General features: G+C 34.9%; 1 long non-coding RNA gene across 1 annotated transcript; it reads right to left on the bottom strand.

Moving 5' to 3' along the window:
* Positions 1–14,355: 14,355 nt before the first annotated feature.
* LOC139438826 (uncharacterized) lies at positions 14,356–60,314 on the bottom strand. Its single transcript, XR_011648552.1, has 3 exons — positions 60,234–60,314; positions 22,244–22,440; positions 14,356–14,466 (listed from the first exon to the last, which is right to left on the bottom strand). It is a non-coding gene; the product is annotated as an uncharacterized lncRNA (long non-coding RNA).
* Positions 60,315–72,089: the final 11,775 nt, after the last annotated feature.

The following is a 72,089-nucleotide window of genomic DNA, read 5'->3' as shown; positions in this document are numbered from 1 at the left end:
CTTCTTCTCTCTCTTCTGGGTTCCATTGACCTCCAGATTCTGGCTGCTCCACATAGCTTCTTATTCTGTGTCTAATTTCCTTTGTTTATAAGGCTTTCAGCCATATTGGATTAAGGCCCACCTTCTTTCAGTTTGGACACACTTTAACTAAAAACATCTTTTTATTTATTTTTTTTAATTTTTTTATTTTTTATTGACTTTGTAATAATATTACATTAAAAATATATATGTGAGGTCCCATTCAACCCCATCCCCCCACCCCCCCTCTCCCCCCCCCAACAACATTCGTTCCCATCATCATGACACATCCATTGGATTTGGTAAGTACATCTTTGGGCACCTCTGCACCTCATATACATTGGTTCACATCATAGCCCATACTCTCCTCCATTCCATCCAGTGGGCCCTGTGAGGATTTACAATGTCCTTTTAGACCCTAGTTACAAATGGGTTCACACTCACAGGACCAAGAGTTGAAACCTGAACATGACTTTTCTGGGGGACATGATTTAATTTTGAACACTATGTTAAACAGTGCTAGGACCAAGAAAAATTAAATTAGCTGTTTGTTTCAAGAATTACCTTCTGCCAAATAAGTCCATAAATCACTAAGCATCTTATCAAGAAAAACACTTTGTTTATCAGGGCTCCTTTTAAGCCCTCTCCTTGATAAGCACACCAAACCAAACCTATTTTGTTATAAACTCAACCCAATTAAAATGATTTCTTTGCTTTTCAAGACCCTTCTCAAAAATCACCTAGCCCAGGGTCTAGATTCCTCTAAACAATGCTGCCTTACTTTTCCATTTGACACATTACAATGACAGTTAATCTGAGGTTCTACCTTTCTATTGTCATTCTAATAAAATAAGCTTAGATTGATCAACATGCTGGGGAGTATATGGCCAACACATGTAAATGTTCCATGAGGATCTAATGAAGACATTTTTATTGCAATAGTTTAAGTCCCTAAACTCAGAACAGATGGGCCCTTGAAGCATCTTCAGCTCATTTAAGGCTTTTCTCAATTATAAGGTTGAGTTGAATACCATGTTCACTCAGAGCTCTGATTTATTTTTATTAGATTCTCTAAATGTTAAATTTGTATCCTAGTTATGAAAATTCTTTTAGGAATCTGATGACTACTTAGTCAGATTAACAAACTCTTACTTTTGCTAGAAAATTACATTGGTTTAAACATCATTACACTTTGCCCTTTGTCTTCATTGAAGTCTCTTGTAAATTCTTAAATATGGAAATCTTTTTTCAAGAGAGGACCAAGAACTCATGAGTTTGAACAAAATTTATTTTGAAAAAAGCTTAGAGTTACCATTTAAAAATCCTCTAAAGAGAGTAGATGTGGCTCAAGCAGTTGGGCACCCACTTCCCACATGGAAGTTCCTGGATTCAGTTCCTGGTGCTTCCTAAAAAAGATGAGCAGAAGCTCTAATGGCAGATTCTGCAACCAGCAGATGCCACAACCAGAAGTTGCTGAAACTGCTACAATGAGCAGACACCACAACCAACAGATGCCTCAAACAGCAGATCCTGCAACCAGCAGAAACTGCAACCAGCAGGGAACAGAAGTGACTAAAGCAGTTGGGCACTCACATCTCACATGGGACATCCCAGGTTTGGTTCCCAGTGCCTCCTAAAGAAGACAAACAGACAATGAGCAGACAGACAAGAGGGTTCTCTGGGGTGGGAGGAGGAATAAAATAATCCTATAAAGACTTTCCACAATCTTGCCATTGTGCTCCCGTGAGCTGGTTTATTTGTTTTCAATATCAACTAGAGATAGAGGACTCACTGGGCTTTCAGACAGAAGATTGAATTAATACCATCATTACTCATTCCTGCAGTACTCATGGGATCGTCCATCTTCTTTGTTCCTGGGGGCCAAATCTCTGCCCCCTCTATGGTTTCGTTCATATGAATATTTCCCTAACTGACAAAATTCTGCCAGGAACAATCTCAATTGGGTCAACATTTTGGGGAAAATTTTGAAAAGATTAAGATTTGTGAGGTCCATTAGAACAAAAATGGAGGAGTCCAAATGAATGTTCTCTGTCATGTCTGTCCAAAAAATAGATTAGTTTAATTTAAGAAAAATTACATCTTTAATTTTCATACTTTGGTAATTAATAGATGCTGGCTTTTTAATATTATGGTTTATTGGAATTGTCAAGAACTCAAATGGTTATAAAGACTGTAACTCTCATTTGTGTATGTGTATTAAATGAGATTTCCTTCTTCTAAGACTTCTCTTTTCCTCACAGAAAAAATATTATTGGCCTTTTACTTTAACAATTTTATATAAATATGAACCTGATGTGACGGATTGCATTGAATATCTCAGTTTGAACATGCTGTTGTTCTTTGTCTGCATTCTTGTCAGTGTGGATCCAGTGTAAATAGGATCACTTGAAGGTGTTATTTCAGTTAAGTTGTGGCCCAACTAAATCAGGTTGAGCTTTTTCCAAATTACTGGAGTCCATTACATGCAGAATGATATTTAGATATATGTAGAAAGAAAGCCATAGGAAAAAGGTGTAAGTCAATGGAATATAGAGTAGAAAGGAAAAGACATAACCAGGTACATACCATGTGATAGAAAACCAAGCAAGAAGGATTACTAGCAGCCAGCCCAAGAACTTCATGTTCTTTGGCAAGACAGAATAATTTGTTGATGCCGTCTCTATTTTGAACTTCTAGTCTCAAAATTGTGAGCCCGTATATTCCTCTTGTTTAATCCAGTCCATTGGATGGTATTTGTTTTAGCAGCCAGGAAACTAATAGACTTGCTTATTCTCACTGCTTCTTTCTTTTTCAATCTCCTATTTTTCATACTTCTTGGGAAATTTTGGGATTAATTTATCATAGTTTTGATACAAAAATGCAGAGGTTTATTTATATAAAAAAAGAAAAGTCCTTTTTCCTAGTAAACAGGTGATACTTTGGTTAAATTAGAGTGATATTTTTAACACATAAAAGGTAATTTTTATAGCAATAATTAAGCAAAACATGTGCTTGACTTCTTGTGGTTTACCCTTTTCAACTTTATGCATTAGTTCTATAGATCCGGTAATTTATCATTTTTTCCTTAAAATCTCTAAGATTCCAAAACTATTAATATAAAATTGTGCTTAACTAAATAAACTATAATAAAGGATGGTTTTGAGAAGGGTTTACCATTGTAATCACAACACATTGTCAAGAACAAATTTAGTATCCTAAATTGAAATTTCAAGATCATTAGTCAATTCTAAGTTCTTAGACTAATTTTAATTTACTCGGCAAGTAAATGTTTTATGTCTTTAAAATTTCTGTGTTAAAGATTCATATATTAGTTACTAAAATAGGTTTAAAATACTTCTTAAGATTAACTCAAAAGATGTTGTATTAGTCAGCCAAAGGGATGCTGATGAAAAAGAAATCTGTTGACTTTTTTAAAGGGTATTTATTTTGAATATAAGCTTACAGTCACAAAGCCCTAAAGAGTCCAAATCATGATACCATAAGAGGTACTTTATCACTAAATGTTATTTGCCATGTGTTGAAGCAAGATGACAGGTAACTTCTGTGAAGTTAAGTTTTCCTCTTTTCACTTAAAGCTCCATGGTCCAAGCTTCTTATGATTTTGCTGTAGGCTGGCATTGGGCTCATCTCTCTTCCTCTGGAACTCATTTCTTTCTGGGCTGAGCTGCTCTGTTCTCTTCACAAAATCAGCTATAAACTATCAAGCACATGAACAGTCTCTCTTCCTGGCGCCACAGGATCCCCTTTCATGTCTATGGAGCTCTCTCTCTTCTCTCACATATCTGCTTCTGTGTTCTTCATTGATTGTCTGTTGATATAGCCATCCAAAGAGGTAAGGACTCAACTCTGAGTCACCCTAATCATGTGGTCAAATCAAAGCTCTAATCTTAATTTAGTTAAAGTCATCTCAACTGAATTTAGTACAATCGCAGAGTATCACATCCAGAAGAACAGACCAATTTACAAACATAATATCTCTTTTTAACATTCACAAATAATATCAAACTGCCACAGATGGATAAATAAACATAAAATAAAGACTAATTTGATGACATAAGAGTAAAGATTTCAGGAAAGTAAACTCTTTCTATGACTGTAAGTCTAACAGATTATAAATTTAACAATTGAGTTGAAGTTTTGACAAATTTTGTTCCATATTAACTAAAATGGCTTAAGAATAATTACTCAAAGTAGTTAACCTGATAATATAAAAAAAGCAAATTTCAAATTTGAGGGCATTTTCCATAAAATGGGGAAATTATTCTGTGCCCAGTTAACAAACTTATTTTTGTTGTTATTTTTTTACCGATATTAATTGTATAAAACTTTTAACATACTCCTGAATTATATCAACTAATACTTCTTATTTTTGAAGACTTTTAAGTTCCTCATCATAATTCTAACTTACAGTTGCTTGTTTTTCAAATATTTCCCATAACTAGAGTTCACATTTATTGTTACGATCTATGTAGATTTCTTGACTCTTCAGACAATTGTTTCATGATTTTGACTGTCACAAATTCAGGCCCCCAAACTAATATTCAAATACCATGAAGCATTTTAGACCTAAACTATCTTGAATTTTCTAAAACAGCTATCAGATCATGCAAAAATTTTCTCGTTTACCTTATGAGATAAGGATAATATGGCAATCTCCATTTTAATGTATTAAGTTAAATAACTTAAAATCATAACAAGACCTCTTTTATTTACCAAGGTCACAATTAGTATATGAAATTAGGAAAAGGAATTACAAAATAAAAAAGAATTACAGTTTTAGAAAGTTAATTTGATATAAAAGAATATCAATGTATTTCAATAATTGTCTATTCCTTAGTAAGATAAAACTCACTTCATGTAAAAAGGCACATTTAATAAGAACCTTCAAAACTATTTTACTTCTAGACTATTAGGTTCAAATGTACTTATTAAGAATAGCAAATTACTGTACACTTTATGGTATAAATATGAAATACTGGAGGTTTATCCATATCCTTACTGTCAATAGTATATTTTTAAACACAGTATAATCAATGACTATATCCTAAAAACTAATTGCGTGCTATATATCTGGAAAGGATTCTACTCATTTCTATCTGGATAATGCTCTAGGAGTTTGTTTGTCCTTTAGGAGAAATGAGGAAAGAAAATAAAAACAAAAGCAGCATACTTCTGCCTTGAAGAAAAAAGAGATACATCGGATACTGTTAAGAAATAACAAAACAATAAACCTGTAGATTAGAGACTCGACTAGCCACATAAATCAATCAAAGAGACATGTTAACCTCCCTGGCTTTTGAAATGTAGGAATCCTCAAGGAACAGATGGTCTCCAGGATCAAAACCTTTAAATTAAGAAGACAAATTGCTGAAGTCAATAGCTTTCTCTCAAGGCACACATAGTTTATACAGTATGAATTCAGTTGTCATTTTCTTGGATTTTTCTTTCCTTTAGCTGGTTTAGGTTTATGATTATTAATTGACACTTGTTATCTCAAACATAAAGTCTTAAATGTTTTCACCATTAATATTCATTTTGTTATCCTTTTCATTATTTCATATGAATCAAACACTTGCTTACAGTTTAATCATGATTTGGTTATAATTTACAAGGGACTCACTCACTTATACTCACTTTCCTTCTGTTCACCCAGATTTCTCAACTACCAATCCATTGTAAAACATACGTTAGCTTTCTAGCATTTAGTTTCACCATGAAACTATTGATTTTTGTTAGAAAATAGCTCAAATGGCCAGATAGTTAATTATTCTAATGCCCTAGTCACACAATCTAATGCCCTAGATTGTGGCTACACAAAAGAAAACAAAATAATATACCGTAGTGACTTTGTGCAGGAACTAGCAATTGTAAAAAAAAAAAATTACAAAAATATGAATAGGACTTGGAAAATAGCTATGAAACTGATGGTTTATGTTTGGAGACTTATCTTCCTTTTATAGACAATACAGGACAGACACAATATCAATCTCAAGCTTTTTGGTTTTTAATCAATCTGATGATCTATATACTTAAATATTCATTGGCTGTCATGAGAACATTCTTGATAAAAGGTACTGAAATATTACCATACTTTTTGACAATCACATGGAGTATTTTTTCTGAAAACAGATCAGTGGATGATTCCTAATGATTGCTATTGTATTTGCAGAACAAAAGTCTGGTTTGATCAGTCTGTAAACTAGCTAGGTCAGTCAACTGAAGTGTGACTTCAGGGGAGAAATCTGATATCTCACAGTGCACAGTTTTCCCTAACAATTTTCATTCTCAGAAAAATAGATCCTTAATAATATAATTCCAAAAGGAGAAAAATGGTTTTCACTGTGGAATGCATTTTTCTATCATCTGCCTCCCTTTGTTTCATACTTTACACAATTGGGAGATTCCTTCATGATATGAGTCATAATATGCCTTGAGAGCTAAACAAATTTGCCAACGTTATCCAACAACTCCCTGAAGATGTTCAGGAAATAGGATAGATAGTGGTTCAAAGGCATGTGCAGGTTTAGAGAAATAATGTTTTCTAACATGTAAACAGAGATTCTGTGATTTTTTATTATTACTGAAAAGATTCAGAAAATATTAAAAAAGAAAAAGCTTGAAGTTAGGTTTTTGGTTTGTAATTCTACACTGGTTTTGTGAGCTCTTTTATTTGTTAATGGAGATTATTACCTTTGTTTAATTTGAGAAGACCTTAAACTCTTACATTAATCTTTTTTCTAATTATGTGTCTATATTTTAGTACTCCCAAATGAGTATCTCCATCTTCTAAAATACTTTTTTTGCTGGCTATGAACTCATGAAAAGACTCACAAATATTCTTCCAAAAAAAGAACAAGAAATTCTGACCCTTCACAGGTTGAAGCATTACCTTCAGAAATCCAGGTACAACCAAAAAACATCAAACGGTAGTACAGAGAATGGAGAATGGCCACATTACCAGACCATAGTGATTTCTCTTTCAGCCTAGGCTGAATAATGAATAAAAGGATGAGATACTGAGTCCTGAAAAGTATATAATTTCCTCTCCTTGTGTAAACAATATAAGAACTGGACATGGCCCATGTCCTTATTTTAAACAATACCAGAAACTAGTAAAAACAAATGAGGGCCTTGAACAAGGTGTAATCTGTTCCTTCAAGAAAATTCTGTAACTCAACCAAGCAGCTTACGTGCCCAAACTGTAGCCTCACTCACCAAGACTTGCTTCCAGACTCTTGTTTTACTCTGTTCAATATTCCAAAGCTATTATATCATAAACTTTGCATAATACCACCCAGTTTTGCACCTTGCAAAACCTGACTTGAAGTCAACCAGTCTAAGAATCTTTTATAATTCTACTCTAATTTTATTTATCTATATGCATGTGTGTGCATGGATAAACAGATAGTGATATATTAAAATACTAGAGTAACTTCCCACTAATAAAAAATAATAAACTATTTATACCTAAAACAGCAGAACGAATCTCAAAACAATATTGCTTAGGTAGAGAAACCAGAAACACAAGTATATACTTAGTAATTCCATTTAACAAATTCTAAGAACAAGCACAATTAATGTATAGATAATTAGAGTAGTGGTTACCTCTTGGTGGGAAGATAAACTAGAAAGGGACTTAAAGAAACTTTCAAGAATGAAGATAATCTCTTATATCTGGAGTCACGTTATTTACATATATTTATATATTTGTTTGAATTCTGTGTATTTTACTTTATGTAATTATACCTTGATAAATGTTTTAAAAATAATTCATAAGACATTGACAATAATCTTGTCAAATTATATAATATATAATTTATAATACTGTACCTATTATATTCAATTACTGTCAAATATATGGTCATCCAGGGCAATATCAATGATAGCTTTAGCAGCAATTTTTCCCTAGTTGAATGTCTTTTTTTCCCTTTGAGAATTTAAGTATGAAATAATTCTTACAGATTAAATTTTCTAAGAGATCTTTTTATTTTGTTTTTAGATGGTATCTCTTTTGCATAAAACCGATTAGATGATGTGGTGGGTAAATTACTGCAAAATATCAAGTCAGATGATTTTGTTTTCATTAAAATTGCTAAGCATCTAAACATCAAATTTTAAAACAACTTATTTTTAGATATATTAAATCATTATCTTAATAGATCATTAAAAGCTAAATAAAATTTTTTCATGAACTAATAATATTATTCATAGATTTTGCCAGTGAAAAAAGAAAAACATGTCCCATTCTAACATGGATTGATCATTCATGTTAAGGGTGCTAAATTGCCCTTATTAAAGCTGAAATTAATTAAAAGAAATGGACGGTTTTAAAAATTAGTGAATTTCCTCTTCTTGATCACTTTTCTGAAAGTTATTCTTAAGTCCAAAAAATGCCCTGATCACTTTATAAGACATAAATTGATTGGAGGTTCTGAAGTCATATGTTCTTAAATCTTAATTCAAAAGCTGAATTAATAAAATATGCAGACCTCTTCTATCATTCAAGCAATTACAGTTTAGAATGGTGAGTGAAATAATTATATTAATAAACCTTTCAGGGAAAGAATTAGCTATACAAATGCATTATTATAATGTTTTTTAATAAATAAAATATTTTTGTGATTTTTGTATTATAAAACTTGATAATGGAAAAGTATTAAATTCCACCAATTTTATTTGATGGTTCCTTTTATTAGACACATTAAAACAAGTAGAACAATAGTAATGATCTCTACGAGTTGGAGTTTCTAAATAAAGGCATCTTTTTACTAGATAATGACAACATTTGGCTGATTAGTTGAAAATATTATTTTTAAATTGTGAAAATTGTTAGGGAAGTCACAGACACCCAGTAAGTCACCATCAACAGATCTCACCTATCTCCACCTCCTCTGGGGAAGTCACAAAAACATGCTAAGAGATCATCATCTACCCTTCCACTCCCCCCACATTCTTTTCTGTTGTTTGCCATTCAACAACCTGGGGGAGATGACAAGTCTAATGAAAATGATGCCCCACCAGACCTTAAATCTGGAAACTGGGAACAAGAAGCCCCAAATGCTTATCAGAAGAGGAATTCTTAGTGGCAATGCCCCTTATAGACCCAGGGTGGATAAAAGCCACACTCAAATAGTACAGATTTGTTTCTCTTCTCTAGCAGGAAGTGGGATATGCAGAGCCATTTTCAGTCACCAGTTTTTTTCTGCAGTTTTCAGGAGACCAGCTGTGATGAGAGTTTTTCCCCTGCTCTTTTGGGCTATGTAAGTGATGAAGAGATTTTCCCTCTCTGGACTCTTTATTTCTCTACAATTTGCTGAAAGTTTCTGTTGTGCCCTGAACCTGTGTTCCCACAATGCACGGATGTAATAACTTGGTTCACAATAATTATTTTAATATTTTGTTCATTATATGTATATTGATTACTCCTAAAATATAACTATAAAAACTATATTTTACATGAGCTCAATATGAAGTCTACACTTGTAATAAAGATCCAATGCCTTCCTAAAAGATTTGTACTATAAAGATTAGTTCATTCATCCAACTTTTATTTTTACTGTTTTAAACAGTAAAACATTTGTAATTTTTGTAAGTCTTCTGTTCCATATCATTGAAAATAATCCATTAAAATGTACTTCCAATGATAAATTGGGAATACTCAGGTATTGTGTCTAAATATAGGATATACGTTGTAAATTTGTAAAGGTAAAACTCAATATCTTTGTGTCTGTTTAAGGTAATAAAGTAAAGAGATGGTTAATTTCTGTATCAACTTGACTTGGTTATAGTGGCAAATTGTTTGGTCAAGCAAGCTCTGGCCTGATTGCTGCTGTGAGGGCATTTGAAGACAGATTTAAGTCATTAGTTGGTTGATTAAAAGTTTGTCTGATTATATGTACAGTCAACAACGGAGATTGACTTCAACAATAAGATAAATCTCTTCATTCAATCAGGTGTAGGTCTTACACTAGAACTAATGTTTTCAGCAGACAGAAAGAAGAATTTCCATCTCTACTACAGCCAGTCAGCTTCCTCTGAGGAATTCATCACCATCTTTTATGAAGTTCCCAACTTGAGTCTTCTCCTGGGGAATTCAGCATTACATGGAATTCCAAGCTTGGACTCTGCACTATATAATTTGGATTTGCTAATCTTCATGGTCAAATGAGCTAATTCCTAGAATAAATATTTTTATATTTATTTATGGTATCTAATTTCTATAGTAAATCTCTGAAGGTATGTGTTTATGTGTTTATATATTTATGTGTATATCCTTTTTTTTTTTTTATGGAGAGCCCCAGCTAATAGAGATTAATAAAGTTTCTGATTACCCCAAAACTTTATAGTGAATTCCAAAAGTCAATCATTTTATGCAGTTTTCCTCCCTCTTCATCTTTTCCAACTATCATCAACTATGTCAGGGTTTCTTAACAAGGGTCCATGAGCTTGAATTGAAATTAAAAAAAAAAAAAAATTACTCTTGTGGGGAAGTGTAATGCAGGAGGGTCGAGCCCTAAAAGGCTGACGAAATACTTCCATATTCCAAAGAAACAACATGGGGGTGGCCAGCAGCTGTCACTCAAGTTATTTACTCACTTGTCTCCATGATGGCCTTCGGGCAGCCAAGCGCCAGTACGGTGGGGGAACAAAGATTATACAGGGCTAGACACCACAAAGAGGAGTCAAGCTAATGCACAGAGCAGCTTGAGAGTACACACAGCCTAGTAAACAATTAACAGTGAGTACATCTGTGGGTTCCCAGAACAGTGATGAGCAACATGTAGGCAGGTTAATGATTATTACTCTTAGGGTCCTGTGTTCGCTGTAGTGGAATCTTCCAGGATGGATTGCTGGCCAATTCCACCCCATCCTTCCAAATAGCTATACAAATAACTAGTGGGAGGGGGAAGTGGGCATTTCATGTCCCTGCAGTAAGTGTTGGTGTGGGTGTGATATATTTATCAAAGAATACAATAGGCAGTGTAGTTTGGACTTAAAGGGATTCATGGTTTTCAATTGACTGGCAAAGAGGTCTGTGGAACAAAAAAGGTTAAGAACTCTGAACTACTGGATGACATGTTGTGAATAGGTGAAACAACAGTCTAATTTTCTAATTTAATTAATCTTTAGGCCCTTTTATTGTGCTAGGTAGAATCTTTTTAAATTTCTCCCATTCATGCTTCTCTCATTTAAATTCCTTGCATCTGGAAACTATCAAGCATTAGTAAAACAAGTTTGGTCAACATTTTTTGAGAACTTTTTCCAAATGTTAAATAATTATTTGACTTACATACCCTCAGTTGTTTTTACTCTGAGGTTTCACAGAGGTTTCAGAGGTGTGATTTTGCTTTGATTTATGCCTCAAGGGAGGAGATAATTTTTGAGTTGTTGTTAAAGATCTCAGTTTTATCATTTCCTTTTTAAGGTGAGAAGCAGTTACCACTTGCAACTCAGCAATTTCCCCACTTCTGTGTACTCTCTCTTCTTCCATTTTGTTCCTCATCCCAGAGTTTCTAACAGCAAATGCAACAACAGCCAGAAACACACCCTACAAACATTCTCATTTCCAACCCTTTGCCCTAATGTTCTATGTATTATTATGTATTAGATAGATGAAATGTCTTCCATGCTACTGCAGGTTACATTTTTACAAAATGCCTATGGGTCTCCATTATTCCCACATCCAATAATAGCTTCTTTGCTTATATCTCTCAAAATACCATGCCAAATCAAGTGATTTGGGGCTCATTACATCAACACAAATGGCCCTCTTTATCAGTCAAGTTGGACAGGTTTATTTCTGACTCAATCTTTGTGTTCAATGGGAGCCACCTGATGCTGTGCTCCCAGTCATCCTATTGGCAATGGAGCAGAGACACTTGCTAGGGCAATGTGAGAGAAGAGTGGCAAAATGCGTACTTTCTTAATGTTTTTAATCTATGATTGAGACATGTCCCTTCTTACATATTTTTTAATCAAAGCAAGATGCATGGCCACAATTACCTGTTAATAAGTAGGTAAGTTTAATTTTAATGAGTACCTAAGGAAGAAGAGAATCAGAATATTTATTAATTTTCCCAAAGAAATTATCAAAATAATTTTCACAATTCATTGAAATCCTATTTTCCCTGGTATCACCACTTACCCTCCACAGAGAAGATAGGACTCTCATAAAGTAGCTATCAAATTCTAAGATTTAACTCATTTGTGGATAGCAAAATCCATTAATTAATTGTGCTCCAACCAGTGTTTTTAAATGAAATTTTAGAATAGAATGGAATAGAAAATATTAGAGTTCATTGCATCAGTAAACAAACATAAGTATGGTTTGTGAAAATTTATATATATTTACATAAAACTGTATGCATAATATATAAAATATGGGTATTATATTCTAAAAATATAATACATACACAGTGGATTACAGTAAAAAATGTTTAAAGCCATAGGTTTAACATGTGCATTGAGGCTGTGGCAGCTTGGGATCTTATACTTTTGGAAAAACTTATAGGCTATACTGATATTTTTGCAAAATTCTTTCACATAATTTTTTTCAGTTCATCCTTAAAACAGCCTTATAAGTATGCATAATTATTTTAAAATGCCAAACTAAACCTCAGCTATATGATAACTTGATCAAAGTTATAATTTGCAGGAGGCAGGGTAATCAAAATTTTAACTTTTAAAAATTTTTTTCCCACTACACAATGATATCCTGACAAGGGAGTTATAACTTATATTTTACCTAGGATGTAATTTATTTTATTTATTTATTTATTTATTTATTTATTTATTTATTTATTTATTTACTACATGCAAAAAATAATTACATATAGTACCATTAATTTATTTAATACATAGAGTCCGAGACAGCTATATCAAATTAATAATGTCTTGTAATAGTGAATATATTAATATACAAAGGAGAGGCAATTTTATCTTTTGAGTTACAGAACTGTTTAGTGGTTAAAACTCTCAGAGGGTAAGCACATTACTGGGCACTGGGATACAAAGATAATTAAAGCATGCTCCCTAGGCTCAGTCTCTAGTAAGGATATGGATGTATAAAATTAAAAGCTTATATACTGTAAAAAAGTATTGTTGCAGAAATATATACAATACTCTGAAATCTACTGAGGAAGACATGGCAAGAATTGTGTAGGATCTGATGAGGATTTAAGTAATGATGAGTCTGGCAAGGATATAAAATTTAAACCAAATCTTTGATCATGAACAAGAAAGATCTATAAAGAAGGACCTCAGAATATAGGAAAATTATACCAGATCTTAAAAGTAACATTTGTCATTTGACCAAGCATTTATTTAGAACGAGCTATGCTCTAGTAAACAATGTCAGGCACTTGGAATATGGAGGTTAAAAAGAGAATACCCTATTTGTTTTCAAGGGCTCTATAATTAAATAGGAAGGAGGAACCAATGAAATTTCAAACAGTTGCTGCCACAGAAAGTTTGAAGGAGGAAAGGTAGGCAGATTTTGAAGAGACTTGTTAGGAAAATTCTGAGAACATATATAATATACTATTTAAGATTATGAATAGCCAAATTACCTAGGTTTAAATTCTGGTTATGTTTATGACTAGTTGTATGACTCAGGACCAGCCATCCTGTCTTTATGTACTTCAATATTCTCATCTGTAAAATAAGAATAGTAATGCAATATGATATATCAATTTGTCATCCAAATTGAGTGTGTTTTCATGTGTATATATGTATATGTGTACATATAAATATTATTGGTGCTTTTCATTAATAAACAAAAATTAAGGATTTCTATAATATTGTTTACCAAAGAAAAGACCTTTTTGGGGTTTTGTCTTTTTTTTTTTTAAGATTTATGTTTTATTTATTTCTCTCCCCTTCCCCGCCCCCACCAGTTGTCTGCTCTCTGTGTCCATTTGCTATGTGTTTTCTGTGTCTGCTTGTATTCTTGTCAGCAGCAACCAGAATCTGTGTCTCTTTTTTTGCATCATCTTGCTGAATCAGCTCTCTGTGTGTGAGGTGCCACTCCTGGGCAGGCTGCATTTTTTTTCGCATGGGGCTGCTCACCTTATGGGGTGCACACCTTGCACATGGGGGTCGCCTACATGGGGTCACCCCTGTGTGGCACAGCACTCCTTGTGTGCATCAGCACTGCACATGGGATATCTCACCACATGGGTCAGGAGAACCTGGGTTTGAACCCTGGATCTCCCATGTGGTAGGCGGATGCCCTATCAGTTGAGACAAATCCACTTCCAAAGACCTTTTTTTTTTTAATCTTTTTATTTTTTAAATGATTCTTGTGATAGTGGGCAGTTATTTACTGAAGAATTATCAGCAGGGGGAAGATTTTCTCTTACCATCTCTCTCTTATTTTCCCTAATTTGTATTTCTTCAATTTGTGACCGCGTAACTCATTGAATGTAACTGTGAGAAAAAGGAAAACAAAAAACAAAAAAACAAACATACATTTTCAAATAAGAGTTAAATAAGGAATTTATTACTAAATTATTTAAGTAAGCATTCAATAAGGCCAACCTCTCCATTGATATGCAAATTATAGCATATACTCAAAACTAACTGTTTAAGTAAAAAGATTTAAAAGAGCAAATTTGTGGATATGAGGTTAAAATACAAAGGTCCCATTACATTATCTCAAAGTGCCATTAAATGTAAATATTGCTAATTGGTATTTGAAATTTTAATTTCCAGCAGTTTTATTTTGTAAAATATCAGAAAATTATTTTTATTACACATTGTTTACATCTCTTTTTCTCCAAATTCTAATAAGCTGTATACGCTGAATTAGGATGTCATGATTTTCATTATCATTTTGCAGTGGCAATTAACTCTAATCCAACAAACAGTGAGTATAATAATTGGTTTCAACTTGCTTGACAGACATTATGCAAATTCAGGGCTTTCTTTGGTTATGGCATACAGTTATGATAATAGACTTTATTCTCAATGTACTCTACAGCATGTAAAACACTGTCACCTGCCCTGCATTATCTCATTTTATTTGACTTATAGCAGATACATGTTGCATTACTTGTCAATCCAGGGGAACAATATTTGAAAATAAAATATTTGAAAATAAAATTACCATCAGAGAGCTAAACAGTGACATCAGTTCATGATGGAAGAAAAAGTTCAGTACTAAATGTACCAGTGTACATAATAAGTGGCAAAATTTGATATCTTTTCTTTATTAATTTTGCCTTCTTGATCTATATAATCATGAAATCTTTGGACAAAAAATCTTATGTACACATAAAAAGTGGGGATATTTATCCAGAGAAGAGAATTATTAGGGAAAAATTTGATCTGGAACTTTTTCTAGAACACTATACAGAGGAAGCAGAATCCTGCCTTCCGTATTCCTTTATTCAAGTTACATTTGAAAGCATAAGATATAGTTGAGAAAGCTAAAAGAAATTATTGAATAAAATTCTTTATCAATAAATTTTGAATAATTAAAAACCCAGATTATCTTAAATCAGCACATAAGATACTTTAAAAAATTTTGTCTTAATCAAATCTAAATGTAATTTTCATTTCTCCAAGTTTCCAGAATTTAGTAAGATATTGAAATAATCTATGGACTTGAGATATTCTGGTTTGTGACTGATTTTTAAGTGCAAATTAATAACATATTGCTGTCCACAACTTTCCCTTTTTAATTTAGATAGTGTGAATAGTATTCTATATAGTTATAGTGGGATCTGAGTCTGCAAGCTGGGAATGACATTATAGAAATAAAAAATAATATCATCTAGGTATTACCTAATATAAATATTGCCTGGATTCATCATGCTAATTATTACATAATCATATATTTTTAGTCAGTCAGAAGGGGTGCTGATGTGAAGTACAAGAACTATGTTGGCTTTTATAAGGGTCTTTTTTGGCATAGAAGCTTATAGTCACAAGGCCCTAGAGTTCAACTTGAACTACCATAAGAGGTTCTTTCTCACTCAAAGCCATTTGCTGTGTTTTGAAGCAAGATGGCAGGTAATATCTGTGAGGGTTCAACCCTCCTTCTTCCTTTTAAGGCTCCATGGTCTCAGCTTCTTCTGATTTCAGCTGTAGGCTGGTATGAGGCTTGTCTCTCTCCCTGGACCCATTTCTTTCCAGGCTCAGTTGTTTTGGTGTCTTCACAAGGTCAGCTGTAGACTATCAGACTCATCACTTTTCCTGGGCCTCTGCATTGTCTATCAAGCTATCTCTTCCTCTGTGTTCTTCATCTCTGTATATCTACCTCACTGTCCTTGATTAAGCATAGATTTATTTTTAAAAATATTTTATTGTCTTTTTTTAAAGATACATAGATCACACAAAATGTTACATTAAAAAATATGAGGTTCTCATATACCCCACTCCCCACTCACCCCCACTCCTCCCCTATCAACAACCTCTTTCATCAATGCGGCACATTCATTGCATTTGATGAAAACATTTTGGAGCACTGCTACACAGCAGGCATTATAGTTTACATTGTAATTTACACTCTCCCCCAGTCCATTCAGTGGGTTATGGCAGGATATATAATATCCTGTATCTGTCCCTGCAATATCATTCAGGACAACTTCAAGTCCTCAAAATGGCCCCATATCACAACTCTTCTTCCCTCTCTTTGCCCTCAACAACTACTGTGGCCCCACTGTCCTGACATCTAGCAATGACTCCATTGCTAGAGTCACAATAATTTTACAGCAGAATACCAGTAATTCCACCCTAATCCATATTTTATTCCTCCATCCTGAGGAGCCTAGGATGGCAATGTCCACTCCACCTCTAAATCCAGAGGGGGCTTAGATCCCACGTGCCTGATGGATGGTGTAGCAGTGTGGTATGGTTATGAATTCCAAAAATAGATATTGGATTATATTTGAAATCTGTTCTGTACTTAGCTATGATTGAGGTAAGATTAGGGCTTTGATTGGGCCACATCATTAGGGCATTGAGTCCTATCCCTTGGTCAGTGGAGACTCACAGATAAAAGACATGGCAAAGGACAGAGTGTAGGGCTTTTAATGTTGGAGTTTTGATGTTGAAGTCTGATGTCGAAGTCTTAAGCTGGAGCCCAGTGAAAGAGACAGAGCCATTCACCTGATAGTCTGTAGCTGACTTTGTGTAGAGAGACAAAGCCTAGAGAGTCTCCGAGACAACAACTGACCTTGTGGAGGAAACAGAGGACCTGAGCCCAGAGGAACCCCGAAAGTCTGATCCCTCACAGATATCCACAACCATCTCACTCCAACACATGAAAATAGACTTTGGTGAGGAAAGACTCTAATGCTATATGGCCTGATAACTGTAAACTCCTACTCCAAATAAATACACTTCATAAAAACCAACCAATTTCTGGTATTTTACATCAACACCCCTTTGACTGACTAATACAGAATTTGGAACTGAGGAGTGGGGATGTTCTTTCACAATTGCCAAAATGCCGGAATGGTTTTATGAATGGTTAGGGGGCATTTTTTGGAGGAATTTGGAGATGCTTGGAAGAAAACACCTACAGTGCTTTGAAGAGACTGTTGATAGCAATATGGATGCTAAAGAGACTTTTCATGATCCTTAGAAGTAAATGATAAAACCATTATTGGAAACTGGAGGAAAGGCAATATGTTTTTTAAAGTTGTAGAGACAGCAAGATTTAACTCCTGGTGTTTTATGGAAGGCACAATTTGAAAATGGTGAGCCTGGGCATTTAGCTGAGGAAATTTCCAAAGGAAACTAAACTGTCAGGTTCAAAGAAAACAGAAACTGATTGTGGAAATTCCAAGCCTATGGAAATCAAGCTTTCAGATGAAAGTGTCCCATTGGAGGGCTTAACTAAATTTGAAACTTGTAAATCAGGATTGAAGATTAAGTTATCTCAGAAATACTTGTGGAAAGTCTTACTGTCTGATGGCTTGGACCCTTCTTTCTGCATGCTAAACCAACAAGGTTTTTGAGAGAGCTGTATGGACAAAACCACTGTCAGCCTAGAATTAAAGGGACATGGAAAGGAAAGATTGAAGGGGAAACAACTTCAAGAAGAAAATCATGGAAGCTGAGATCTGGAATTAGGACATCACCTTGTGCCGAGAAACCCCACTCATTTGTAGAGAGGGTGAGTTTGCCCCAGCAGTTGAAGAGGTGATGTTCCTGTCCAATGTTCTGGAAGAGTTTTGCTGTTCCAGGGTACAGAGAGGGTGGAGCGCATTCCCCAAGGATTAGGGCAGTTAAGGTCAGCACTCTACAGTTCTGAGAGGTGTGGACCTCTCCCCCAAAGGTTAGAGAAGGCCAGGTAGTCACCTCATTGCTCTGAGAGGGTCGAGCCTGCTTGCCAAAGGTTAGGGGGAATTTTGTCTTCACATCACTGTACTAGGAGAATTAAGACTCTAACCGAAAGATTGGGTAAGGTGTGACAATCACCCCAACACTCTTGGAGGGAGAGGTCTGGAGCTTGGTGGACACCCAGATGCTTGATAAGGGTGGAGCCTAAAAATGGCCATTGTGCAAGCATGTGGAAAGCCCCAAGGAGAAGAAATCATCATCTCAAGAATCACTCTCAGACTGAAATCGAATGGAGGATGCCTTGCAGGTTTACTGAACTGTAAAGGACCCATGACTCATATTTCCCTCCCAATTTCTCCTTATTGTAATGAAAATATTTTTCATTACAAAGTAAAATGTTTATCCTTTGTTAGTCCATTTGTGTGTTGGAAATAGATAAATTGTTTTGTAAGTTTCAGAGGTCTATAGCAAACAGGACTTTGTCCCAAGACAAATGTATTTCTTTAAGTTGATTGTGATATGATTTAGTACTTGCATTGTTACTGATTTAAGTTTTTTTTCAAATATTGTAATGTCTTTTTGGAATTCAGAGGGTGGAGTATAGTAGTTTGATATGGTTATGAATTCCAAAAAAAGATATTGGACTATGTTTGCAATCTGATCTGTACCTGGGCATGATTGAGTTATGATTAGGGCTTTGGTTGGGCCACATCATTTGGGCATTGAGTCCCTGCCTCTTGGTGGGTGGGGATTCACAGATAAAATGCATGGCAAATGACAGAGTTGAGGGCTTTTAATGTTGAAGTTTTGATGTTGGACTTTGATGCTGAAGTCTTAATCTGGAGCCCTGGGAAAAGAGCTGTTCACCTGATAGACTACAACTGACCTTGTGGAGAAAACAGAGATGAGCTCAGAGCAACCCAGGAATCTGGAACCCTTGGAGATGCTGGCAGCCATCTTGCTCCAACACAGGAAAATAAACTTTGGTGAGGGAAGTAACTTAAGCCTTGTGGCCTGATAACTGTAAGCTCCTACCCCAAATAAATACCCTTTGTAAAAACCAACCAATTTCTGGTATTTTACATTGGCACCTCTTTGGCTGACTAATACAGATGGGATTGTCCTACTTACAGTTTTAGACTCTCTTGGTTCCCTGGTATGGTGGTTGACCATCCTCATCTCCCTGTTAGCTGACCTGGGTAAGTCCAACAAACCAGAGAGTAGGTATTGTAACTCTGCCAGGGTCACCCGGCACATGGATAGTCCAGAGATTACACACTACAACTAAGGTTGTGCTGAATTCCCATGCTATGGGGCTCTTTAACATTCCCCAAGGGAATAGCAACAGTCCTTCAAGTTCAAGGGCAAAGACCAGTGAAGAAGGACGGGCCAATGATGGACCTTTGATACTGATGATTGTGCTTATGAACCTGTGTGTTTGAAATTTCAACTAGGCCCAGAACTGCAGGGTGCCTAAGAGTTACCTCCTGAGAGCCTCCATTTTGCTCAAATGTGACCAGTCTCTAAGCCAATCTCACATGCTAATGTATTACCTTCCTCCCAGTGTGGGGCATGACTCGCAGGGATGAGGATCCCTGGTGCTGAGGGATTACTACCAAGAACCAGCTGGTCTTGCAACTAGAAAGAGACCTTGAATAAAAGGGAGAAATGGTAAGGGCAGTTGAGTTTATATGGCTAAGAGACTTCAAAATGAGTCAAGAAGTCACAAGAGGGGTCTCACCTATGCCCACCTCAGCAGGATCCCAGAGACAGCCAAAGTAGATGCAACCCCAGGTAGAGGTGCTCCAGAGGACAATGGAGATGCCCATTATGCCCATGGCAGATGGCTCTGGAGATCAGCGCTTTGCTGTTGGGCCCTACTTTGGAATTTGTACTCCTAAGTGTGATGGAGTTGGACTCAGATGTGACCTATCTACACATGCCTCTTCTGTCCCTTCTATTCAAACTTTGGTTGACTCTGAGGTTGATGTATGCTCAGGAAACTTAGAGCATACATTGATATAGCCCATGAATGAGGCAGGCACTCAACTCTGAGTTTCCCTAATGATGTGGTAGAATTAAAGCCTTAATCTTTTTTTTTTATTATTGATTTTGTAAAAATATTACATTAAAAAAAATATGAGGTCCCATTCAACCCCACCACCCCCACCCCACCATTCCCCCCCAGCAACATTCACTCCCATCATCATGACACATCCATTGCATTTGGTAAGTACATCTCTGGGCATCTCTGCACCTCATGGTCAATGGTCCACATCATGGCCCATATTCTCCCCCATTCCATCCAGTGGGCCATGGGAGGATTTACAATGTCTGGTGATTGCCCCTGAAGCACCATCCAGGGCAACTCCAAGTCCCAAAGGCGCCTCCACATCTCATCTCTTCCTGCCATTCCCCATACCCATCAGTCACCATGTCCACTTTTCCCACTCCAATGCCACCTTTTCTCTGTGGACCTTGGATTGGTTGTGTCCGTTGCACCTCTATGTCAAGAGGAGGCTCAGATTCCACATTGATAGTGGATGCAATCCTCCTGCTTTCAGTTGTAGGCACTCTAGGCTCCATGGTGTGGTGGTTGTCCTTCTTCAACTCCATCTTAGCTGAGTGAGGTGAGTCCAATAAATCAGATTGTAGGAGCTGGAGTCTGTTGAGGCTCAGGGCCTGGCTATCATATTGTCAGGCCAGAGATTCAAATCCCCTAAATATATCTTAAACCCCAACACCATCTACAATTCCAGTAAAGTAGCATGAAAGTCTTATGAAAAGAGATCCCATCTGAGTCCAGTTTCATCACGCAGAAACACCAGCTCCAAAGAAGGGCCATCTGACATGGCAGTGAACCCCATCTGCCATGACCATAGAACCCGTGGGTCTCTTTAGCCCTCCAAGGAACCAAAACCTGGGGATTGTATCTACTTTATCTGTCTCTTAGACTCTGCTCAGTTGTGCATAAGGGCAATCCTTCTGACAGCCTCCAGACTCTTTTTTAGAGACTCGTAGCCATATAAACTCATTTCTCCTTTCCTTTTCCCCCTTACATTAGGTCAAACAGCATTTTAAACAGCATGTTATTATATGTAGACAGGGATATTCTGCTGATCCGCATCAAATCTTCAATTCAAGGTCATTTTCCAGTTGCATCATCAGTTGGTAGTTGATAGTGATCCCTCGGTGCCAGGGAGGCTCATCCCCGGGTGTCATGTCCCACGCTGGGGGGAAGGCATTGCATTTACATGCTGAGTTTGGCTTCGAGACTGGCCACATTTGAGTAACATGAAGTAAAGCCTTAATCTTGATTTAATAAAGGAAAAGTGAGATCTCTGAATTTAATACAATCAAAGGGGTATCACGCCCAGAGTAACAGACTGTTTACAAACATAATCTATATTGCTTTTTGAATTCATCAGTAATATCAAACTGCCACACTGTACTACTATATTCATATCAAAATTAAGAAAGCATATTACACCATTGTAAGGATAAGTGAAAGAATCATTAATTATTTTATATAAGACTACACAGTGAGTATGAGGCCCAGGATCCCAAATCATTCTTCAGTTTCAAATTTATCTCTTACCTGCAGAATCTGATGCAGAATATTGATAAAGAATTATGAAGAATTTGAGATACTTAAGGAAGTCTAGGTATTGAAATGATTTAGTCTTTCGAGTTTATAAAGTATAAGAGATTTGTAAAATAATGGAAACAGGGCAATGCCCCATGTGCTCTAATGCAATATCTACTAAAGAAAAAAGTAAAATTTAGGACTGAAAATATAAAGCTTAATTTAATTAATAAAACTAAGCTCATTGTTTCAGCCTGCTAGGCTGCCAAATGCAATATATCAGAAATAAGTTGGGTTTTGCAATGTGGATTTATCTTTTAAGCATACATTTCTGAAGCCATGAAAATGTCCAGATTCAGGCATCATCAGACAATGCTTCCTCCCTGAAGACCTGATGCAGGTGATCCTGAACTCCTCTGTCACATGGCAAAGTGTTTGCTGGTCTCTCCCTTCTCTTCCTGGCTTCCTTGCCTTCAGCTTTCTGCAAATGTAGTTCTCTGCTTGCTGCTGTCTCAGTGTTCCTCCTATTTATAAAAGAGTCCGGTAAGAAGATTTAGACCCATGCTGGGCCACACCTTAATTGAAGTAACCTAGTCAAAAGACGTTTAACTGAAGTTATTTAATCAAAAAGTCCCACCTGCAGTAGGATAACACCCACGGGAATGTATTAACTCTAAGAAAATATATATAATTTTCTGGGGTCCATCCTCATACTCATTTAAGGGGTGTACAACCTGACATATAAGTAGTATGCATAGTCCATTATGTGCAAAGGAGTGTTTGGAAGACCAAGTAAATAAGGAACCAAAAGAAGAGGAGATGGGTTTTAGGGAAAGATCTCCAATAGATCTAAAACCTGAAACGTATGCCTGTTGTATAGCCTGAAGCCATACACATTGTGTAATTGTTGCTTTATAAATATAATCCATCTTCTAAGATAATACTTACATAAACCAAAAGCCAAAGGCAAGAAAATTGATTTGTTCTATCATTTGGCTACTTTGGAGATTAAAATGTGATTCTGTTGTAAATAATTCGATTGACTATGGCTAGGTGATTTAGTAAATCAATTTGTGAATGAAAATGGCAGGCAAAAGAAACACATTATCTTACATGATTATGATATTTTGTTTAATATTGTAGAAATTTAGTACTTTTTAAAATCCAATTGAACTACAACACTAAATGATCTTTTCTACTCTTTCTTTATAGTTTCTCTCTTGTTTTTCTCAAACCGTAATTCATGGAGTCCTACATCATAAACAACTGGGTTGTTATTTTTTAAAAATATGAATGTTTCTAAATAACCATTCTGTACCTATTGATTCAGACTCCCCTGGATGGGTCATGAGTACGTGTTGTCTTAACAAACTTCCTGCCTAACTTGAAGGGGCAACAGAATTCCTAATCTGCAGAAGAAAGAGGCAACAAGAATTATAAATGTGCCTGGAGGCTCACCATGTTTAGAGAAAGGCTGATTCAAAGTGGAATTATTTTTTAAACTAACCAGAGGTTGACAATTCCTTTTTTTTTTTTAGGCACAAGGTGCTGGGGATCGAACCTGGGACCTCATATGTAGGAAGATGGTGCTCAACCACAGAGCCACATTGGCTTCCCTGGATTGGGTTTCCTCTGTTTTGTTTGTTGTTTGTTTTTGTTTTATTCAAAAGACATTGGGAACTGAACCTGGGACCTTCCATATGAAATGTGGGGACTCAACAGCTGAAGCCACAGGTGCTCCCTCCCATAAATTTTAATTTTCATACTTTATTATATACCAGGTAATTACTTAGTCGGTATTGATATTTACTAAATCTTTTTTGTCAAAGATATTAGCTCTATATTACTAATGTGCTAGGAATGGTATCAACCACACTATGTCATAATTTTGAGGACATTGAATTTGTCATGTATGACATTATAGTGATGTGTATAGGCCATTGTATATTTTGTCATACTTACAAAATTGTTCAGGACAAAGTGTAAACTATAATGTAGACTGTAATCCATGGTTGGTAGGAATGCTTCAATATGCATTCATTAATTATAATAAATGTACCCTGTTAACGAAGGATGTTGTTAATGTGAGAAAGTGTTAGAGGGGATGGAAGTGGGGCACATAGGAATCCCTTATATAATTTATGTAACATTTATGTAACCTAAAGCTTCTTTGAACATAAAGAAATATTAATTTTAAAACAGAAATGTAAATGCATAGATTTTTAAAATAAAACTTCTATAGCAGAACATGCAGTTCATTGAAATAATCAATAAAAATATGTATTTGAAAATTTAATCCTTAATTCAAAGTTTATGTTCAAATTGGAAACTATAATATTTGCTTAAGGTTTTAAGTGTCATTATAATATCATTACTATAGGAAAAGAGGATTATGCATATCTATTATGGCAAAATGATAAACTATACCAATATGATATATTTAATAGAATAAAAGATTATAATTTAGATACTTGTTATAATTTTAAGTGACATTTATTAAATGCAAGCTAATATTCTAAGTACTTAATATATATTACTATATATGTTTTTCACATCAATCTGTGAGAAAATTATGTTGTATTTCCCCTTTGAGTGTGGTAGAATCTGAGTCAAGAGAGGTTCAGGAACATTCACAAAGGCACATAGCTACTATATTTTGGGACTAACTAGCTCAGGCTGTAAAATTAAAAAGGCTATGCTCCTTATTATTTTGCAATACTGGATAGCAGAATTTCATTTTTGTAATAATTTATTTAGTATAAAAACACTCATAGCAATGCATTAATGCACTTGAAAATAAATTGTACATAGCATATAATCAGTAGTACAGGTATTTAGAAATTAATGCAGAATTATAGAAAGAATTTAGTTTTAAAATGGATGAAAACCTAAAATTCAGTAATTAAAGAAATATATTAAAATCATACATATGGTTAGGTAAGTCACAGCCAAATTTATGATAAAATAGAGCAACTTATCAATAATCGTTTGTATCACACTAATTTCAGAGTGAATAACACAGAAAGTTCTGATGAGAAACTTAAAACCTGCATTCTACTTATCACATCTTTATGGTCCTTTAAAGCAATAAAATAATCTTACAGGGAAATATTAACAATTAATTGGAATTAACATTCCAATTTAATGAATTTGTAGAAAACAAAATGAAAAGTTAGAAGAGTTGGGAAATATTTGTATCAGCTATGACAAATGATTTTGAAATATATTGTAGATAAATACACACTAATTCAGAATATATTAAGTAGTTGACCAAATATACATAGGCCAAAGTTTTTATTATCAGTCACAAAAGAAATGGCAATTATAGCCTCCATATAAAGTGCCATCTAGCAATGGAGATATTTTAAAAATTGTACTCAATACAAAACTTCACTAGTTGTGTGGTTACTAATCTTGTTTCTCTCAGAAAGAAATAGTAAGGTAATTTGGGGCCATAATGCTGATCAAATCATATGATGTGATTTTCTAGCATCTCTTCCTTATATATTTATGGAAAATAAATTAAGGAAAACTTTATGTTCACAAAATATTAAAGTAGAATATAAAATATTTTGGTGGGTATATTAGTTTCAGGTTGCTGCTATGATGAATTATCAAAAACTTCTTGCCTTAAAATAACAGAATTATATTCTTTCACAGTTCTGGAGGCCAGAAGCTAGAAATCCACGTGTCAGCATTTGGAGGTGAGCATTCTCTTGGGAGGCTCTGGTGGAGAATCCGTTCTTTATCTCTTCCAGATTCTGGTGACTTTCAGTGCCTTGACTTACTGCTGCATCCGATGTCATTGTGTCCCCTTCTGTGTCTTTTCCTCTGTGTGTCATTTTCATAAGACTTTATGTGCCTGCAATTTTGGACCACCTGGATAAATTCTGCCTCCCAAGATCCTTAATCACAAGGTTTCCAGGTGAAGTAATAGCTGCAGGTTTGGAGGATTATGGCGTAGATATATCTCTTGGTGGACCATCATTCAACCCACTACAGAGTGTTTGGCTTTAGGTTTCAATCATATGGAAATGAGTAAATATATTATTTTACCTCGCTTTAGAAGAATATTATATAATCATTTTAATTAATGTTAGGAATTCAAAATAACAGTGAAAACATATTATGTAATTAGGTAAAAGATGTATGTATATGAATTATAGAAAGAGCTATGCTAGTAGAACTATGGATAAAGATTTTCTCAATGTTAATGTAGATAAAAAGGAAAAAAGAATATATACGATTTGTAAATATATATACAATTTAACCCCATGATGGTTTGAAGTTGTATTTATCCCACAAGAACGTGATCTTAAATCTAATCAATTCCTGTGGGTGAAAACACATTCGCTGTAAGTAGGACATCTTAATGAAGTTATTTCAGTTAAGGTGCAGCCCATGGCAATCAGGATGCATCTTATTCCTCTTAGTATAGTCTTTTGCAAAAGAATGAAATTCAGAACAACAGAGAGAGAAAGCTACAGGAAGCAATAAATTGAACACCAGTGGAGCCCAGAAGAGAAGAGAGGTCCAGGAGACCCGCATTATGTGCCTTGTCTTGTGACAAGTTAAGGACCAAGACTCGTAGCAGCCAACTCTAGAAATGCTAGCCTTCATCCAGAAAGCATTGCCTTGATGAAGCCTTGATATTGACTTTTTCCCAGCCTCAACCTATGAGCAAATAAATTCCCAGTTTTTAACTTGACCCATTTTTCATGGTATTTCCTTTAGCAGCCTAGGAAGTTAAAACAAGCCCTCTGTAAATGTGCCTCAATGTTCTTATGACATTCTTTCTACAGGGACAGTGATTTTGAAGCAAATTAAAGGACATTTGTTAGTATAGATTAAACTATTGAAGTTATGTTAACTGTCTGCCAAGACAGCTGTCAAGGTATAGCATTTTATCATATACCTTATCATAACAAAAAGTTTAATACAAAAGGCCAATTACCTAGATTTTTCTTTGGCTATGTGTCAATCACAAGAATCATTTTTTGGTTTAAACACTTCATGTGTTTTGAATCTCTACTAGTCTAGAAAGGTTTGCAAAGTATGATGCTGGAGTCAAATACAACCATCCAACACCCAACACTTTCTGTAGAAATAGTTTTATGGGAACTCAGATGTATCACTTTTTTTTTTAATTTTTTATTCTTTATTGAAGTATATCCTTCATACATGAACATGCATAAACAATAAATGTATAGTAAAGATTCTGAACTTACAAAATAAACATACATAACATCACACAGGGGTCTCATACATCACTCCTCCACCAACTCTTTGCATTGTTGGCATCACTTTTTATGTATTGTCTATGACTTCTTTCATTGTACAACTGCAGAATTGAGTAGTTGCCTAAAATATTTATTATCTGGTCTTTACATATAAAAGTTGGCCAGTCCCTGCTATACAGCAAATTTTAGAAGTCCAAGAATCATGGTGTTGGTTCATTTACCAAGTTTATTAAGTTTCTCTGGTGATATATCATTAAACAGATTGGTAGAATAATGCTATACTGGAAAATAACTTTTGTGGTGGATTGCATTCATGTGTTTGTTGGGGAAAGAATAATCTATTTTATTCAGGTCTATTAAGAATTGAATAATTATATTTTTGGGGATCAGAGCACAAGACTGGTCTAGGTAACATAAAATAAATGTGTTTTCAATATTATAAAGATTAGTAATAGAAAATTTTGCATTGAATTTATAACCTTAATGATAAATACCTTTACACAGACAAATGCACATATTCCATATTTATTAAACTGATATTATCCCATTAGTAAAGTTAATAAAATCTTTACCAGATACCAGAAATTGCAAAACATGCAATTTTTTGCCTTTGAGTTATTGTCACATTTTGCCAGGGCCTTACCCTGATCCCTTGCAGTGGTATGATGTTCAGGTAAGTCTGGCATGTGCAGAATATATCCTAGATTTTTTTCATTTTTAATGGTGTGTATTAAATTGCCCTAGTGCACCTTGACTTTTTACAATCAATAAACATGATTAATATGTCTAAAAATGACAGCCTGTTTTAAAAATAACACTATAAGTCACTGCTCATGTTGAATTTATCTTATGAAATTAGCAGGTGAGTCTCTTCTGTAGGTGATGATTAAGGTTACTATTCTGGGAAAATGACAACATACAAATATATCTCATGGAGAAAGGCATGAATAGTTTTTTTTTTCCAATTAATGTCAACACATTTGACCCTCTGTTTACATGATAAATAGCCAATAGAGTCTTTATTTATAAGAATGACCTATTTTAAGAGTGGGTATGACTGAAGAGAAAGTGAGGCAAAAACTCATTTCTGGTGGCTGTTTTTTCATTTGCTCAAAACAGAGAGATGCTTCTTATCCTAAAAAGTAGAGAGTATGCGAAAAAAGGAGCAATTTTGAGTAACTTTTTTTTGTGGTTGTGGCAGTTGTGGTTAGTTCAAAACCAAATATAACCTTAGTAAATTTTTCCAAATATGTATTATTCTCTCAAAATACAAATAATCTATAAGACATATAGACATAAATTTGTAGGTATAAAATTTATCTCTGTGCTATTCTTAATTTTTATAGATGCGAAGGCTTAATACCATATTGTATTATATTTTCTTTATAATAGTGCAAGCAATACAACTAAAAAACACTAAAAATAGCACAACTGCTCTGCTTTCTTCCTTATGATTGCATTTGAATATGATGTTTGAAGAAAATGAATTACTTATCAGAAGTATTGATTTCAGCCTTAATTATATGCAAAGTATGTAATTTCCCACTGCTTCTAGTGGAGGTTCACCAAGAACTAAATTGTGTATGCATAATTCCTGTGGCTACTCATGGTCAAATACCTCATAGAGAAAAACTGGGTGAATAATGTGCTAAACAAATAAACAATCAGAAACCATTTTTGATGACTTATCATGGGAAAACCATCCAAGGAAATAATTGGATGGAGAATGAAAGAGGTGTTTTTTGTTATTTTCATCTTAATAGTGCATAACACATTGCTTAATCAGTTTTCAGTCTGAAATCTTTTAAGATAAAGTTGTAAAATTCACTGAGCGTGGTTGTTAGGGAATGAAAAATAGAGTTTATAAGAAAATTTCAAAGGAGAAAATGGAAACAGTACGTGGAAATTAACTAATTCAGAGATTTATTTTAAGTTAATATAAGGAATTAAATGAAATTAAAAGCTTCAGAAAGAATAAATAAGGCTGTTTGCATTTTTCCTTAACTTTCTTTTTTTTTTCAAATCTTTCTGTTATTTTTTTTAAAGATTTATTTATTTATTTATTTTTTTGGCATTATTTATTATTTTTATTTTTTATTTTTTTTATTTTATTGAATTTGTAATAATATTACATTAAAAATATATATGTGAGGTCCCATTCAACCCCACCCCCCCACCCCCCCTCTCCCCCCCCCCCCAACAACACTCCCTCCCATCATCATGACACATCCATGGATTTGGTAAGTACATCTTTGGGCACCTCTGCACCTCATTGTCAATGGTCCACATCATGGCCCATACTCTCCCCCATTCCATCCAGTGGGTCCTGTAAAGATATACAATGTCCGGTGATTGCCTCTGAAGCACCATCCAGGGCAGCTCCATGTCCCAAAGACGCCTCCACCTCTCATCTCTTCCTGCCTTTCCCCATACCCATCAGCCACCATGTCCACTTTTCCCAATCCAATGCCACCTCTTCTATGTGGACCTTGGATTGGTTGTGTCCGTTGCACCTCTATGTCAACAGGAGGCTCAGATTCCACATGGATGCTGGATGCAATCCTCCCACTTTCAGTTGTAATCACTCTAGGCTCCATGGTGTGGTGGTTGTCCTTCTTCAACTCCATCTTAGCTGAGTGTGGTGAGCCCAATAAGTCAGATTGTAGGTGCTGGAGTCTGTTGAGGCTCAGGACCTGGCTATCACATTGTCAGTCCAGAGATTCAAATCCCCTAAATATATCTTAAACCCCAACATTAACTGCACCTCCAGCACATTAGCATGAAAGTCTTATGAAGGGAGATCCCATCTGAGTCCAGATTCATCACACACAAACACCATTTCCAAAGAGGGGCCATCTGACCTGGTAGTTAACCCCATCGGCCATGACCATAACTCCCATGGGTCTCTTTAGCCCTCAAAGGAACCAATATCTGGGGGTTGTATCTGCTTTATCTGTCTCTCTGACTCTGCTCAGTTGTGCATAAGGGCAATCCTTCTGCCAGCCTCCAGACTCTTTTTTAGAAACTCGTAGCCATATAAACTCATTTCTCTTTTCCATTTCCCCCTTACTTTAGGTCAAACAGCATTTTAAAGTCATGTTATTTTATGTAGACAGGGATATTCTGCTGATCCGCATTGAACCTTCCGTATAAGGTCATTTTCCAGTTGCATCATCAGTTGGTAGTTGATAGTGGTCCCTTGGTGCCAGGGAGGCTCATCCCCGGGTGTCATGTCCCACGCTGGGGGGAAGGCATTTCATTTACATGCTGAGTTTGGCTTCGAGACTGGCCACATTTGAGTAACATGATTTATTTATTTATTTATTTCTCTCCCCTCCCCTGTTGTCTGCTCTCTGTGTCCATTTGCTGCATGCGTATTCTTCTGTGTCCACTTCTGTTGTTGTCAGCGGCACTGGGAATCTGTGTTTCTTTTCCTTGTGTCATCTTGCTGTGTCAGCTCTCCGTGTGTGTGGCGCCATTCCTGGGCAGGCTGCACTTTCTTTCATGCTGGGCGGCTCTCCTTACTGGTGCACTCCTTGTGCGTGGGGCTCCCCTATGTGGGGGACACCCCTGTGTGGCAGGGCACTCCTTGCGTGCATCAGCACTGCGCATGGGCCAGCTCCACACGGGTCAAGGAGGCCCGGGGTTTGAACTGCGAACCTCCCATATGGTAGGCGGACACCCTAACCACTGGGCCAAGTCCACTTCCCACTTTCTTTTTTTAAAACAATTATTTTCCCCTTAATAACAATAGATTTAGGAGTTTTCTGACAGATAATTGATAGGTGCTGACTAAAACTGGGTCTAGTTTTCTTACCAGGATAGTTCCACCTAATGCAACTTTTTTTCTTAATAATGAAATAAAAACATTTAAATGCTTAGATAAACTATGAAAAATACATATCAGAATTATGATTCAAAGAGAGTGTGTATAGCAGAAATTATGACAGGCAATGAAATTAAAATTCATTGTTCTCAAGAGTAGGTTGCAAATTTAGGTAAAAAACAAATGGTCTGCATGGTATGGGCTAGTAAGTTTTTATTCTATAGCAATCTATAATTCTGTCACCAGATATAGTGGTATTCATAAAATCATCTCAATCTAGTCTGGATAATAATAGTGTAACATTCATAATAATTGAGTATCTGCTTCTGATTTCACATACTAACTATATGTTTGTTTATGGGACTAATTTTCAAAATGAGATAATGGTCAAAAGGACCATATTCAAGAGATAAGAGATGTAAAAGCTTTTGCATTAGTTGTAGTGCACTGAAAATTTTTTAAAAAGCAAACAACTATAATTGCCAAATGAGACCTTATTTTTAAAGGGCTGTCCCATCAGAAGGAAGGAAGCCTAATTATAGCAAGCAATCCTTGAATCAAGGGGAGTAAGTTATAGAGGCAGTTTTCCGCTGAACCTAGGAACATGTTTGTAATAATAAGAAATATTACCAGTCAGAAAGGGTCATCCTGTGAGAGACTACTTTCAATTATGTAGCACAGGCAATTTCTATTTTATTGAACATATGTTAGAGTACGTGACCTCTGCACATTGTTTCGAATATAAGACTATGATTATTTTTATTTATACACTGAATTGTTGTGGTTAGTGTAAATACATTGTGAACAATCCATTTGCCCTTTGTCTGAATAATTTAAAATTGTACTGTCTCTCAAAAGAGCCATACATAGTAGTATTTTTAACATGAATAGGAAAAATGTGAAACTCAGGAAAAACCTTTGATAACTATTCTCAGTCTTAAAATGTGTAACATTTTACAACAATCTTTCAGGCTTTAAATGCTCATTGTATAACTGTTTCTCACAATTAAGTTTGCTCTAGTATGATTTTATAGAGTGCCTTTTACAGCCTCATGTTTCAAGCTGAGCAATAAAATGTCTTGCAGAAATTCCTTGACATGCAGTCTGCATACTTATACTTGTTGTCACATATTGAATTTGCATCAGTCCTAACAAATATAACTGCGTACAATGTTGATCAAAATCTTGACATTGATTTTGCCTGAAAATATTATAACTTGCATAACTATTCTTTTTATAAATAGAAATAAAAAAATAAAAATATAAATCACCCTGACAGCTACATGATCAACAGCTGTAAAATACATAGGACAACATATTCATTTAGGGGCTTCTCTTGGTTAGCTGTTGATACTTCACTGAAAAAAAAAAAATTGGGGAAGTGAATTTGGCCCAACGGATAGGGCATCCGCCTACCACATGGGAGTTCCACGGTTCAAACCCCTGGACTCCTTGATCCGTGTGGTGCTGGCTCATGCACAGTGCTGATGCGTGCAGGGAGTGCCCTGCCACTCAGGGGTGTCCCTCACATAGGGGAGCCCCATGCGCAAGGAGTGTGACCCGTAAGGAGAGCTCCCCAGTGCAAAAGAAAGGGCAGCCTGCCCAAGAATGGCACTGCGCACATGGAGAGTTGATGCAGCAAGATGACACAACAAGGGAAGTGGACTTGACCCAGTGGTTAGGGCATCCGTCTACCACATGGGAGGTCCATGGTTCAAACCCCGGGCCTCCTTGATCCGTGTGGAGCTGGCCCATGCACAGTGCTGATGCCCGCAAGGAGTGCCCTGCCATGCAGGGGTGTCCCACGCATAGGGGAGCCCCATGCGCAAGGAGTGCACCCCATAAGGAGAGCTGCTCAGCGCAAAAGAAAGTGCAGCCTGCTCAGGAATGGTGCCGCACACACAGAGAGCTGACAAAACAAGATGATGCAACAAAAAAGAAACACAGATTCCCGTGCTGTTGACAACAGAATCGGACAAAGAAGAACACTCAGTGAATAGACACAGAGAACAGACAACTGGGGTGGGGGAGTGGGGGGCAGGGGGGAGAAGGGGAGAGAAATAAATAAATAAATCTTAAAAAAAAAAAAGATGACACAACAAAAAGAAACAGATACCCAGTGCTGCTGATGGGGAGTGAGGGGGAAGAGAAATAAATAAAATAAATCTTAAAAAATATATATTAACTTTTGATTGCAAAAATAATCACTGGGTTCAGTATTTTCCTTTACTAGTCTATTAATGTTTTACTTTAAAATGTGCTTCAACAGAAAAAAAAATTAATATAGAATAGAATGACATTTTCTAACCAATGTGTCTACTGGACCCAGTAGGGCCATAGTAGTTAGTCATGAAATATTCTTTTTTCCCAGGATAGTATGCTTTGGGAATCACAATGTTGAGATTCTTGTGCTTGAGTGGCTGTGTTTTGGGGGTCCTTATCAAAATATGTGGTGCCAGAAATTAAACTCAGACTAGTATACCAATCTTAAGGGAAATCCATTGGTATAATGGAGAATAAGCACTGATGTCAGAAAGAGATTAATCTTGGTCAGAATGTTTGTGTTTCTTTCTAGTAGTGCTCTTCTCCATTTCCTTGGACTCTAGAGAAAATGGAAGAATTTCTTAGGGTTATGTTTTTGGCAAGAAGAGGTGCAAATTTATTTCCAAAGTAACCTTGATTCCTTCAGATAATTGTCAAGATTCTAATGTTTGTAGTTTGAAGGGAAAGTTGTGCCCCCAAAGGCCCCTGAGGAAATAATGAATGGTAAAACTTATAAGGAAACTATTTGCTTGTTATTTATGGGCTTTTGTTAAAGTTGTCTCATTTTAATAAGCTTTATGGATTGCTCTTTAACAATATCATGTCTGAAAACTTATTGCAAAAATATGTAGCATGTGGAAAATAAGAATATATGTAATAAGAAATATATAGATAATCTATAGTGAAATAATTTTTGTATTGTGGTGTGTACAAATTTTTCAATATATAATGGCATGTAAGAATATTACTTTATACTACCTTAGGTGAGGGGGAATAAAATAAATATTCCAGAAATGATTAAACCTATACCTTAAATATCTGAATTATTTGAATAGAAAGTCGTCTCTGAAAAGTGAAATGATTCCTATACATAACCAAATAAAGCCAAAGGAAAACATTTTATATTTTCCAAAATGAATGATTATTGAGGACATTTATTTCCTTCCATTGTGCTAGGCATTGGTAGTATAAACTACATAGAAATAACATATTCACTTGTCTCAAGAAGCTTTAAATGTTAAGATACAATGACAAATAGAAAGACAATTTAAGTAATATTTGGTTCATGCAATTATTGCAAGAATCTTTAGAGTATGTTACAAGAGCACTGAATAAGGATATCTGATCCCAACTGTAAAAAGTAGAATGTAGTCCTAAATATATTTTGGAAAAAGAAATATAGTGCTGTGACATGATACTGCATGGAATGATTGAGGATGAGTAACTACCAGAGAGCAAAGAGAAATAAAGTGTCCATAGCTGCACTTTGAATGAATGGAAACATTTCCTGTGACTAAACAAGGAGCTTCTGTTAAAGTGGTTGTGGGATTATAGAAAATAGATAAAGATCAAGTTTATAGAGATGAGCAAATACTCTGGACCTGCAGAATCCGCAGAGCTGAATCTGCGGGGCCTTGTCTTTTCTTCAAGTAAGGAAAGGTACTACTCTAATAACGGAATTCCAAAAATATATTCTCTGTGTCCTTCTATTGTGCCTCAATTATTGATTCTTTTTGTTGTTTTTCTGACATTTTAGGTCTAGGTCTTAGTACTTGCCTTTTCAGTTTTAACTGATTTCTAATCTACATCTTCCAGTAGATAATCCAAGTCTCTTTTCAAAAGCAAGTAGCATCTGCAAAATTAGCATGCTGCTACATCATCCATTTTATCGATAAAAACAATGAAAAATAATATGTCTTCCATAAGATCTAAAGAACATTTCTATCCGTTTTAGATAAGCTAATGCAAATAATAGAGATCCTGGGCTGACGGTGGAATAGAAATTAATGCTTAAATATGGTTTTATGACATGTGTAATATGTATTACTATTGGCCCATAAACCTTTATTTAAAAATTTTTACACAGCATTTTTGCCTTAAACAATGCAATATAAATACAAATCATGTTATTTTGCTTTCCCATTCTCTACAGCACTTTGGATTATGCTAAATTTTAGCATTTACATTTTAGAGAAATATATGTTCTTCACATGCAGAATTGAAAGAGAACCTATGACTTGTTTTTCAGTCTTTGAAAAACTATGAGTATACTTGCTTCTGGGACTCCAGCCAGGAGGATGGCAATATTCAAATAATGTTGTTTCCCTGTTGTGATATTTATTATTCAATTAATTTTTTTTTGATGCTTTCATCTCCTATGGGCAGAAGTAGTAAGAAATCCCTTAATTACTTTCCAGTTCATATAGTGATGCTTTAGGTAATCGTAGAAAACAAATTCTAATTAAGAAACTTTTTTTAGTAACTTGATAGTAATTCTGCTTTATGCTTTTTAGCCACTGCTGAAAATGTGGGTCAGCAAAACTCTAGGGAGGATGAAATTATTCAAGCCTTTGTATCACACTCCTTTTAGTTGTATATCTTATTAGATTTTTTAAATTCTTTATGCATGTGATTTAAGACTATGATAAAGAAACATCAATTTTTTGTATTCCTTCCAATGACTATAAATGCAATAACATTTACTAAGTATCCTGTTTAATTATTAGGATCAATGATTACAGGCACAATTTACTTAGAATTTTTCTTCTCTAAAAATATTGTTGGTATCAGAATTGACTGTATATCAGATCTTTGTAAACTTTGTTTCATTTATTTATTGACATGATAAAATATTAGATCATATATTATTAGTACCATTATTTCAAGTGTTTAATCCTATATTTATTTGTTCATTTGATAAAATGAGTATAAAGATGGCTTATATTCAGATATTTGAAAGTATTCACAAAACCTCCACAAAATATTTTTACATAGGGCTTTTAACGAAGGCAAAGGATGCAGGACAACAAGAAAGGAAGAGTTCAGGCAAGTTTTGGGGGATCCAAGTCACTAAGAGGCACAGAGCCCAGAGCCACTCTTATTCATACAAGGACTCACTTCTCCAAATTAAAAAGAACTCAAGACAGATGTTCCCTGCATGGGTTCATATGCTGCTCTAGACATGCAGCCAAGCCAGACTATCTATTTGATTACTCCAGTTGGTTAGCAAAATCGAGACTCAAAGAAATTTAAAGTACCAATGACACATATTTCTTAACAAATAATTTGCAAAGGAAAATAAAGGAATAGAGGAGAAATTTGCATATTAAAAACAACTTAAAGACATCAAACTATTTCTATGTATAAGCTTAATCTGAAGCATTACACAAAAGATAAAACAAGAGTGTATACACATACATATACATATATAAGAAACAATTACAAGGCATTTATCAATTTGAGTGTTGACTGGAGTTTTTAAAGCATAATAATGACATTGTGATTATGCAACATGAGATATATTTTGTAGAGATATATGCAGAAATATTTAGAATATAATTAAATTAGATATCTGTGCATTGACTCAAAATAATATGAAGTTAAGGTAAAGATAGATGTAACAATTTCTGGCATAAGATGATAATTGGTATAATTGGGGGATAAATACAGAAGAGTTTATTATACTCTGTGGGTGTTTGAAATTTGACATAGCAAAGGTTGTTGCATGAAAATAATTATTATATAGAAATAATTTTATAGAGAAAATGATTATATAATGTGAAAATGATTTTAGTTAAGAAGATGGGTCATAAAATAAATACAATGATTTGTATCTGTATTAGATATAGAAATAAGTTGTTAATTTTATGAGATAAAATATTGTTACTATGATTCAGTAAGAAAATGTATTTTAATACCTATTGTGAAGTATGTAGATTGCAATAACATAAAATGTTTAGCAAAATAAAAAGGTGAGAATGGATGAAACATTGTCAAATGTTGTAGATGCTAAGTCCTGAAATGTATGTAGGAGTCTATTCATATTCTAATTTTGAGTGTATTTCTTTAAAAAAGTGAAAAAAAGACAATTGACACTAAGAATAGAAAAAGTATAAGTTTTCTAGACTAACAAGTAAATATTATGCATAGTCATTTTTCAGATTTTTTCAAGGAAATGATTAATACTTTATGTGATGGAACATTTTACAAGTTGGATTGTAAGCAATTCGTGATAATTTGAAAATGAACATTTTAGTATAACTGTATAGATATATTATTTCCCCTTACCTGTTCTATTTCTAGTGGATGATATTTTATGTTTAGTCATTTTTTAAAAATGTCTTTTATTCCTTTCATTCATATTGAGAACTTTTCAAACAATGAAACATTATTGAATTTCCCTTCTCTTCTATGTTCAGGTACATTAAAGTACCTTAATTCTTTTCCTCTACCTTTTCATTAATTTTCTGTATTCCTCAAGGTCTTCTTGTTCTCACATAAGGATCTTTCCTAGGCTTTTGTGCACATTTGTCTTATATATATATATCTATTAAAAATTTCTTATCTGTCTTCTATCTCCATTTTGTGCTTTTTCTCCAATATTTCAACTTTTCTTTAACTGTTTTTATGCCTGTTCTTCAATATTAACTTGAGTTAATTACATTACACTTTAAAATAGATCCCCATCATAATCTCCTTAATTTTCAGCAGGATAATGTTTCCTCAGATTCCCTAAACTATAGAATATATAGTTAGAATTTGACTAATTCTGCTGCCTCCTTCACCCGTCTAATTAATCAATAACTAATCTTGCTGTATCCTTTATTGTAGTCTGTTTTTCTCTTACTTTTAGGCCCTCCACTATCCCAATCCACTGACCATTTCAGACTCTTACCATTACACAATGTTCATTTATTCCTAAATATTATAATATTTTTGCTAATAGGATTTTCTTTGTGTCAGTTGCCCAAGATTACAATTCGTAAGCACCACTTTCACCACTGTGCTAAAACCAAAGGGTGCTTGTCTCCAGCAAAACATGAAGTTACCTTTTCATAGGATGGGATATGGTCAACTCCTCCCTGATCTACTTTTCACTATACCAACCTGACTATATCTGACCTTGTCATTTGCTATTGAATATTACTACTTCGTTGTGTAATTTTCATAAGTTTTTTCTTCTAGCCTCTAAATTTGAATGTATGCTTGAAGTGAAAAGAAGTGGACCAAAGGTTATAAAATACTAGGAAATATTAGAATTCAATTGTCTTTTAATATGATCTGATTTTAATTCTTATGAAAATAAGTGAGTGCTGGATTGTAAAGTGAAATGAAAATAAGATTTAAATCTATACTCTTTTGTGTCTGCAAGATACATATTTTTGGCCCTCATCATTTAGTTCAGTGGTTGTTGCTCTCTTGCCTTTCTCCTGTAGTAGACTGGCTCCTGCCTTTCAATTGACAGGATGCAGATGAACACAAAGCATGAGTTTTGATTGGTAATTCCTTTCATGTCTGTATTAGTCAGCCAAAGAGGTGCTAACGCAAAATACCAGAAATTGGTTGATCTTTATAAAGGGTATTTATTTGGGGTAGAAACTTATAATTCCAGACCGTAAAGCCTAATTTACTTCCCTCACCAAAATCTTTTGTCACATGTTGGAGCAAGATGGCTGATGACCTCTGCCAGGGTTTGGGCTTCCTGGGTTCCTTTCATTCTGCAGCTTGCTTCTCTCTGGGCTGAGGGTTCCTCTCTTCCCCAGACTGCATTTCACTTTGGCTCAGCTGCTGTGCTGACTCCATAAGGCCAGCTATAGACTACTAGGCAAAAAGCTTTCTTTCTGTCCCCAGGATTTCTGCCATGTGTAAGGAGCCGTCTCTATTCCTCTGTGTTCATCTCCTGTGTGTTCACTTCCTGGGCTCCAGCTCAAAACTCCAGCATCAAAACTCCAACTCTGCCTTTTGCCATGTCTTTTATCTGTGAGTCCCCACCCACCAAGGGACACAATCAAAGTCCTAATCATAAATTCATCACTCCCAGGTGTAGACCTGTTTACAAACATAATCCAAAGTCTATTTTTGGAAGTCACAGACCATATCAAACTGCTACAATGTCCTTGCTATTTAGACACCTAGTATCACTTCTTCTTGATTCTATTTTGGAATCAAAAAAGGTAAAATGAAACAAAATGAAATAAAATGAACTACAAATAAAGAAGAACAAAACATAAAATGTATTTGGAATATTTGCCTGAATCAGTCACATTACTCTTGTTAAAACTAAAACTGTTATATATTTGTTGATGTTAATTATTTTTTAACTCTTTATTTTGCTATAACAATCAAATTACCTTTAATAATTCAAAATGAAAAAACTGCTCCCCAGCAGATCTTATGTATCTGCTTTCAGCCACTTCCAATCACGTTTTGCTGATATAAACAATAGTTTATATCTATATAAGCTTCACTATAGTTATCTTTATGTCTATAGTAAGTTCGATACATCAAAATTTAAATAACCTGACCATAAATACATTTAAATAGTTTCCTTTTATTTTTTATTTACAAAATGAACTGTTTTTTTCTGATAAAGTTCTTCCAGAATTTATACTACAGAAAGACTCATTGTATTTTACCTTATGTCTTTAGATTTACATGATTGCTCCCTAAAATAAAGTTATTATTTTGTAAACCTTCTTTGTATTTTGTAATATTCTTGTAAAAATATTGTAATATATATGAATTCAGGGTCATATGTTTCTTAACTAGATAGCCAATCTCAACAGATACATATATATGTATTTTTACAATTGAAAAAAAAATCTTACTAAATACTCAAATCTAATTTTTAGAGCTAAGGAAAATTAGAAATGTAATCATGATAGAAAATGTGTTTACAAAGTACATTACCTTCATTACACAATTTGCTTAGTACTGTGAGTTTTACCATTGTTTTACTCTATTCTGGTTATTAGTCTCTGATTTTAATAAATGAAATGGAGTACTTGTATTTTAAAAGACTTTGTTTTAAAGAGCTTTCTGGTGAAAAGGAAGTACTCAGATAATGGCTAATAACTATTGCAGATGAGTGTGATTTAACTTTTCTCTTTCCTTTTTCCGTATCATTGTAAAAAAAGCTGTATTTAAAATTTTGAAAGTCTATGTCAATAGGTATGAGAAAAATAAATTTATGGAGGAACAAAATTAACTATGATAATTTCCACTTTTGATATTGTTTTCAGAGATTCAAGATTAATAAAGTGGTTACAATAAAATGGAATTTATAATCATTGATATAATATGTTCATTATTTCAGTTTTCATATTCATAGAAATTCAAAATAAAGCATGTTTTATTAGGCAATAGCTTCCTGTATCATTTTCTATTACAGCTCTGGTTTGTTAGCTTGACAACCAAAACGGAGTTGTTAGGTTAGAGTTGGTACAAACAAGTTTATGGCTGCAAAAATATTATCTTGACATCTGAAAAATTCTATGTTTTGCATGAGATTTTAAGTTAATTGGATATATCATTTAAAAAACTTTTCCTCCTTAGGAATCTTATACAGATTGTGGTAGTATCATAGTGTTTCCAATTTAAAAGAAATTAAAATAAGAGCTAAGTGACACAAACAAGAATATTTTCATGGGTATTATAAACCCATCCCAAATCACCAACTGATTTAAAAATTGGTTTTCAAATATTTGTTACAAATTCATGAGTACTTTACAAAATCTAAAAATAGAATGTTCTATGTCTACTTATGTTTTCTCACTCTTCTTACCACATACATTCAAGGTTCTTTCTTTCAAGTGATGACTCTAAGAAAATTTTCCATAAGATTAAGCTTGTATTCCAAGAGAACAATGTCATTAAGAGTGTTAGGAGGAAAAAACAAGTTAACACAGGCTACAAGTGTGTAAAGATCTATATTAGCCAGCCAAAGGGGTACTGAGGCAAAATACCAGAAATCTGTTGGCTTTTACAAAGAGCATTTATTTCAGGTAGGAGCTTACATTATGAGGCCATAAAGCATAATTCACTGCCTTCACCAAAATCTTTTGCCATGTGTTGGAGGTGACCTCTGCCAGGATTCAGGCTTCCTGGGTTCCTCTCTTCCTGGGGCTTGCTTCTTTCTGGGTTGATGGTCTTTTCTTCCCAGGACTGTGTTACTCTCTGGCTCAGCTGCTGTGCTCACTCCACAAGGCCACCTGTAGACTATCAGGCAAAGAACTCTGTCTGTTCCTGGGGCTTCTGCCATGTGTAAGGAGCCGTCTCTATTCCTCTGTATTCATTTTCTGTGTGTTCACCTCCTGGGCTCCAGCTCAAAACTCCAGCATCAAAACCCCAAATCTGTCCTTTGCCATGCCTCTTATCTATGAATTCCAACCCACCAAGGGGAGGGGACTCAATGCCCTACTGACATAGCCCAATCGAAGTCTTAATTATAATTTAACCACACCCTGATTATTTTGCAAACATATACCAATATCTATTTTTGGAATTCATAACTATATCAAAACTGCTACAAGGTCCATGAAATAATCTATATTCCTAGAATAAAGAACTCTTACTAAAGAAGTTACTCTGTTATTGCATGTCTAATGATTTGTTCAGTTGTCTTCATTATCAATTTATCAGAAACAAAAATTAAAAAGTGATTTGAAAACTGTCTCGTATAATCATGTAATAGATTCTACTCATTTGGGTATATGGTAATGAAATAGAAGCTGAGAGTAATTACAAGAGGTATCTATCTCTAAAGACAGTTATAAACTATATATTAATATAAATATAGCATTACAAATTGTGAATGTTTAAGATGTAGATGTACAGCTAACTCTCAACTAATCTTAAATCATATTTCACAAATAGACAGATGATTCAAAAAAGGGTGATTGCCTTCCTGAACTTTGAAGAGGATATTAATAAGGTTTTACCAGGGTTTACTTCATTGAAAAATTTGTGTAATTTTAAATATTCGAGATGCATAGAAAGATCTATATGTTATATATATCATATACAATTATATATCTCAGCAAAGAATAAAATTCTTAACTTTTAAAATCATGTGGGTCAATTTTTATTATTTTATTTTCATCTGAAGAAATATAGAATATAAAAAATGTAAAAATAACCAAAGGCGGGAAGCAAATGTGGCTCAACTGATAGAGAATCTGCCTACCATATGGGAGGTGCAGTGTTCAAACCCAGGGCCTCCTGGCCCATATGGTGAGCGGTCCCATGCGCAGTGCTGCCACATGCAAGGAGTGCCATGCCACACAGGAGTGTCCCCCACAAAGGGGAGCCCCATGCACAAGGAGTCTGCCCCGCATTGAGCCACCCTGCATGTAAAAAGTGCAGCCTGCCCAGGAGTGGTGCTGCACACATGGAGAGCTGATGCAGCAAGATGATGCAACAAAAAGAGACACAGATTCCTGGTGTTGAGAATTCAAATGGACACAGAAGAACATACAGCAAATGGATACAGAGAGCAGACAATGGACTGAGGGGCGAGGGAAGATAAAGAAAGAAAGAAAGAAATATAGCTTTAAAAAAATAACCAAAGGTGACAAACTTGATAGCTTTGATTGACTCAGGAAAATAGATCAATCACAGGAATAAATAGTTTTAATATGAGAGCTAAGTTTTATGTGAAAGTAGGGGGAGTATTGCAAGAGAGAATATGGGAAGTCTACTTCAATTTGAAACACTGGAATATGTGGAGAAATGAGCTATGGGAAAGTATGGAAAGCTAAAGCTTTGGGAGACATCCAAAAAATCACTGAATTTATTCACCATGGCCTCCAAACAGAAGTGTGAGCTTGAGCCTGAGAAAATGTCATCCTCTCTTGCCACCAAAATTGTAAACTGAGAGCTCAAAAGAATTCAGATGGCCCATCATATTTGACCACTATAACTACAAGAACATGTTGAAGCACTGCAATACTGGACACCATAGCCTCTCCAAAGTAACAGCATTTACCTCACTTATCTTAAGAGATCTTTAATGAATTCCCTCATTAGCAAACCTTAACCCATATGAGAATTGTGTTCGAGAAATTAAGTTCTTGCCTTCTCCTTTGCAATGAAAAGGCATTTCTTGGGAGTGGATGATCATAATGCAAATTTGACAACTAACAATTCAGGACCACCTACCTATTTGTCAACTCCGCATTAGAACCACCCTATTCACCTCTATATACCTTCAAATAAAGTTAATATCATGCTTCTGCCTAACATGATGTAATGGTCTTTTAGACAATCTTTATCAGTCAGAGTTCAACCAGAGAAGCAGAACCAGTATATATGTATTTATATTTTTGTGCACTTATATTTAAATTTAATAAGAGATATATTGCAACTAATTGGGGTTCAAAATTGTAGGGGCTGGCTAAGCTAGTTTCAACTTTATTAGGCATAGAATCAAGAAGGGAAGACCAAGATCATTTTTAAACCTTATGATGAGGTGCTTAAGCATGCTGTCCATAAGATGGAACCAGGAAGGAATTTCTAGGGGAAAAGGAAGGCAAATGTAAATCCAGGTTCTGTTCAGAGTCTCTTTACTGATGAAAAGCCTGAACTGCTTCTTGTAGTCTTATGATCAGGCATAGAGAAAAATGAATTTCGAGGATTAATCAGGTTTCAGAAGATGTGTTGTTTTTTCAGGTAAAGAGACCATATCTGGAAAAGCAGCTGCAATTGGAGTAACCATATTATTGCATATTCTTCTATAAATCTCCAAGATCTACAAGGACAAGAGGTACTAATGAAATAGGCAAAATGATTATGAAGATGTTAGAATTTAATGCACATGTTAGATTCAAGGTTTGATGGTAGCATCAATTTCTTCAGTTTCCCCAATATCATGTTTTTTTTGAGGCTGATTATTTTGTTAGGGAGTATGTCTCATATCACAAGTTAGGGAACAATATGGGGATTTTGCCAAATAATGACCTCTAGACCAACTATGTATTCTTAAAGATAAAATAGCCAAAGGATAAGTTCTGGCCCTATTATGCATTGAAATCAGTACAATAACCCATTTATCACCTGTCCTCCATTAAACCCATTGTGCCTTGTGGATTACAATTGTACCTTGGTTCTTAAAGATTTGATATTTTCAGAAGTATCCAGTAATTCCTGAAAATATTTCACTTTTTCACAGCACTATCACAGGTATTAATTTAGGAAGTAAGTTTAGGACGAATGTTTACAATGTAATTTCAAAAATTAACTTCCATTTTACAAGTGAAGAAATAAAAGGAAACGTCATTCAGCTGGTACATGGGAAAGCATGGTTTCTAACCAGTAGAAGTGGCTCCAGAATCTACATTTTTGTAAGGTATAAGTACACTCCTAAAGTATAAGGGCTTGTTTTAGTACAGTCCATGCTTCAGTAACTTCTTGAGATAAAATTCATGAGAGAAAATACATCAAAACTCTTATGTGTCTGAATATACCTATATTATATATTTTATTTGCTTGATTATTTTTCTGGATATTTAACTCTTAAGAGAAAAGCATTTTACCATAAGTTCTGATGTTGAGCTTTTTTTTTCTGATATTTTACAGTTTTAAGCATGAGGCACAGAGCACTTCTTTTTTTTTTTTTATTCCCCTTCATTCAGCAGTTGTACTGGGATCTTAGCAATCCCTATTCATTATGAAACATTTCATTTTTTCAGTAATTTACTTTTTTACTTATTTGATAATTTTCTCACTTGACCTCTCTATTATCAGGTCTCATATTAATAGGTAGGTTATTGGCTCTTCTCATGTAATCCTCTATATAAAATTATTTTGCATCTCTGACATTTGTTCCTGGGTATTTCTGCAAAACCACTTCCAAACTTTCTATACATTTATTTTTCTATTTTTTAATTTGTCAAATGCTCCATTTTATCTCAGTTTTCTTTTCTTAAATCAATTTTATTGTTACATATTAATAAAGCATAAATCTATCCGAAGTATTCAATGAATGGTTGAAGGACACCTGGGTTGTTTCCAACTGTTGACAATCATGAATAATGCTACTATGAACATCTTTGTGCAGATGTCTGTTTGTGTCACTGCTCTTAATTCTTCTGTTTATTTACCTAGTAATGGTATTGCTGGGTCACATGGAAATTCTATATTTAACTTCCTTAGGATCTGCTAAACAGTGGTCAACAGTGGCTGTACCATCCTACATTCCCACCAACAGTGAATAAGTGTTTCTATCTCTCCACATCCTTTCCAACATTTACAGTTTACTGACTTATTTTAATAGTGGCCAGTCTAATAGGTGCGAAATGATTACTCATTGTAGTTTTGATTTGCATTTCCCAAATTACTGGTGATGTTGAACATTTTTTCACAGTTTCTTTGTCATTAATATTTCTTCTTCAGACAATCGTCTTTTAAGTCTTTTGCCCATTTTTTAATTGGGTAGTTTGTCTTTTTATTGTTGAGTTGTATGATTTCTTTATATATAACGTTTATTAAACCCTTACCAGATATGGGATTGCCAAATGTTTGCTCCCAATTAGCTGGCTGCCTTTTCAACCTTTTGACAAAGTCCTTTGAGGAACAAAAGTGATTGATTTTGAGGAGGTTCTATATATATATATTTCTTTTGTTGCTTTTGGGTATAAGGTTTAAGAAACTACTGCCTACCACAAGAACATGAATATCTTTTGCTACATTTTCTTCTAGGAGTTTTAAAATGATGGCTTTTATATTTAAATCCTTGATCTATTTTGAATTAATTTTTTTTAAAGGTGTCAAACAGGTATTTTTTTCTTTCTTTTGGATATGGCTATCCAGTTCTCCCATCACCATTTGTTAAATAGACTGTTTGGGCCCAGCTGGGTGGTCTGAACCGCCTTGTCAAAAATCATTTGACTGTAGATGTGAGGATCTTTTCTGTGTTCTCAGTTTGGTTCCATTGGTCAATCTATCTTTATGCCAATAACATGTTCTTTGTTTGTTTGTTTGTTTTAACCCACTGTAGCTAAGTAATATACTTTAAAGTCAGAAAGTGAGTCTTCCAACTTAGTTCTTCTTTTTAAAGACTTATTTATCTATTCATGGTATTCGTGGTCACTTATCCTTGCAAACATATTTGGTGGTTATCTGCAAAAAAGACTGCTGTGTTTTTTTTTTCCCCCTGGGGTTGTTTTGAATCTGTAAGTTAGTTTGGATGAAATTGATATCTTAAAAATATTTAGACTTCTAATCCATGAACATGGAATGCACTTCCATTTATTTAAGTCTTCTTCAGTTTCCTTCAGCAATGTTTTTAGTTTTCTGAATACAAGACCTTTTTTTTATTAAGTTTATTCCTAAATATGTGATTCTTTTAGTCACTATTATAAATAGCATTTTAAAAATGATTTCCTCATCAGATTTCACATCAGTATTGTATAGATATGCTACTGATTTTTGAGTATTAATCTTGTATCCCCCAACTTTGCTGAACTCGTTTATTACTTTTAAGTAGCTTTCTTGTGGATTTTTCAAGATTTTCTAGATATAGGATCATATCATCAGAAAATAGTGAAAGATTCTTCCTTTTCTTATTTGGGTTCCTTTTTATTTCTTTATTTTTCCTAATTGCTATAGCTAGAGCCTCTAGCACAATATTGAATTACAATGGTGACACTGGGCATCCTTGCCTTGTTCCTTATCTCAGTGGGAAAGCTTTCAGTCTTTTATCACTGAGTACAATAATAGCCATAGGATTTTCATAGATGCACTTAACCATATTGAGAAAGCTTCCTTCTATTCCTAGCTTTTGGTGTGTTTTTTCAAGAAAAAGTGTTGTATTTTGTCAATTCCTTTTCTGCAGCAATTGAGATGATCAAATGATCTTTCTTCTTCAATTTTTCAATTTGCCTTATTACACTAATTGATTTTCCTGTGACAAACCACTCTTACATACCTGGGACTAAAAACCTCTTGACCATGGGATATAATTCTTTTTTTTTTCAGGTATTGTATGCCAGGTATTGAACCTTGGGCATTGTATATGAGAAGTCAGTGCTTAACCATGAGCCACATTGAATCCCTTGTGTTGTTGCTTTTTTCATTTGTTTTGCTTGTTTATTTGTTTGTTTTTAGGAGGCACTGGGAACCAAACCTGGGACCTCCCGTGTGGAAAACAGGTGTTCAGCTGCTTAAGCCACATCTGCTTAAATATAATTCTTTTAATGTGCTTTTGATTTCAGTTTGCAAATATTTTGTTGAGGACTTTTCCATCTATATTCATTAGCAATATTGGTCTGTAATGTTTTTGGGGGTAATATCTTTATCTAGTTTTGGTATTAAGGTGATGTTGGCTTCATAGAATAGTTTGGCAACATTCTTTCCTGTTAAACTTTTTGGAAGAACTTAAGCAAGACTGCTATTAGATCGTCTTTGAATTATTAGTAGAGTTCACCTGTGAAGCCATCAGTCATGGGTTTTTCATCTTTGGGAGGTTTAAATGACAGTTTCAATCTCTTCCCTTGTGATTGGTTTGTTGAAGCCTTTTATCTCTTCTGAGTCAGTGAAGATAGTTCTTCTATTTCTAAGAATTTGTCCATCTCTTCTACATTTTCTAGTTTTTTGGCAAACTGTTATTCATTGTATTCTCTTAATATCTGTCTTATTTCTGTGGGGTCAGTGGTAATGTCTCACCTTTTATTTGTTATTTTATTTATTTGCATCTTCTCCCTTTTTTCCTTGGCAGTCTGGCTATGGGTTTGTTGATTTTGTTGATCTTTTCAAAGAATTAACTTTTAGTTTCATTGACTTTATTGTTTTTTGTTGTTGTTGTTGTTCTTGATTTCATTTATGTCTGCTGTGATCTTTACTATTTCTTTCCATTGGAATGGTTGGGGATTAGTTTGCTGTTCTTGTACTGGTACCTCTAGGGGTGCAGTTAGAGGTTCAATTTTAGCTCTTTCTTCTTTTTTAATGCAATCATTGAGGGCTCTAAATTTCCCTCTCAGCATTGCCTTTGCTGCATCCTATAAATTCTGATATGTTATGTTGTCATTTTCATTCATCTTGAGATATTTACTTATTTCTCTCAAAATTTGTCTTTAACCAACTGATTATTTAAGGGTTTGTTGTTTAATCTCCATATATTTGTGAATTTACATTTTTCCACCTCTTGTTGATTTCAAACTTCATTCCACTATGACCTAAGAAAGTGCTTTGTATAATTTCAATCTTGCTGAATTTACTGAGATCTGTTTTGTGACCCAACATATGGTCTATCCTGGAGAAAGATCCATGAACACTTGAAAAGCAAGTATTTCCTGCTGTATTGAGGTGCAATGTTCTGTATATGTCTATTAGGTTTAGTCCATTTATCATATTATTCAAGCTTTCTGTTTCTTTACTAACCCTTTGCCAAGATGTTCTGTTCAATGCTGAGAGTGGTGGATTGAAGTGTCCAACTCTTATTTTAAAGATATCTATTTCTCCTTTCAGTTTTGCCAGTGTGTGCCTTATGTATCTCGGGGCATCTTGGTTAAGTGTATATACATTTATGATTGTTATCTTTTCCTTGTGAATTCCCCCTTTTATTAATTTATAATGACCTTCTTATTCCCTTATAATAGTTTTACATTTGAAATGTATTTTGAATAATATTAGTATTGCTACTCAAATTATTGATTACTATTTGCATGGAATATCTTTTTAAAGCCTTTCACTTTTAAGCTGATTATGTCCATACATCTGAAATGAGTCTCCTATAGACAACATACAGATGTCTCATATTTTTAATCCATTCTATCAGTTTATGTTTTTTGATTGAGGAGTTCAAGCCATTAACATTCAGTTATTATTGTAAAGGCTTTACTTCCTTCATCCATTTTGTCCTTTGGCTTTCTGTTGTCATATCATACTTGTTTTTTTTTACTCTCTAGTTTACCCTTCCTAATCATTTTTATTTCTCACACTTGTCTAAATCTCTCATCTTACTTTTTTCCTTTTTGACTGCAGTACTCCCTTTAGTATCTCTTTTAATTCTGTTCTTTTGGTAACATATTCTATCAGTTTTTGTTTGTTAAGACTTTGAATTCACCCTCATTTTTAAGGGCAATTTTGCTGGATACAGATTCTTGGCTGGCAGATTTTCTCTTTCAGTACCATAAATACATCATACCACTTTCTTCTCTCCTCCATGGTTTCTGATTAGAGGTTGGCACTTAATGTTATCCAGGTTCTCTTCTCTGTGATGCTTTGCTTTTCTCTTGCTGTTTTCAGAATCCTTTCTTTATCTCTGATTTTGTCATTCAATTCCCTGAAACCATGTTCCATCTTTTCTATTCTCTTCTCTTTCTGTTCTCCTATCTTTTCCTGTTCAGATGTTGTCTTTGAAATTACTAATTCTGTCTTTGAGCAATTCAGATCTGCTTTTATGTACCTCTAATGTATAAACTCATTCATCATGTCTTTCATTTCCATAAGGTCTGCTTCTTTGCTTTGCAGGCTTTCAAATTGTTTTTTCCTTTTCTTTTTTTCTCACCAGCATCTTCTTAATATCCATTATCTCTTTAGTAATATTTTCTTTCAGTTCCTTCAATTGATTTAGGAGAATGGTGAAATTATCATTGACTAATTGTTTTAAATCCTTTATCTCTTCACTATATTTGGTGGCTCCTTTGGCTGGGCCATCTCTTTCTGTATCTTAGTATGGCTTGTAGTTTTTTTTGCTTATTTCTAGGTATCTGAATATAATGGTGAATTTACTCTGTTGGCCAATTTCTCTCTCTTGCCTGTCTCCCCCCCCCCCCCCCCGCCCCCAGCTCTTCTTTGACATTTGGTTCAACATATTCTAGGTCATTAAAATTGCTCAGTTTAAGTTCTCAAAATCAGGCCAGGGACTCATTAATGGAGCATGTATTTTCTCCCAGGATTTAGCATATGGACAGAACCAAAGCAGGTTTTGTCCAATGTAATTTCCAGATGAGCCAGCAGATAGCACTTGTTGGCCCTCCTTTCCATGGAGTGTTTCAGTCTCTGCTTTCCTATGTTTTGATCTGACCAGAACTGACATTCAAAGCAGGGTCTTCTTGCCAAATTCACTGAGGAAAAGCTCCTGACTCCCCCTCACTTTTAGCTAGTAAGAGCTGACAGGGAGGAAGATAACAGTTCCCCTCTCAGTTAGCTGCAGTGAGTCAGGGGTTTTACCCCAGGTTACTATCATTGGGTTAGATGAGGGGAGTCCGTCCTTGTCTCCAAGGGTTTGTGAACTTATGTTTGTTGTTATAAGTTCTTTGTCTCTCTTTCTCTCACCTTGCTGGGGTTTATGTAACACCCCCAAAGCTGTTCACTCAGACAGCTTTTGGCTTTTTTTCCATTGTTTTTGTGTTAAAGCCTAGCCCTGCCTGTTTATTCTGATGCTGTCTTCCCACAATTCTCCCAAATTTTCTTTTTAATTTTGCTATTTCATACCTTTCTGCCCTTGGTTCACAGATCCAATAGTTCATAACTCATTGGATGCTATGTATGATAAGGAAAAACAAGGTAAGAATCTTATCACTGGTGAGATTGGGGGTAGGGACCTCAACTGTAGTGTAAACCAAAAGTTTTTTTCTTATTATCATACTGTCTGGTAAATTTAAAGTCTAGAAAATTATGTTCTTGAATTAAAAAGAATAAGGGGACCAGGATCTCACCAATTAGACTATAGAGTTTATCCTTCATTTAAGAAGATCTTTTTTCCCCCTATGACTCCTCATATTGATATTAGAAATGTGTCTGGAAGAATCTGTCTCTAATTGCACATTGTCAATATTCCTTATTTCATTGTGACCTGCACCTATTCTTTAAGAGATTTTCAGTTCTCATTTGACATCAGTAATTATATATCACATAGAAAATCATCGTGTTGCACTCTCTGCTTTGATTTCTTTTTCATTTGTCTTCTTAACGCTTTAGAAATCTTTCATATATCTTAAAGTTCTTCACTAATATTTCAATTAATATTAATTTTTTCTTCCCCAGTGGTGCCTTAACATTTTATACATTTTATGCCACACATTACAATCTGATATATGTATGTGTGTGTGTATATATATATATTTTACATGTCTTCCTCTCCATAATCCATCCCAGCTAGATTACTCCTTGTGATTAAGAATGCCAGTATTGATATACTTGGTCCTATCTTTTTTCATGCCCAATAATCTAGAATATTAACTTGTTTCCATTTGGAGATATTGCATGCTTATGGAAGGACTTAAAAAAGGAAGAAAGAAACCAAGGGAAAAGTAAGGAAAGAAGGGGGAAAGTATGAAAGATAATAGTTTATAAAATCATAATTTTCTACATGAGTTAATACTTTATTCAGAAATAAGCATCAAATAAACATAAGTATTATCAATAATACACCATAATTATACTGTTTGTATTGAGTGACTAAAAATTAAAAGCAGAAAATGCCATATCCATATTTTGTAAATTACTATGCTTTTTGCAAATGGAACATAAAATGTATTTTTGCAATGTACATATGGTTATTTAAATATTTAACTTATATTTAGCTATCATACATTTAACCTAATATGAAAAACTGGCTACAGAAAGCAATAATTATAAATGAAAAATGATTTTAAAATTTGGATCCTTAGATGCAAAAATGTCTTTTGATTTTGGCTTTCATATCTCAGGAAATTTGGCCAGATGCCCAAGGAGTTTTGATAATGTTTTAACTTGCCTGAATAATTATCTGCCAGGAAACAAAAGATAATTTTATGATGACATTAATCTCTTAAATATAATCAAATGTCATAAAAATGTATCAGTTACCCAGGAGATGATATTTATTATTATTATTTCCTTTTAAGATTAGTCTTGCCCAAATATCATTATATATTATTGTTTGGCTTGGTAAGTCCTTAATTTATTTCTTGGCTCCATTTTTGGTTTTTTTGCATGTATTTTCCTTTGTTAGTAAGGAAAACTTTCAAAGGTTTACTGGGGCAGTGACAGCACAGCCCTGTGATGCAAGTGAGGGTCACTGAGTGCACACTTCGTATAGAATGTACAAGGCATGGGACTATAAAACACAGTGAAACTTGATTCCATTTTTAAGGCAGAGATTGCAGTGTTCAAAACTATGAGTTAGATAATGAAACTTCTCATTCAACAGGTTTCCTTTAATTTCCTTCTCAATGTAATTTTAAATGATAACATATATCGCCAATATCAGTTTCCTTATCCTTTCTTGGAGAGACAAGACCTCTTATTTGAATTATTCTTTAAGGCTGAACAGGACTGATGATTTTGTGCTTCATGCAATTTTTTATCAGAAGGCCAGGGACATATTTTCAACCACTCAGCTCCTAGCTTTATTGATGTCATCTGAATCACATCTTCCATCTAAAGATGCAATTGGCATTGATAGTAATAATTACATCTTGCCCCTATTTATTAAAAAATGAAAAAACTATCCTGATATAGAGCAGGATGTAGACACAACATAACATGTAGTTTTTATTTGATATGTGTATACAGTTTTGTTCCCAGGTTGTCACTTAGATATATTGTATCTTGGCTCAAACCTTGCTGCCCTATGATTTTCTACTGGGAGTTATTAATTTTGTCATTTCCAGAAGAAAGACTAATCATCATGTGACAAAGAACCAGATATCCTGAAGCTGAAGCGCAAAATTTTCTAACAATGCCCTGCTTGAACTGTGGTGTATGTGCTAATTTGCACTAAAAGGCAAAAAGTTAAACCAAACAATTCTTCCCTTTATTTATTTTATTGCCTCCTTCAAAACCAGAATTGTGTGGTTCATTATCAGAGTATATAAAATTGAGTAAAAAATACAAGTTTTTAAACATGCTTTAGTTGATTGCATGTGTATGTGTGCTCATATTTCCCTGTGAATCACTCAAAATTATTGTGTGATCACAATTGTGCACTTTTAAATACTCTCGCGCACATTTGGAAAATAGGTCTCTTAATACCTAGACTCTGAATTTAAAGTTCAGAGATTTTGATAGAAATATTGGAATGAGATAAAAAAATGCTTTGAGATATTTTGCATGTTTATTAAACAGAAAGAGAGAGGAGACTATTTGCTGTGAAGAGAGTAAATGCAGAATGTGCTTAAGATAATGCAATGAAAGAGAAATAACTCCAGAAAGTTTATATTTTAATGCAGAAGTGGAAAAAGGGACATACTATTATAAGAGTTTATTAATAACAGCTAAATATATGTGAATAAGATTTTATAAATATTATTAGTGCACTGAGACCAATAAACAGGATAATGTGGCAAAAAGTTTTTTATAAAGGACGGGTTAGAGCAAATTTCCCTGTAGGATTTAAGCATAGTATGCCACTGTTTTAGCTTATACGTATTTAAGTATCAAGTGAAAAATAAATATAAGAATGCCTAGCAGTACACCAGCCTGTTGGGTGCAATAAAGGGACATTATTTTCTTTACTAGGATTTTGAAGCCAAAATACAGAACTTTCTACCATACACTATGCATAAATTATTGGAGGTAAGATGTTTATTTTTTTTTCTTTTTGGAGCCCTTCATGTATTTCTAATTTCAAAAATAATACATTGAGTCTTACTATGTGAAATTTACAGGTTTTACCTTTTGAAACAATAGTGAAATTTAAGTAGTGACTAAGCTTGCTCAAATTACATAAATGAACACACCTGTAAATATTAGTTTGCTCTCTTCCACAAGGATAAGCAATTTTGGAAATTAACCTTATTCTCTCTGATATAATTTGTTATGTACCCCAGAAAATACATGTCCTTAATCTTTTTAAAAAAGATTTATTTATACCCACCCCACCCCCATTGTCCATTCACTGTGTGTTCTTCTGTAGCTGCTTGTATTCTCATTAGGCATCTCTGGGAACCCATCCTGGGACCCTCTGGAGTGGGAGAGAGGTGATCATTCTCTTGCACCACCTCAGCTCCCTGATTGGCTACATCTCTTATTGTCTCTCCTCTGTTTCTCTTTTCATTGTGTCATCTTGCTGCACCAACTCTCCCTGTGGGCCAGCACTCCTGTGTAGGCAGCACTCCTGCGTGGGGCAGTACTCTGCACAGGCCAGCACTCTGCGCAGGCCAGCACTCCGCGCAGGCCAGCACTCTGTCTGGGCTAGCTTGCCACATGTGCCAGCTTGCCTTCACCAGGAGACACTGGGCATTGAAACCTGGACCTCCTATATAGTAGATGGGAGCCCAGTTGTTTGAGCTGCATAGGCTTCCCTGTTCTTAATCTTAATGTGCATTCCTGTAGCTGTCAATCCATTGTAAATAGAACTGCTTGAAGATGCTATTTTTAATTAAGTTGTGGCCTAACTGAATAAGGGTGGGTCTTAATCCATATCATAAGAGGCCTTATAAAGAGGACCAAGAAGTTAAATAATTGAAAAAAGGAGAGGACATCAAGTCTGGGAGGTAGAGGATAGCCAAAAAACCCTAATGATTGCCAGAAATCAACACAAGAATACTACAGACAATTGGGAGAAAGCATGGCCTTGATGATGCCATGATTTTAGACTTCTTCTAGCCCATAAATTCCCATTGATTAAGTAAGATACTGTGAGGTATTTGTCAGAGCAGCCTGGAAATCCAAGACATGTTATAACCACATTCCATTGAGGACTGTTCCAAAATTGACCCTCATCTCTATGGTCAAATTATTTTTTATAATCCTACCAACTTCACTTTTCTGGAACAGAAGTCTCTTCAATAAATGGTGCTGGGAGAACTGACAACCCATAACCAAAAGAATGAAAGAGGACCCTATCTGACTCCCCATAGAAGAGTCAACTCAAAATGGATCAAAGACCTATACATAAAAGCTGGACCATAAAACTTCTAGAAGATAATTGAGGGAAATATTTACAAGATCTTGTAGTAGGTAGGAGTCTCTTAAAACTTATTCCCAAAGTACAAACAATGAAAGAAACAATAGATAAATGATACTTTCTGAAAATTAATTTCTGCATCTCAAAAGACTTTGTGAAGAGGGTAAAAAGGCAACATACTCAATGGGAGAAAATATTTGAAAATCATACATTTGACAAGGGTCAAATATGTATGATACATAAAGAGATCCTATAAGTCAACAATAAAAAGACAAATGACCCAATTAATAAATGTGCAAAAGGATTGAATAGACAGTTTTCTAAAGAAAAAATAAAAAAGGCAAAAAAGAAAAGCTCAACATCATTGGCTATTAGCAAATCAAAGCTACAATGAGATATCATTTCACACCACTATTAATAAAACATCAAACTACAAGTATTAGAGAGGATGTGGAGAATAGGAATGCTTATTCACTGCTACTGGGACTGTAGAATGGTACAGCCACTGTGGAAGACTGTTTGGCAGTTCCTAAGGAAGTTAGAGGTAGATCTACCATGTGCTACTATGTATATACCCAGAAGAACTGAGAACAGTGACACAAACAAACATCTGCACATTGATGGTCATAGCAACATTTTCCCAGTGGCCAAAAAATGGAAGCAACCCACGTGTCCATAAAATGATGAATGGATAAATAAACTGTGTTATATACACACAATGGAATATTATTCAGCTGTAAGAAAGAATGAAATTGTGAAACATATAACAATGAGGATAAACATGGGAGACATTATGTTGAGTGAAGCAAACCAGGCACAAAAGGACAGATATTGTATTGTTTCTCTATTATGAACTAAATAAAACGAGCAAACTCATGGAGTTCATAGTAAAATGTAAGTCACTGGAGAAAAGAATTTGATTAGAGAATGAAAAGCTGAAGTTTAATCTTTGCAGAATTGGTAAAAAGTTGTAAATGTTTGGAAATGAGTAGAAATGGCGGAAGCACATCATAGGATTTGTAATTAGTAGCACTAACATATGGGTATGATAGTGATTTTACTTAGTAGTTTTTTTTTGAGTAATGAAAATAATCAAATACTGATTGAAATGATGAATGCACAATTCAGTTCCTATACCAAATGCCATAAATTTTATGGTTTATGAACAAAAAAATAATAGGGTGGATTGGGAGAAATACATCAAATGAGAAGATATGGATTACAGTTAGTAATACTTTGATGATGCCTTTTCATAATTTGTTGCAAATGCTTCACAAAAATGCATGGTATTTGTGATGGGGTGGGGGTGATATATGGGAGACTTGCATGATGTTATGCATGTTTTTTTTTTGTAAGTTTACAACTTATAGTATAAACTTATTTTTTGTGTATGTTCATATATGAATGGTATACTTCAATAAAGTGTATTTAAAATGAAAATAGGAGTATATTGGACAAAATAAAGAAGTAATGAAATCTTTACAATAATTGAAAAAGACAAAATATCAGTGGGTATTAAATCTATTGAGTAAAAAACTTTTGGAGGACAGGTTTATTTCAGTCTCAAAGTAGTAACCTCACTCACAAAGAACAAATTTGAAAGGGAGTTACCTTTAATATGGTGAAATTTTGCAGATTAACCAAATAATTAAACATAAAATAAATAATGATGAGATAAAGAACATTAGTTCAACAATTAAAGTAAATGAAATGTGGACTGTATATTAAGTGGAAGTATTGCATCAATGTTACATTTTCTGAGTTCACACTTTTACTTTGGTTATATCGAATGAAATTTTTGTTCTTAAGAAATATATGCTGAAATTTTTAGAGAAAAATTACCACAATGTCTGCAACTGACTTTTTTAAAATTTATTTTTTATTTTTTTATTGAAGTTTATTATTCATACACGAACATACAAAAACAATAAGCGTATAGTAAAGATTTTGAACTTACAAAATAAACATATATAACATCACACAGGGGTCTTATATGTCACCCTTCTACCAACTCTTCGCATTGGTGTGAAACATTTGTTACAAACAGTACAATAGCATCGTGGCAAAATATTACTACCAACTATATTCCTTATCTTACATTTGGTGTATTTTCCCCCAACCCATACTATTTTTTTAATCTATTTTTGTTACTGATACTGTGAACTTGCAAAACAATCATACAGATGTGTAGATTTCCCATACATTTCCACACCCTGGTGGAACATTTTGGAAAATTTATGAATATATAGATAGAAATAACAAATGTGGCCAAATGTTAACACTTGGTAATTCTAGGTAAATAGTCTGTAGATGTTTATTGTAATATTTATGCAATTTTCTGTAGGTTTGAAAATTTTCAAATTGAAAGAATTCGGGGGAACAAAAATAAAATAAGGATAAAGAACAAAACTACATGGTTATCTGTGGATGGAAAAATGACTAGTGATTACTACTATTTAATTTTTTCTTTGTGTTTTCGTAAATGTTAAGTAATGTGTATGCATCAGTTCTGTAATCAGGAAAACAGCTTCTTTTAAAAATGGTTTCTGTCTCTTAAAACACTTATTTAAAAAGAAAAATAATGAAATACCTTCTATAATCTTGCATGATGTTGTTTTAGAATATAAGGTTATGGCTTGCTTGTTTTTCTCCATATATATATTTATATGACAGGTTTTTAAAAGTAGATTGGAAGGGGAATCTGTGATTACAAAAGTTGTCAAAATATGCCCCTTAGTGTAAAAAATCTAGACTATTATGAAATCATGGAAAGTTATCACTAAATGTCTGAAGATCACCATTTTGTTTCTGAAATGTTTTCCTCTCTTTTTATCCATTCATTTATCTCTTTCTATTCTTAGAATTTCTATTTCCATTGGACATCAATCATCCCAAAGGAGTATTAACAAACAAATAATGTTTCTGGCTAGTGTCCAATGTATTATATAAATCATAATGGGTGTGTGGATTCAAAATACACTTAAACCAAGTAAGCAAGTTATTTCTTCCTAAATAAGCACGAGAAATAATATAAAATAAAAATTATAGTTTTAATCACCAACTTATTACTAGTCTTACCATACAAAGCTATGAACCACAGGCAAGTTATAAAAGAGATGTTCATTTTATCCCCACCTAAAAGTTTTTGAAACTAAGAAAAATATTGCAATGCTATAATTTCATATTCCTATCTCTAAGTTATATGTCTCTGGACAAAAGTATCTACTAGTAAAAAAGGAACATGTTCAGTATAGTTTATAAAACAAATCATATATATCTTTGACTTTCTTTGCTTTTCTAATATCCATCTTAAGTCAATATCACACAAATATGATTTACTGTAATACAATTGATCACCAAAGGTTTTTAAAAATTGGTTGAATAAGGCATTCTTGTAAGAATACCTAGAATTAGGACAGGTTGTGTGTTTTTTTCATAGATTTTAGCATGACATTTAAAGAAAAAAATTCTTCTGTCAAAAAGAACTTGCACAAAAATAGATTCAACAAAATATGCCTATGTGGAATTAGGACTCCTGGTCTTTTACATTAATCTAATTCGTTTTTATTGCACAAAGTTCTCTTAAAAATGCATCTGTGCACTGTGGAAATGTCAGTGAATGTAATAGAGGAACTTCCTTGGAGATTTATCATGGGATATAATTTTTAAATTACCCATATTGTTGTGCTGGGCAGTATCATGGATGAAACATTTGAAATCACTGTTTCTTAGATGATCTTGAAAAGCTTAAAAGGTCATCAGGCTCCCATTGTGACTGAAAGTTAGAAGTTAAAATATTACAATGGAAATTTTAACCAAGACCTAATCGTCCCTATTTTTTTCACCTTTTAAATATAATTTAATTCTTATAAATCTCCTTTTGAAAATGCAAGTCATATATAATACAAACTCAGAGGTTTGAATTCAAAATGAAATATGAATGCAGTAGCCAGGGAAATTACATCAGAGTGCGTTGTCAAATATCTGCACAAATCAGGATGTACCTATTCTCTTTATAATACAGTAAGAAAAATACATAATATCTTCAGTTTCTTCTGAGATATTTAAAAATGTAAAAGCCAGCTGACAAGCTATTTTTAAAAATAACAACATGTACTCTAAAATTAGAAGTATAGAATAATTAACATGCTTAATCAAAATTGTAAATGCTTAGTCAAAAATGTTGACTCAGTGAATATGGAGGTTTAAACACAGAAATAGGGAAACATTATCCTGACCCTTGAGCCTCTGAGACCTTAAGAGAGGTTAGTGGGTAAAACGTGAATAATATGTAAGACACATGATGATAACATGAATATTTGTAAGAATTTAAACCTGATGAAATATCAACTGGAGATTATATATATCTCAGTTTTTATTAATTTTATTACCTAATTATTATGACAAAGTTATTTAAATTCCAGATTATTACCGGTTGGGTACATTGATATACCAAAGGTTACCTTAAAAGCCCAGGCTATTACTTCCATAACCTGGTAAGTAGCTCTGGATTGCTGGAAATATGGGAGATATTTCCAGAATCAGTGTAAACACAAAAGGGTACCCCATCTCTCCGTAAATGGGGAATAAAACTTGGTTAAAAACATGGAAGAATTTTGTTAAAGACATTTCTTAAGTGTTTTTTTCCTAAATTAATTCCAACAGTGATATATTTATAATCACTTAAACATTTTACTTCATCACATATTTTAAAATTTTTATTAACTAATTATCAAATTCAGGAATCAATTGCAAAGCAAATTTAACAGAATTGAGGTAGGAACTTTAAGAAGAAGAAATGGGTAAAAAATTTTAAAAATAAAATAGAAACACTATCACTTATCAAAATATGAAGTGGGATGCTGTGGTACAGACTTGAATTCTTCTACTCCCAGAAAAATCTGAGACTGTTTAAAACTTATTTGCCCCTAGGAGAATATTGTAAAAAGAGATCTGTTACAGTATCTAGTGTCAAGAGCAAAAGTAAAAGGTATTGCTCTCTTGGATTTAAAATAAGACTGTTGAGTACAGTCATATTTACTTTTTACATTCAGTGAAGACTTGTACTGTAATGTATCAGTCAGGACCCCAGTATGAAACAAATGCATCTGTAAATTTTAAATATAGAAATTTGAGATATCTGGAAAGTCTTATTTCCTTAGGGAACATTTAAAGATATGTAATAGGGCAGGAATAAATAGCAATTCAGGTTAAATAAAAGCAGAACTGTTACACTCCTAAACCCCAAGAATGGATGTAATTATCAGAATCAAGGTGGAGGATGTTTTCATGAGGAGCAGTGATTGTCATGTGGAGAGTCACTGGCAGATTAAGATAATATCCTAAAAGAATTAAATCCCAGAACTTCCCGCTCACTTCCAATCTCCTTGCTGGATTCCTCTCTGAATGACTCCAACTTGATTGTAGAGAACATGGGAGCATGTTGAGGTTGTTCATAGAGATGTATCTCCTGGATCAGAGGGCAGGTTAGAGAAAGAGAGTGGAGTTCAGAGGCAAATGGGGGACAGCCATCTGTGTAGTAAAATTCAAAGTTTATTGGGTGACACATGACAAGTATCCAAATTTTTATATCCACATGCTGATCAAGTCAACTAATCTTCCTAAATGTGTTTCAAAGCCATTTCTTGTTGTGTCACAGTTTTGAGGCTGAAATATGATTATCCAAAAGAATTTTCATTGAGAATTACAAAATCTTTAGTTAATGCATTATTATTATTATTAGTTCCACAGCTTCATCCTTCATGTGCAATATTTTCATTGTAATATCTGAAAATAATGTACCACAATTGTGTTGAGATTGATGTTATCTCTAAATATCCTCACACACAAACATATATATCCTTACAAGTTATTAGATTCTTTTCTTGGAAATTACTAACAGATTATGGAGCAGTCCACATGGGTAGTGTAAGCAAGTGAATCAATACTTGCATAAGTTGATTCATTAAATTGTCTTCCATTTAATATCATGATGACAATCCAAATAGATCAAAATGAGCCAAATTCCTCTACTCTCTATTCTGTTTATATATTTATTTCCAGACAATGCATTTAGTTTCTAGTCTATGACAAAAGCTGAAACTGAAGTACACTGTATTAGCTAGCTATTGCTGTGTAACAATGTTAACCACAATTACCACAAATTAGAGTCTTAAGAAAGACATATATATTATTTCACAGTTTTTCTGTGTCAGGAGTCTGAGAATGGCTGAAGTTGGTCCTCTGCTTTGGGGTCTTGGTAGGTTACAATCATGCTGCTGCCCAAGGCTGTGGTCTCATCTGAGGCTTCACTAAGGGTCTACTTATAAGCCCATGTGACTGTTGGTCTAAATTTCTGAAGTAGACCAAATAGAGAATTTATATTGTTTTGTAAACTCTATTTTAATCTCACCCACTACAAAAGGTACCTAAGCCCTTTGTTTTTTTCCTAAAATGACATCAGAATTATCAAAGTGAGTATTTAGAAAGTAAAATAAAGATTAATAATTATAATTTAGTTAATTATATAATTAATAATTACAATTAAAGATTCTTCCAAAGTTCTTTATTTTTTTCCTTTAATGGCTTCTATTTTTTATTATCTTTTTTACAGTACATAGATCACACAAAAATATTATATTAAAAAATATGAGGTTCCCATATACCCCATTCCCCACTCCTCACACATCAGCAACCTTTTTTATAAGTGTGGCACATTCATTGCTTTTGTTGAATACATTTTGGAGGACACTACACAGCATGGATTATAGTTTACATTGTAGTTTACACTCTCCCCCAGTACATTCAGTGGGTTATGGCAGGATATATAAAGTTCTGCCTCTGTCCCTGCAATAGAGTTGCAACACCTACTGTCCGGTTCATTGGACTTACCCAGGCCAACTAACAGGAAGATGAAGATGGTCAACCACCACATCAGGGAACCAAGAGAGTCTACAACTGCAAGCAGGAGAATCCCATCCATCAGCCATGTGGGATCTAAGCCCCCACTTAATTTAGAGGTGGAATGGACATCGCCATCCCAGAGTCCTCAGGATGGAGTAATAAACTATGAATTAGAGTGGACTTAGTGGTGTTCTACTGTAGAATTACTGTTACTCTAGCACTGGAAGAAACTGTACCATTGATGTGGCAACAGTGGCTATGGAAGTTGCTGAGGGCTGGGAGAGGGAATAGGAGGTATGATATGGGAGCCATTGTTCTTTAAAAGCCCAGTCTTCTTAGAACTGATTCACAATCCAATATGGAAAAATTATGATATAAATAGTGGTGGAGGCATTTGAGAAAGATACACTAAGGCTTTCTCTCTGGTAAGATAAGTCATCAGATAATCAGATATATTTGCCTAGTTTTATCTGTTTTCCTTCCTTCCTTCTTTCTTTCCTTCTTTCTATTCTTCCTTCCATCCATTCTTTTTTGACCAATCTTATGAAGCAAAAACACTATTTTTCTGGAAATATGAATATATGATTACATTCACTACTTTTAATTTCAAGGATTTATAGTTGATATTGTATACTTGGAATTTCCTCAGTAGCAATTCTTGTGCTCAGTGTCACATATGCAAGCTAATTTCTCTAGATTTATTACTGCATTTTATTTGTTGGCTTATGACTGAACTTAAAACTTACTGAAGCCAAGAACTATCAAAAACTTAGAATTTTAGCAGCCAAACTTATTTTTGAGTTTGCAATCTCAGGAAGAAGAGCAGCTGGGCTATCTGGGTTGTGGTTGTTAGGAAGAATCAAAGCAAATACAACTTAAGTGCATCAGATATAAATACATCTGAAACTTTTTTGCTCTGCCTAAAAATGGTTCAAGTTGGGTCTCTAAGAAAATTCATATTTCTATACCTATATTTATCATTTATATATTTACAATTATATACCTCAATCTATTCATGTAACTATATATATATATATATATATATATATATATATTTAATTTTATTCTAATGTGCTGTATATAAAGATTCAAAACATTTTTGGCCTGGTATGTTTATAGCAAAATAAGATGTATGGAAAAAATCACAGAAATTTGAAATATTAGGATTATGAAAAATGTTATTTATGAAGAAACAAAGGCTGAGAGAGTTATATAATTTTCCCAAAGTATAAAATTTTTAGTAGTATTTTACTGTACCAAAATTCTCTTAACACCTTTTCTAGCATCAATTCCTCTATGCCACAAATTTCTGTTTTTAAATAATTACAGTCCATCTAATGTGCCATGCATTATTCAGAATGCTTAGAAGTATCCCTTGCAACAGCATCATAAAGCGGCTACTAATTGGCACTATTTATCCAATGAGAAAAGAAGTTAAATGGTATTCCCAAGGTCTCCCAGGATGTGAGAACCTGGACCTAGAGTTGTGTTTAACCATTAGTTCAGGCTGCCTCTTATTTGCTGGTAATATTTAAACAGAAAGCTGGGTTTTTTTTTCTATTTTTAGGAGGTACCAGGGATTGAAACCAGAACCTCATAGTGGGGAAGCAGGCACTCAACCACTGAGCTACACCCACCAGTCATGGATTTCTGATAGTTATCTTCCCAGAAATCTAGGAGCTGAATGACTCACCATGAAGCCTTCACTCTTTTACTTCTTTCCAAAAATTGTAGGACCAGGAGGGTAAAGGGCAATCCCACTAATGCTAGTGTAGTATAGTAATTTGAACCTCTGTAACTGCCTTGGATACTTTTGGATCAGGTTATGTAAGATTCATTGTGTCCTTTCTGTATGTGAGAATACATGTCAGCAGCTGCTTCGGCTAATATTGTCTGATTACGTGTGGTTTTGTGTGCATTATAGAGGTTCAATAAACATGTCTGGGGGAGTCAACTTATGTTTAAACAATAAAGAGATGATGAAACAACAGTAAGTCACAACACCTGCTCACTACTATTGTCTTGTTTCCTCATTTTTACTCATTCAATTTCATCTTTACTTTCAATTGCCCTTCATCAGTATAACTTCTTTCACCAATACAAGATGGATCTGGAAATTTTTGTACCACAAGACTGAATAATATGGCAGATTAGTCATTCTTCCATGTCCACGTTCAATTAATTCTTTTTGTTGTCTCTGGCTGGGTTATTTGAGATACAGATTTTTATTATTCAGTCTCTCCAGAAATCCTTCAGTGATAAAACTATAGGAGGACATCTGCATTTCCTTGTTTCAGGGAATGTTAATGGAAGAGAGCACAACAGTAGCCTGAGGTCAATGTCTCTAAATTATTTTTGTAACTTAAATTTTTGATGCAACTTTAATTGGTATCCTGGAGAAGGACAGACAAGAGAAAAATGCCATTTTGAATAGTGACGGTGTGAGAATCAATTCTCATGGCATTAACAGCAAATAGTATTCTAGTTTCCCATGGGGAGGAAACTGCTTTTCTAACCTAGAGCTGTGTCCTGTGGAAGTCATTTGAGTTTGGGGAGAAGACAGATTTACCATCTGTAAATTGTGAGTGACATTTTTTTTTTATTTTTGAGAGACATAAATATTATAGAATAATATTTTATATACATGTATGTATATTTCTGTATTTTTACATTTTTATTACAAATATTACATTGAACATAAACATTTTCAAAATGCGGTTTTCAGAGTATCTCAATTCAAGTACATATGACCTGTAGGTATTGAAATTTTAATGATTTGGTGGTTATCAAAGGAACTTCTTTCCAACCTGAAAATTACTAGGAGGAGGAAATTTTTCAAGAAATAATGTCAGTGGATATGTTATGAAGGATGGAGAGCTCCTGGAAGGAAAACAGCACTGAAAAGAAATGTGTGATAGTCAAAGTTTCTTAATTTTCTGGGAATGTAATATGGAAATGGGTGGAGCTTAGAAGATTTACAAACTCTTTAGAATTTTTCCAATCAGCTCCTCATATTTTCTGGAGAAGTATCACATAGACCATTACTGAAGCAGAAGGAGAAGTGTTTTTGTTCTCCAGGTGCATGTAAATGTATCTTGTTAATCTTTGTTATTATTATTATTATCATTTTCTCTTTTTGCTACCTCTTCTCAGTGGAAGGCTTAGAGATATGTGTAAGGTAGACATTTCAATAACAAATTCTTTTAGCCTAAGTCACTGTATCTGTCAGGATACTGGCAGGAGTGACTTGACACAAATGTACATAATTTGAGGAATTATTAATGAAAAGTGGAAAGATGATAGGAAAGCCAGAAAGTTCAAAGGAGCATATTGGAGTAAATAGGGGTTGGTTACTCAAAAACATTGGACTATTGCAACATTATGAAGAGGGAGGAAGAAAGAATTTTAAAAAGCCTCACCTGGGGCCTCAAAAGCATGTGTCTTACTCTGTAGCACGCCTATGGTCCATGCTTCGGGCTGTGTTCTTTTCTTGTTTTCCTGTTTCTTAATAAACTCTTTACTTCCTTGCCTACAAACAAACAAAACAAACAAACAAAAAACGGGCTCTTGTGTTTGAGGGCAGTTTCTAGAAACTGGAGACAGAGGAAGTTGCATAGATATAGCCATTTTGTAGGAATTTTGGCTTTGGTTTGTACACAGGCAGCTGGTGCTAATAACAATCCTAGCCTTGCTTTGCTCCCTCCTTCTTATTTCTTGCCAGGTCTACTCTTGGCTGAATCCAACAAGGAGCCAGAGGGCACATGAGCCTGTTCATGCAGTCCATAAAGAGCAAGCTTGTAGGTCACAGGGTAGAGAAGGATGGATAGGAGCAAATATATTGGGCAAGTGAAATATACCTAGTACAACTTCCACAAGGCAAAATTGAGGAAAACTGAGAAATAATTTTGGGCCTTAGCCTTGCCACCCATTTGTCAGTATTGATTTATTATTTTCAGCAACCAATGGTAATTCATTAAAATTAATAGCTAATATTAATATAAAATATGTATTTACATAATTGAAATTATGTTATATGATTATTATAATTAAAATTAAAAAATTATGCCAATGGAAGGCATGATTAAGGCAGAAGAAAAGATGACTTTCAATGTTACATTATATTAAAAAGTAGCCAGCATTTGTCTTCTCCTTTCTTTTTTTTCTTCTAAATCCCCATACCTGTATCCTTCTTGTCCTCTGGTCTTTACTTGTTTTAATACTGACCTTTAGTCAGCCTAGAATCCTGGCCACCATGAATATTTAGTTCCTCAATAAAGAATTGTTTCTATTTTATTCTTTTTTTTTTTCTTTTGAGGGTCAGACATCTTGACTGTGCTTCAGTACTCTACCTGTTATAGTTGAGATGGATTATCAGGCTTGTGTTAGATGAGCCATCAAGCATATTAAAACTGCATTGTGGAAACACATTTAAATACCAAAATGACAATGTTTGCTCAAGAAAAACTCACAGATTTAGAAATTTTAAGCATAAATTAATTGTACTATGCTGGGAAATTCATCAACACAACTACCCCTTTCTTCTCTTCCTTAAATGTGTGTAGATGTTCAATGTGTTTCCATTCCATAGCCCAAGAGAGACATTAGTTCTAATGGAATGGCCTGAACTTACCTTAAACTCAAAACTAGGAAAAAGCAGCCCCAGTTGCTTACCAGAGTGGGAACTCTCAGTGTCAGGGTTCCCTCCCTTGAGTTGTAAAAATGTCCCACTTTTGGGCAGCACAAACTTATCCCTCCTCTCTAAAAGTCAATGCAATATTTGCAACTGCCATCCAATGACCCTGACTCCAGCAGTTGTCCCTCCTGGGGACAGACCATAATGGCATCTCTTTCCCTGGACTTTTGGACTCTTAGTGCTGCATAAGTAATAACTTTTTTTACTGAAAATCTTGTTGTGCTAGAGCCATTATGCACTGTAGGGCAACTTGTTCCACAGATTTTGGTGCAGAGAGCAGAATGCATGGGTAACTAAGGAGTAGGTTGATTTTTTGGCAGTTCTTTTCATCACTCTTGCTTTCCTTTTTTATAAGAGCATTTTGGACAAAACAGAACTTGTGACTTTGTGAGCTATATTGTTGTGTTTCTCCTGTCCTTCCTGACTGTGTAGAAGTGCCAACCTTGGCTGAAGGATCTAGGTCATGCTGTATCCATCCTTGAGGGGAAATGTGACAATCAATGGAACTGTGAGAATTCCCCCATGAATGCCACCCAGATGGATCTTGAGGTTAGTATGAAGAGTCATTATTCAGGAGGCGATTAGACCTGGAGATGGGGACCCAGGAGTGAAAACAAAAGTACAAGCTTTTAAAGAGATGGAGAAATATGATATGAAAGATAGGCATGGAAAGGATCTACTCTCATAGTTTACTGACTTTTCCATGAGGGCGCCAATACTTTCCTGATCAACCAGGCTGAATGGAGGGATCTTGGCCATCTTGCATCGAAACCTGTCTTCCAACAAACTCTTAGTTGGAGGTAGAATAGAGGAGGGTGTGACGAAGGAACAACTGACTGTGTAGATGTGGGAGCTCTGTATTCAGAACCACTGTAAGACAGGATCTTTCAGGAAGTCAGACAAGCATATCCCACTCTAGGTGACCTAACCTGAATTTCAAGTAAGTCTTGGAGTAATGAGGAGAAGCCATGGTTGGGCTGTGAAAACAAGGTGTTGGGGCAGGGATATTTCACCTACACCAAACAGATTTAGTCCTCACGAGATTCCCATTTTGTGGTAGGATGTTGATGATTTTCTTAAAGGGACTCCTGAATGGGGCAACATGCTTGTTCTTCTCTTCACCCTAGGGCTTCCTCTGGGAGACAAGATTGACCATGTTTATGATACCTTCCCTGCTTGCGTAAAGGGTTTCCGTATTAGAAGGTTGGCTGCCATGGTAACTGACCGAAGAGCCACACTGGCAGGCAATAGGGGCCTGCTTGTTAACCCAGCAAAAAGATCTGCAAGATGGGTTAGTGGCAGCCCCTTCCTCACCAGGTCTCCAATCGCAGAACTATGTTCTTGTGGCTACTAGAGCAAGGGTCCTGAAGGATACCATAGATGAGATCTCCAATGGATAATTGGGAAAATAAACTAAAATGAGGACTACAGACCAGACAGGATAATATGCCACTGTCCAACACCCTTGCCACAATTCCCAGATAGAAGCAGTAGAAGAAGAGAAATATCCTGATGACTACCCACTTCTCCTTTTGATCCTGAAGAGGAGGCTGGCCCCAAAGGAAAGGTCTTTTTATACAGACTTGACTAAATTTCAAATCATCTAGAGGTGGGGCTAAGGGTTCTGTTCACATCCTGGGGTCTGAAGGCCATATGCTATAATGTGTGTACAATTATGGGGCAGCAAACAAACCTTTATGGCTCTTTTGGATATAGATACCCAGGTCACCATCATTCTGGCTAATGCACAGGGGAGGGGCATGGTAAATAGTTATAATACTTTTCGGGTATTCCACATAGTTATGGGGAGGGATCCCATCATCTTATGGGTTAGTCACTTTGATGCTTTGACTTCCCCTGTTTTCATGTTTCCTGCTGGAGAATGCATTATAGGGATTGATATCATGCACCACTGCATAGCCCAGCAATGATTGTAGGGATATACTGCCCCATACTAACAAGTTCTGGCCATATTAGCTGGATGAGTAATCACATCTTCTTACTGCATTGTTCAACATTGGCAATACCACCTCTCTGATGGGGAAAAAGATAATTATATCCTTTTGTGTCATTTGTTCTACCATATCTGCCTATAATAGACCATTGTGGCCAGTGAAAAACATGAGCGGAGTGTGAAGGCTAACTATAGACTATTGACACTTGAATATAAAATTTCAATATTGGCACCTTGTTCCCAGGCATTGTGGCATTCACAGAAACCATTAAGGCTTCCACTGAAGTTTTGTATGCAATTGTTAACTGGGTGAAGGATTTTTTCTCCATCAGAAGGAGGACAATTATTAACTTGCTTTCCAATGACAAGGCCTATAGTATACATTCACTGTACTGCTGCAGAGAAATTTAAAATTTCCCCACTCTCTGGCACCAATGGATGGAACAGGATTTGAGTAAGTTACCTGTGTCCAAAAGACTTCCATTGATGATATCATGTTGGTGGGCCAGAATGAGGAGCAAATCCAGGGACTGCACACATTTCTAACTGGGCCTGAACTGACTGGCTGGACCATTATTCCCAACAAGACACTCTCTAGCAGATCACCTTCTTAGGCATCATATGGGCTGCAACCCAATGACAGATCCTTGATCATGAATGGGGCAAATAACTATCATTAAAGTCACCTGTCTCCAAAAAGGAGGACTAGCCCCTAATTGATCTATTTACATATTACTGCAACCTATTCCTCAATTTAGTATCCTCCTAGCACCCTTATACTGAGTGACATAGATAAAAGGTATTTTTTTTCCTGAGAAATGGAGATGGAGCAGGCACTGCAAGAGGTATAATTAGTTGTTTCAGATGCCCTGACTCTAGGACATTCAGAGACTTTATCTTTGATTTAACTACAGGGTCCTGTTAACTGGACCCATGTTAACTGGTCTGTCTGGCAGAAAGAGAGAGTAATAGGAATTCACAAACCTGAAATTTTGGACCAAGAATTTCCCATGTGTATCCCAGCACTACTCCTTTTAAGAGGCAACTTCTAGCATGCTATTGGGCTTTGACAGAAATAAAAGGGATCAACAAGAGCTCCCCCACATACTTCAGAGGTCATAAATCCACATAATGTCCTGGATCATCAAATGGAAATGGTATATTCAGGATTGTGCTTGCCTGGGCCCCCAGGAACTAACACACTTGCATGAGTGGAGGTTGGAGGCCCCATTCAACATGATCCTCTTTCAACACCAGATGAGGGCAGTTAGCTCCCTGCATTGGCATCTTGGGGCTCTGACTCAAGAATGTCCCATCAGATGCCAGGTGCTGGTTCACTGATGGACTGGCCTATCTGAAGCCATCTGGCATTCATTGGGCAGCAGACACTGTTCCCCTTGAAATCGGGAAGTATACATCACCTCTGGCAACAGAAAAAGGGCCCAATAGCCAAACTGTGGATGCTCTTCTAAATCCTTTTTAGAAGTTTGGTATTAATTACGAATTCCAAAAATAAATATTGGATTATGTTTGTAAATTGTTCTGTTTCTCTGGGCATGTTAGATTGTATTTGATTCAGAGGTTTCCCTGTCCAAAAATGGTGTGGGGACTCACAGGCATAATGACATGGCAGAGAAGAAAGTTTGAGTATTGATGCTGGGGTCTCAGGAAGTAAATACACAGGAGAAGAACACAGAGAAATAGAGATGGCTATACAGACACAGCAGAAGCCCTGGGAAGAGAGAGAGTCTGACAGTCTATAGCTGACCTTTTGGAGAGAACAGAGCAGTTGAGCCTGGGAAGAAATGAACCCTTGGGGGGAAGATGAATCTTATGCCAGCTTACAGCTGAGAACAGAAAAGTTGGGACCACAGAGCCTAAAGAGGAAGGCTGAACCGTCAAAGAGACTGGCAGCCACCTTTCTCCATCACATGGCAGAAGACTTTGGTGAGGTAAGTAAATTACTCTTTATGGCCTTGTGACTGTAAGCTTCTACCCCAAATAAATACCCTGTATAAAGCCAACTCATTTCTGGTATTTTGCATCAGCACCCCTTTAGCTGACAAATACAGACTTAGGTACCAGAGAGTGGTGTCATGCTTCATAATTACCAAAATGTTGGAATTATTTTATAAAAGGGTAAAGGGTATTTTTTGGAGGAAATTTTTGGAAAAGGCCTAGAGTGCTTTGACGTGACTGTTGGTAGGAATATGGATAATAAAAGCCTTTTTATGAGACCTTAGAAGTAAATGATGAAACTATTATTGAAAACTGAGGAAAGTCAATCCATGTTTTAAAGTTGGAGAGAACTTAGCAAGATTAACTCCTGATGTTTTGTGGAAGGGAGAATTTGAAAATGGCGAGCTGGGCAATTACCTGAAGAATTTTCTAAAGTAAACTTGCAGAATGCAGCTTGGTTTCTCCTTCCAGCTCATAGTAAAATGTAGATGACAGACATAAACTGAGGAGTGAATTGTTGGTCACAAAGAAACCAGAAACTGATTCTGGAAATATCAAGCCTCTGGATATCAAGCCCCCAAACAATAGTCACCCATTTGAGGAATTGCCTAAACTTCGAACTTGTAAATCAGGATTGAAAATGCAGTAATCTAGAAAAGACTTTTAGAAAGTCTTACTGTCTGAGGACTTGGACGCTTCTTGCATTCTGATCCAACAAGCTTGTTAAGAGAGCTGTATGAACAAAACCACTGTCATCCTGGACTAAAAGGGACATCAAGGGGAGACATAAAAGGGGAAATAACTTCAAGAGGAAAACCACAGAAGAGGAGGTCAGGAATTAAAACATTTCCTTGGGCTAAGAGAGGGACCCCACTCACATATACAGTGAGGGTGAGTTTGCCAGGGCATTTGCAGAGGGTGGGTATTCCAGCCAGATGTTCAGGGAGAGTTTTACTGCCCCAGGGTACAGAGAAGTTAGAGCACAATACTTAAATGTTAGGGAGGGCAAATTCAGCACTTCATACACCTGAGAGGGGTAGGTCTGTCCCCCCATGAATTAGGGAAGACCAGGTCTCCAACTCATTGATCTGAGAATGTTGGGCTGTATGCCAAAGGTAGGGAGGATGTTGTCTTTTCTTCACTGTACTAGGGGGCTTTAAACTTTACCCTAAAGATCAGGTAAGGTGTGGCCATCACCCCAAGGTACTTGGATACTTGGATACTCTGGAGTTCAGTCACCATCCAGATGCTTGATGAGTATGGAACCAAGAAAATAACCCTTGGACAAGACTATGGCAAAGTGAAGGAAGAAGAATTCATCACCTTAGGAATTACTCTCAGACTTCAACATCTAATGAAGTATGCTCTGCAGGTTTATAGAACTGTAAGAGACCCATGACGCATATTTCCCCTCCAATTTCTCTTTTTGTTAATGCAACTGTTTATCTTTTGTCCGATAGTATATTGAAAGCAGATAAATGGTTCTGAGTTTCAGAGGTCTACAGCAAAATGGGACTTTGCCCCAAGACCAACTGTATTTCTATGAATTGATTGTTACTGATTTCAGGTTTTTCTAAAAATATATTGTAATGTCTTTTTGGAATTCAGAGGGTGGAGTGTAGCAGTTTGATATTATTTATGAATTCCGAAAAATAGATATTGGATTATGTTTTTAAACTGATCTGTTCCTCTGGGCATTTGAGATTGTATTAGATTCAGAGGT

This window comes from Dasypus novemcinctus, chromosome 4 (genome assembly GCF_030445035.2).
Source record: "Dasypus novemcinctus isolate mDasNov1 chromosome 4, mDasNov1.1.hap2, whole genome shotgun sequence".
Taxonomy (NCBI): domain Eukaryota; kingdom Metazoa; phylum Chordata; class Mammalia; order Cingulata; family Dasypodidae; genus Dasypus; species Dasypus novemcinctus.
The sequence above is the reverse complement of the archived record's forward strand: the minus strand, read 5'-3'. Positions and strand labels throughout refer to the sequence as shown.